The sequence below is a fragment of the Tachypleus tridentatus genome, chromosome 12 (genome assembly GCF_004210375.1).
Source record: "Tachypleus tridentatus isolate NWPU-2018 chromosome 12, ASM421037v1, whole genome shotgun sequence".
Taxonomy (NCBI): domain Eukaryota; kingdom Metazoa; phylum Arthropoda; class Merostomata; order Xiphosura; family Limulidae; genus Tachypleus; species Tachypleus tridentatus.
Window position 1 is genome coordinate 108208610 of NC_134836.1, and position 72089 is coordinate 108280698.

General features: G+C 34.5%; 3 protein-coding genes across 6 annotated transcripts in view; 1 reads left to right on the plus strand and 2 right to left on the minus strand.

Moving 5' to 3' along the window:
* The first annotated feature begins 8745 nt into the window (after positions 1 to 8745).
* Positions 8746 to 22313, plus strand: LOC143234294 (RYamide receptor-like). Of its 2 annotated transcripts, XM_076471540.1 has the most exons (4): positions 8746 to 8797; positions 9294 to 10135; positions 15661 to 16155; positions 16720 to 22313. In XM_076471540.1, the coding sequence occupies exons 2-3, from the start codon at positions 9344 to 9346 to the stop codon at positions 16132 to 16134; spliced, it is 1266 nt and encodes a 421-aa protein (XP_076327655.1). In that variant the 5' UTR covers positions 8746 to 8797; positions 9294 to 9343; the 3' UTR covers positions 16135 to 16155; positions 16720 to 22313. The 2 variants fall into 2 exon arrangements, with proteins under 2 accessions (XP_076327655.1, XP_076327654.1); XM_076471539.1 differs by having other exon boundaries at positions 15661 to 22313.
* Positions 22314 to 24210: 1897 nt separating this feature from the next.
* Positions 24211 to 43309, minus strand: LOC143234295 (protein spaetzle-like). The gene is made up of 4 exons (XM_076471541.1): positions 42837 to 43309; positions 33884 to 34143; positions 28584 to 28826; positions 24211 to 24835 (listed from the first exon to the last, which is right to left on the minus strand). The coding sequence occupies exons 1-4, from the start codon at positions 42852 to 42854 to the stop codon at positions 24646 to 24648; spliced, it is 711 nt and encodes a 236-aa protein (XP_076327656.1). The 5' UTR covers positions 42855 to 43309; the 3' UTR covers positions 24211 to 24645.
* Positions 43310 to 52232: 8923 nt separating this feature from the next.
* LOC143234296 (MOB kinase activator 1B) overlaps positions 52233 to 72089 on the minus strand; it is a 20337-nt gene continuing 480 nt past the window's right edge. For all 3 annotated transcript variants that reach the window (XM_076471543.1, XM_076471544.1, XM_076471542.1), the window contains exons 2-4: positions 58752 to 58918; positions 57395 to 57622; positions 52233 to 55486 (exon numbers count right to left, since the gene is read on the minus strand). In XM_076471543.1, coding sequence (XP_076327658.1) covers positions 55221 to 55486; positions 57395 to 57622; positions 58752 to 58848 — 591 coding nt within the window. In that variant the 5' untranslated portion in view covers positions 58849 to 58918 and the 3' untranslated portion in view covers positions 52233 to 55220. The remainder of the gene's footprint in view (positions 55487 to 57394; positions 57623 to 58751; positions 58919 to 72089) is intronic.

Genomic DNA, 72089 nt, shown 5'->3' on the forward strand with positions numbered 1-72089 from the left:
GGAAATCAATAATCTACTGAAACAACATATGCAATTCATACAATGGCAACTTACTTCAATCGGGAGTTATGAACAGTCAAAAAGATACATAGTATTGGATTGCACTCACCAATAGTAGTTACACACACTTATTAGTTATACCTTTGTTTTTATTCTCAGGTCTAATTACTTTGATTTTGATATTCTCAGCACCAAACTTATTTCTGAGTACCGTCACAGCATCTGTGGCTTTGACAGATGGTTTTGCATCCATAACAGCTGTCATTAAATCCATTATCATTACATCCACAGCGGCTGCGCGCCTTGGACGTCCGACATCTTCTAACTATGCACGTGCAGAGTTTCGAGGGAATGATAGTGATTGACACTGACCAAGTCAAGGTCATTTGGTTGGAACCATCTGCTAAAGATGTATCAGTTGAGCTTTGTTTTGTCTAGAAAATAAATGCAACGATGGATGAAACAGTTTGTTTGGTTTGGTTTGTTTTGAATTTCGCGCAAAGCTACACGAGGGGTCTTTGTGCTAGCCCTACTTAATTTAGCAGTGTAAGACTAGAAGGAAGACGGCCAGTCATCACCACCCATGGCCAACTCTTGGGCTATTCTTTTACCGACAAATTGTGAGATTGATCGTCATATTGCAATGCCCCAACGGCTGAAAGAGTGAGCATGTTTGGTGTGACGGGGACTCGAACCCGAGTCCCTCATATTACGAGTCGAGTGCCCTAACCACCTGGTCATGCAATACATATATGTATGTGTGTGAGTATATATATATACATATAGCACTGATGCAAACAGATCGGTTTTCAACACTGAAAAATATTTACGCAGTGAAAAAATTAATAAAACTACGAAGTTAATAAACAATTATGAACTATTTGTTATTCTCCACTATCTAAATAAAATTTCGTGATCTGTGTGTGGGTTTTTCTTATAGAAAAGCCACATCGATCTATCTGCTGTGTCCACCAAGGTGGAATAAAAAAACCTGGTTTTAACGTTGTAAATTCGAAAACTTACCGCTGTACCAGCGGGAAACAAATTTCATAATTAAGGGCTTGTATCGTGACGACAAAATTTAGGACTAGATTCTATCAAACCCTAAAATATTTTCATGGAAATTTGAGTCTTGGAGAAACATAATTATCGTTGGGGTAACTGGAGGAATAATTATGTATATTTGTTGTTGTTTAATTGATAATGTCTTTCGATGAAAAGCAAGTCAGCCGTACAGATCAGAACTAAAATATAGTTAATGAAACTAGTTCTTCGTAACCTAGTGATTAGAAATGGCTGATATCCATAACTCAATACCAAATAAACCTAAAAACCAATAATGAGCAGTACTCAATGAATCACCAACGAAATAAGATTGTTCATAACGACATTTTGAACCACATTCCCAATAATACACACGAGGCTGCGCCCTCTTTGTATATTTATTTTCTGAAGGGAAATCTCATTTTCAAATAATTAAGTGAGACATTGATCCGTGCATCGCTGACTATAAGTGCTCGTAGAATAAGACTGTAACGACTTTTGAACAAGAGAAATTTCGATAAGAAATGTCCATAACTAACTTAAAACAAGGTGATATTGCTTTTTGGAAGCAAAAACACGAATTATCTATTAAATATCCTACTTTCAAGCTGGTGATGTAATCTAGCAAAGAAGTCACTAAAAATTCTGCTGTTACTAAACCTTCAGTTCTTTCTAGCTTACTTACTATTCAGTTGTTACTAATTTACTTCCCCATTACACCAAACATACTCGTCCTTTCAGCCACGTGGAAGCGTTAAATGTGACGGTTAATACCACTATTCGTTGGTGAAAGAGTAGCCCAAGAGTTGGCGGTGGGCGGTGATGACTAGCTGTCTTTCTACACTGCTAAATTAGGGACGGCTAGCGCGGATAGCTCTCGTGTAGCATTGCGCGAAATTCAAAAACAAACAAACTAATTAACTTACTTACTAAACCTTCAGTTGTTACTAACTTACTTACAAATCTTCGATTGTTACTAGTTAACTTACTAAACCTTCAGTTATTACTAGCTGACTTACTAAACCTTTAGTTGTTACTAGCTGACTTACTAAACCTTTAGTTGTTACTAACTTACTTACTAAACCTTCAGTTGTTACTAACTTACTTACTAAACCTTCATTTCTTACCTTCTTACTTACTAAACCTTCAGTTGTTACTAACTTCCTTACAAAACCTTTAGTTGTTGCTAGCTTACTTACTAAACCTTCAGTTGCTTACTTACTGACTTACTTACTAAACCTTCAGTTGTTACTGACTTACTTACTAAACCTTTAGTTGTTACTAGCTTACTTACTAAACCTTTAGTTGTTACCTAGCTTACTTACTAAACCAGTTGTTACTAGCTTACTTGCTAAACCTTCAGTTGTTACTAGCTTACTTACTAAACCTTCAGTTGTTACTAGCTTACCTACAAATCTTCAGTTGTTACTAACTTACTTACTAAACCTTCAGTTGTTACTAGCTTACCTACAAATCTTCAGTTGTTACAAGTTTACCTATAAATCTTCAGTTGTTACTAGCTTACTTACTAAACCTTCAGTTGTTACTAGCTTACTTACTAAACCTTCAGTTTTTACTAGCTTACACAAATTTATTAGACCTTTAACAATGTTTAGATTATCATTGAACTGAAAGACTTATATTAAAGTGTTTTATTTTCATTAGAATTTGGTAATCTAATACCTACTTATATATCTATCTTTTTTATGATTACTGACAAGTTATAGAGATCCTTGTTTGTTTCGGAAAGTTATGTAAATTATACAAGGACTATACGCAATAGCTGTCCATAATTATGAGCTATCTAGAGGAAGGTTTTTAGACAACAACACCCAACGCCAACTCTTTAGCTACTGTAATAGAATACTAACCCTAAATTGTACAGCGCTTTCTTTTTTAGCAGAGTCACGAACCAGGGACCTTTACATTCGTGATGTTTGTATCTACAGGTAGTAAGTTTTAAATGAAAAAAAATAAAATGAATACAAACTAATAATAAGATATGGAGACATTTTCATAATTAACAGTCAAGAAACTAATGAAATAATTAACAGACATGAAATTAATAAAGAAATAGAAATAAAGAAATCAAAACTAAAACTTAACAAATCTTATTGGAAGTTAAAACTAAAAAGGTAAATAATAAGTGTAACATCAGCGTGAACGGATGTTCATTTATATACGAAGTTGCTTCAATAGTCTGTGGCGACATCTATGGACAGTATCTAAATTTAGGAAAATACTAAATGTAACTGAAGCTTACTAGCAACTTGTAACACTGTTATTATAGAAATTACTATAAAAACTCGAAGTTTACTCACAGTAAAAATAAAATCATGTTTTTAATTCTTTTGAAGCCAAATAAAAAAATTATGTTTTTATCATTTTTAAGCCTGAATTATACAAATTTTTACATGAATCATCAAGCAAAGAATGATCATACGAGGTAGTTAATAAAAATAATTGCTAAATACAAATGTACAGTTTTTATTGAAATACGTTTCAAGAACAAATTATTTTCAGTAGATTACTAACTGATAACACTAAATTACATATCATCCTATCGAAGAATGCCAGTGAAACGTTTTACGATTCATTTTTAGTTGCCAAAATTTCAAACACTACACCCGATTAAAAAAAAAAACTTCAAGTATTTGTTTTCATTCTTTAATCTCATTAATATTTACTAGGAAAAAGGTTTAAAAATATTAATAAATATATTTGGAACATGAAAAAATTATCACTCTTAATAGTCGCAAAAATACACGTGTTTTACGTTTGTTTTTCAATTTCGCGCAAAACTACACTAGGACTATCTGCACTAGCCGTCCTTGATTTAGGAGTGTAAGACAAGAGGGAAGGCAGTTAGTCATCTGTCTAAACTTTGTTTGTATTTTAATTTCGTACAAAACTGATTGAGCGCTAAGATCGCAACGTCCAAGGCTCGAGTCACATTTACAGTTATGGGCACATTTTAAAAGTGACAGTCAGTCCCATTATACTGTGTAGCTTTGCGCGAAATTAAAAATATGATCAAATATGATCGGATTTTGACAAAACTTGGTGGTCATATGTAGAAATGTATTCCTCGTTTTCTACCAAAAATCTTCCGTGTTCGTCAATAATGACGGATACACGGACGCATTTTCGTACTTTCTGAGAGCCGAATATGACAAGCCCCGTGTGGCAGACGTGCTCTACTTAGTGCCTCTCTAGTTTTTATGTGTTTTTGTTCAGTAAACCGAAGAGAAGAGTTTTTTTGTTGTCTTCTCTTTAAATTAAATTCAAAAACGACTCAAAATAAACCGAAAGGGAGTATTGTTAGTTTTTTTTATTAATGATTAGATTCCTCTGAAACCGTAAGGCTTTATGAATATTTATTAATTACTATGTCAAATATTTGCAAATTTAGTTGTATTATTTCACCAAATTAACACAGTTTGTGAATGAAAATTCTCTTCTGGGAGCTCATATGATTGGTGAGTATGATAAGATACCTGAAGCGTAGTAGTGGTAATAGTGTTTATTAATACGTCTCGTTCGCTTATAAATGTGCATTTAGCACATTAGTTAACAAAATACAACAATGGATTAACAATTAACACTTCAAACGTCCTGGAATCAGGCGTTTGATTCATCAAGAGAAATCTATTAAAACCAGTATTAATCTAAAAGATAATTGAACTGGACTGTACTACTTATGCTCCACTTCAATGTTCTATAGTAATTAAATATTATGTGTATCAAAATCTTGTATAATTATGCAGAGAAACTAGCTGTTTCAGAATACGGAATGACGTTTTCAGGTTCATTGTTTCCATATTCCTCTGATGAGTTTGTTTTTACATGCTACCGTTTGTTTTATTTCTCCTATGTTTGTTTTTTTCTAATTTCAGTTTTATAGGATTTCCTACCATCAAAATTACTTTCACATCAGTCATTCTTAATGCTAAACTCAGGCTAGCAATCATGCGTTCATTTACATACATATGAATTTGTATCTTTTCATCGTATTTTCCGAAACGGAATAAGAACGAAAAACACATAAGAAATCTACAATCTATATCGGCATATTCGCCTTTTTAAGGTTCACTTAATTAATCTGATCCAAAGTATTGCTTAGACTAGTCTGTAATGTTATAAATTTCATTCTCGACTTTTAAACACAGTATCACTATGAGAAACGTGCCTTAGTACACATGGTAATATTTGTTTGTTTGTTTTTCTGTTGCTTTTTGAATTTCGCGCAAAGCTACTCGAGGATTATCTGTGCTAGCCGTCTCTAATTTAGCAGTATAAGACTAGAGGGAAGGCAGCTAGTCATTACCACCCACCGCCAACTCTTGGGCTACTCTTTTACCAACGAATAGTGGGATTGACTGTCACGTTATAACGTCCCCACAGCTGAAAGGTCGAGCACTTTGGTGTGACAGGGACACGTGGTGGTAATTATCAGAGCCAAGAGTAGAAGGAATACACAAATTAAATTGCAGCGCATTTGAAGTTCGAAATTTATTTCTAAATCCAGCTTTTATTTATCAATGTGCTACAATAAGCCGAAGTATTTAAAACCTGCTGGACCGAAGTTATGTAACTTTATGTTTAATGAAAGGTTATCTTGGCATACGAAAAGCTGCTTTTCTTATATGTAATAGATTTAAAAAAAAAAAAGAAAAACACCCATAAATATAAAATATGAAATGTGAAAACGTAAATTTGCATGTATCTCCGCATGAACACAATAGACATTCATGCCAAATTTGGTCCATCAAAAGAGGGCGAAGTAGTGTTTTAAAATGAAAGACACGCCCATAAACCCTAAAACTGCAGAACTGGAAATTTTTATATATCTCTATGTACCCAGTGTACTTCTATACTAAACTTTCTGGAGATCCATTAATATGAGGTGATGTAGTATTTAAAAACGCCATAAAAACCGCAAACTGAAAATGTCTCTGTATCATTCCATGGACCCCATGAACCTCCATACCCAACATGGTGAAGATCTAATAAAATGTTTGGTGTTTTTGTTTGTTTTTCGTGCAAAGCTACACGAGGGCTTTCTGCGCTAGCCGTCGTTAATTTAGCAGTGTAAGGAAGGCAGTTAGTCATTACCACCCACCGCCAACTCTGGGGCTACTCTTTTACCAACAAATAGTGAGATTCACCGTCACATTATAACGACCCACGGCTGAAAGGGCGAGCATGTTTGGTGCGAAGGGGATTCGAACCCGCGCCCCTCAGATTACGAGTCGAACGCCTTAACCTACCTGGCCATGCCGGCCCTGTATTAATATGAGGTGATGTATTATTTAAAAACGCCCATAAAAACCGCAAACTGCGAAACTGAAAATGTCTCTGTATCTTTCCATGGACCCAATAAACTTCCGTACTAAATTTAGTAAAAATCCATCCATACCCTGCGAAGTACTTACATGGACATACAACAGACAGAACTATAATATTTATCTAAATAAACATAAAATATATTTAGATCTACATGACTAATATCACAAGACGAAACCAAGAAACAAAAATATGCATAATTAGTTAAGTTTATAATTATTTTTGTGTCTACAATCTCGTTTTATCATTTTAACACTCAACTTCCTACACCAGCCATAGCCACCTGGTTAGAGCGATCAACTCGTAATATGAGAGTCATGGGTTCGAATCCCTAGTTACCTTCCCTCTAGTCTTACACTGCTACATGAGGGACGACTAGCGCAGATAACCCTCGTGTAACTTTACGCGAAATTCAAAAACAAATAAACACCACCCCTTCCCACAGTTTCGTATTTGTGCTTTATTTGTTAGAGAAGAACAGAGCGTGAACAGAGTTCTTACCATTGACCAAAACGGGAGCATACGACGTGCCTTTTTAAAATTGGGATAGTTAAATCAAAATATATGTCTTTTCTTCCTGAATATGAGAATAAACTATCGAAAGTGTAAAATTGGTTTAGTCAAATTCGTATGTGTTATTCTATACGTTTAGGAACTTTTAAGTTTAGTAAATAATGAACTGTAAGGGTGCCAACCCCTAGAGTGTCAGTAACAGTCAAAGGTCAAAATATGGAAAACCTAGCAACTTTTCTTACAAAAGGTAAACTTGATTGAATGCTGCTTTTTGAGAATTCTATACAGTTGTGGCCTAATCGTTAGCATGCCCAAACTGTAAAAGATTTGTAGTTCGCATTCCACTGCCACAAAAATCGCCCTTCGTAATTTATAGTAACAGTCAAATCCCACTTTTCAATTAAAGCAGACCAAGAGCTCGGCAATGGGTGATGTTGACTGTGGTTATTTCTTCTACTGGCCAAGTGGTTAATGTATTCAACTCGTAATCCGAAGGTCGCGGGTTCGAATCCCCATCACATTAAACATGCTCGCCCTTTCAGCCACGGAGGCGCGTTAAATGTGACGGTTAATACCACTGTTCGTTGGTGAAAGAGTAGCCCAAGAGTCGGCGGTGGGCGGTGATGACTAGCTGCCTTCCCTCTAGTTCTACACTGCTAAGTTAGGGACGGCTAGCGCAGATAGCCCTCGTGTAACTTTGCGCGAAATTAAAAAAACAAAAACAAAAACAACCCTCTACTGGTCAGCTGTGTGTGTGTAGATAGCCCTCGTATCGCTTTGCGCAAAAATTCTAAAACATTTCTTATTCAATAGATGAGAAACAAATTCTGTAGAAGTATGAAAATCAGATATTTATTACAAGAAAATTACACTTTATGGATGCATCTAGATGTAACAATTCAGTAAGAGAGAGTAAAATTCATCTTGATTGCTGGTCGGTTAATGAAGTAATATGGCACTGTTATAAACATTTCTGTCGTCTTCCTCTGTTTAATAACGTGCCACTATTTGAAATATTTATTTTTTCATCATCTGTTTAATAATGTGGCACTATTTGAAATATTTCTTTTTTCATCATCTGTTTAATAACGTGCCACTATTTAAAATATTTCTTTTTTCATCATCTGTTTAATAATGTGGCACTATTTGAAATATTTCTTTTTTCATCATCTGTTTAATAACGTGCCACTATTTGAAATATTTCTTTTTTCATCATCTGTTTAATAACGTGCCACTATTTGAAATATTTCTTTTTTCATCATCTGTTTAATAACGTGCCACTATTTAAAATATTTCTTTTTTCATCATCCGTTTAATAATGTGGCACTATTTGAAATATTTATGTTGTAACTCTATATTTGACATTTAGTAGCTTATTAGTAAGTATATCCTTATCAACATCGATATGGCAAAGTGGTTTGGCACTTAGTATTAATTAATTATCATATGAAAAACATGATGAGAAAAAAAAACCGTTTGGCTAAGTTGCCAGAAATAAAATTCAGTTTAATATCTAGAAATTCGTTGGAGCAAATAAATATTACTTTTGAAAGTATGATTTTGATATTTGTTATTTATTTTAAAATTATCATGTTGAAGTATAATTTGTCCATAAAAGGTATTCGTTTTGTTCTGTTGCAATTGTTTTTATAATATATCATGTACCAGACCACTTTCAAGCTTAAATACCCGCGTTTTGTTGGTTTCAGTTTCATTTTTCTTTATCTCTGATTCGTGTGCAAAAAGTTTCTAATTGTTACTTTCTACCTGCTAGATTTTTATTCGAAGTTTTTGCTCTTTTTCTGAAGTTCTGATATGTCTTTGTTTTTATCTTCTTTCCCAGTTGCAAGAAAAATACGAGAACATAACCAATTGAGAGTCATCATAATATATGGTACGAAAGTGATATTACACGTTTGTACTACATTGGAAAAAATGCTACACTAAACTTCTTTGCGTTAATTATCTGTAAATAATAATTTGACTAATATAATATTAACGGTGATATTCGTCATTTAGGATGTTGAGAAATCGGTTTTTAAAGTTTAAGCTATTATCATAAGTTGAAACTTACAGCTTGTAAATTATTTTAATATTAAAACGAACCGATTGTGTACAATTACTAAGTATTAGTTGTTGTTGTTGTTTTAATAGTCCAAAACAATATCTAAGAGGATAAAACTGTACGTTATTATTCCGATCGATATCGTTTTTATGTCATTTTAAAGTTTATAATATATTGCTCTAAGACTCATTTTCTATTCATTTTTTGTCAGATTAATACTTGCTTTTATTATGAATTAAATTTATATTTTATATTACTATTGTAGGCTAACAACACATTTTCGTGATGTCGCTCTGATGACTTATATACTTTATAATATCTTTAGGAAAAGTATGTTAAAGAAAGACATTAGCTTACTCTTAAGCCAACAAACTGATGTTCACCATGATTACTGAGAACGCCACCTGGTGGAACATATCTATAGAGCCTCAACTGAATGTTTCCTTTATAATTTGGACTGATAATGAGAAAGAAAAAGACAACTTTACATCGACGGAAAACTCCTCCGTTCCGGAAGGTATTCAAGCACTCATGTACGTTATGTACACAACAATTTCTCTCGCTGCCGTGGGTGGAAATGGGATAGTATGTTACACTGTACTTGCTGATCGGCGCATGCGCACGGTCACAAATTATTTTATCGTCAACTTAGCCGTGGGAGACCTGCTGATGGCCATCTTATGCATTCCTTTTACTTTTGTGGTCAACTTAATTCTTCACCACTGGCCATTTGGCACAGCCTTATGTGTCGTGGTCACTTACGCCCAAGGTGTATCGGTATTCATTAGCGCTTACACCATGATAGCTATCAGCGTTGACAAGTACATCGCCATCATAAAACCCCTGAGACCACGGATGACAAAACTACAGGCAAAACTATTGATCTTCCTGGTGTGGGCGGTGGCGATCATCACCCCATTGCCCACTGCTATAGTCTCTCGACTTGTGGCAGCAAAGAGTTCAGATGGTTACCACTGCACCGAGGTCTGGGATCCTCCAGAACAACGTTACTATTACGGGATGTCTCTGATGACGCTCCAATACTTTCTTCCTTTGATGGTACTCATTTTTACCTACACGAGAATAGCCATGGTGGTATGGGGGAAGCGAACCCCTGGGGAAGCAGAGGATGGTAGGGACCAGAGACTGGCGGCATCGAAACGAAAAGTGAGTTTTTATGTCTTGTATCGACCTACCTTATAACATTAACTATATATATATATATATATCAAACTGTATCGACCTACCTTATAACATTAACTATATATATATCAAACTGTATCGACCTACCTTATAACATTAATATATATATATATATCAAACTGTATCGACCTACCTTATAACATTAACTATATATATATATATCAAACTGTATCGACCTACCTTATAACATTAACTATATATATATCTATATATATATATCAAACTGTATCGACCTACCTTATAACATTAATATATATATATCAAACTGTATCGACCTACCTTATAACATTAACTATATATATATCAAACTGTATCGACCTACCTTATAACATTAACTATATATATCAAACTGTATCGACCTACCTTATAACATTAACTATATATATATCAGGCTGTATCGACCTACCTTATAACATTAACTATATATATATCAAACTGTATCGACCTACCTTATAACATTAACTATATATATATCAAACTGTATCGACCTACCTTATAACATTAACTATATATATATCAGGCTGTATCGACCTACCTTATGGCATTAACTATATATATATCAGGCTGTATCGACCTACCTTATAACATTAACTATATATATATCAGGCTGTATCGACCTACCTTATAACATTAACTATATATATATCAAACTGTATCGACCTACCTTATAACATTAACTATATATATATATATCAGGCTGTATCGACCTACCTTATAACATTAACTATATATATATCAGGCTGTATCGACCTACCTTATAACATTAACTATATATATATCAGGCTGTATCGACCTACCTTATAACATTAACTATATATATCAGGCTGTATCGACCTACCTTATAACATTAACTATATATATCAAACTGTATCGACCTACCTTATAACATTAACTATATATCAAACTGTATCGACCTACCTTATAACATTAACTATATATATCAAACTGTATCGACCTACCTTATAACATTAACTATATATATCAAACTGTATCGACCTACCTTATAACATTAACTATATATATATCAAACTGTATCGACCTACCTTATAACATTAACTATATATATATATCAAACTGTATCGACCTACCTTATAACATTAACTATATATATATCAAACTGTATCGACCTACCTTATAACATTAACTATATATATATCAAACTGTATCGACCTACCTTATAACATTAACTATATATATATCAAACTGTATCGACCTACCTTATAGCATTAACTATATATATATCAAACTGTATCGACCTACCTTATAGCATTAACTATATATATATCAAACTGTATCGACCTACCTTATAACATTAACTATATATATATCAAACTGTATCGACCTACCTTATAACATTAACTATATATATATCAAACTGTATCGACCTACCTTATAACATTAACTATATATATCAAACTGTATCGACCTACCTTATAACATTAACTATATATATATCAAACTGTATCGACCTACCTTATAACATTAACTATATATATATCAAACTGTATCGACCTACCTTATAACATTAACTATATATATATATCAAACTGTATCGACCTACCTTATAACATTAACTATATATATCAAACTGGATTATTTTATCACTAGCCACCACCACACTGCTATAGCTGCAGACTTATACTGCTAGAAACCGGGTTTCGATAATCGTGGTGGCAAATCAAAGAAAGCCCTTTGTGCAGCTTTGTGCTTGATAACAAACAACAAGAAGTTGTCAACAGTTATTTTGGGTTATTTCATAATTATGATCTACATATATATATATCGGGATCAACACCATATTTTAGATTATTTAGTTCTAAGCTATATAATTGGCTTATTATATTTGTCAGAAGTTTTTAATGGATAGCCACTTGGAAACATGACCTGGTTGTCATAGTAACTGTTACAGGTGTTTAACAGGAAGAATACAAACAACTTTGTGGTTGTTACACAGTGTAGTAAACACTTTCGCAGGTTTCACAGCATCTTATATTTCTGTCCAGTTTGACAAAAATTCCTTTCTAAAGTGCTGCAAAGTTGTGTCATTATATAACCTTTCCAGTTGTGATTTACTTAAGTTAACAAAAATAAAACGAATTCGTGACACGAACTCATTAATCAGTTTTGTTGTTCGTTTTTTTCACATTGTAGTATACTGAAAGTACGAACCAAAAGGCTTAGTATGTTGTTAGAGTCACTATTAATATAAGTTATGTATCGTTGGAAGTGCTGTTTTTGAAAATAACCAAAAACTCACTTGTGAAGTTAATGTTTCGTGTAGTGAGGTGTATTCTCACTGTCAAATTATTATTGCAACTGAAAAATTTGTTCAATCGTTGTTTGTAACGATTTTAAGGATCAAAGGTAAACAAAGGCTAACACTGATGTATCAGAGTCGGATATCAACATCCAAGTGCTATTGTGTTCAATTCAATTTTTACTTGTACAGGTATCGCTTTTGATCAGATGTTGTCACTTTGAAACTACAAAATCAGGACTCATATCCTCTATTACTATCACTTTATTTCATGCAATACTCGTAACGTGTGCATCGCTGCCAATGTACAATACTGACGAACCGATATAACGTTTGATATATAAGGAGATTCGGTATATTTGTTTGTTTGTTATTATAGAGCAAAGCCACATTGGACTACCTGCTATGCCCACCGCAGGAACTGAACCTCATAACGTACAGCTTTTAGAAATATTGTAATAGCTTTGAGTATTACTTATTTAAGGTGTGTTGATATTTCTCGTAACATTACATTAAATTGCCCTGTGGGGATTTTATTGATTAATTATTTGGAATCTAGCACAAAGCTACACATGGACTATCTGTGCTCTGCCTACCACGGGTATCGAAACCCAGTTTCTTGCGGTGTGAGTCTGTGCCACTGGGAAGTGGGGCGGTAGATTTTACCGCGAACATTAGATTCGTTGGTATTCAACGCTTCGCCAACAATCGGTGTTTCGGAACATATTGTTTCACTGAAATTCTAACTTGATCAAAACAAATCTTATTAAATACGACACAAAATTAAACAGTACACAGGACTAAAACAAATATCGTTTTTGAAGTACTGTAATTGTGTAAATGACTTATAACAAGTGCTCTATGTTATTTTTAATTCAAATGATAGATTATTTTATTTTCAATGTACAAGGTGCATTATGTTATTCTTAACACAAACGGTAAATAAAGATATTTTAACTCGTAAGATACATTACCTTACTTTCAGCACAGCACGTGTTAACTTACAAACAAATGTTATTCGTTGCACCTAGATATTTCGAAACATTAGCCGAAAACCGAAACAAAAATGATTAAACCCGACTTGTTATTTTCCAAACAAAACTGAATATTATTAATTTTTTTTTTTTCACAAGGGCCATCAATATTTCGCAGCGCCTGTCATAACCATAATATCAAACAGATGAGTTACCTATAAATATCTTTCTAAATACAAGTAAGCATGCAAGTAATTAATTATTAGGCATATGAAATGAACTTAGGAATTTGACCATATTACCCATTCCTTGACTTTCATTTCAAGTACTTTTATTCTTGTAGAAGAAACACGTGTTACGATTTGGAAACAGTTAATGATTTTTTTTTAAATCATTCGTGGTAGAAAGAGACTTCTTTGGAATAAAAAATTGTTTATTTGTAGTTGTTAATCAAAAACAAATAGAAATTGCTAATAAAAACACGACAAAGCAGATTACTGATGCAGCTTAACATTATCACAAATTAAGAATGAATTAAACGTTTTTGTTTAATTAATCATTATTCGTCAATCATTCATCGTTAAACAATGGTTTCCTGTCATTTTTGGTGGACTTTTATACTAGTTACATAATAATGTTATTCACGAAAATTATAGAAATTAACTAAATCGAATTTGTCTGTTGTACCTATAAAATTCACCTTATCTTCACTTATTTCAGTCTCAAAATTAATCCCTAATCACCACATTTTGAGTGAAAACTGCGCACAAAAAGAAAATGTGGAAAACAAAAAAGTACATGTGCATTCTGAAAGATGAAGTAACAAAGAGTATTGTGTCTTTTCACTGTATTCTAGATCAGAACTATAAAAAAGGTTTGATAGAAATAAACGTTTATTTTTCTTCACGTTAGAAAGCCAAGTTGATAATGTGTGTAAAATACCAAAAGAATATTTACTAACACTTGTTCACTTTTTAAACACTGACTCCATAAAGTTGGCAATAGTTGGCGTGTTCGAAGTCCAATTTAAGCATTAAGCCAAATATATGAACGTACCGTAAGGCTTAGCTAAAACACTAGTTGATAAATTTTATTTAGTTTTTAACTACAACTCAACTTCTGAATTAAACTGTTTTGCTGTTATATCATATAATCACTAAATATAAAGACTAAAAAACAAACCTTTCTAAATCAACGTGAATATTTAGCACTCAACATAAGCATCATAGTTGGCCTGAGAACAACCAAATGATGGTATTGTTGCTAAGCGACAATGTATATTGTTACCAAGTTAGAAGCGAGAAAGATACTTAACAGTGTGATGAAGGCCTTTTACAGTTAGCGATCATAATAAACCAAGCAAGAACGTATGAAACAAAATTAGCATTATATATATATATAAACATGCTAGCTCTGTCTTTTATATGTCCATGTAACTATGTAGCAGGGTTTGGATGGATCTACACCAAAATTGAGATGAAAGTTTTAGGTCCCAGCGGAAGTTCTCAAAAAACCTTAAAACTTTGTGTTTTGCGTTTTATGTTTGTTTTTCTTACAGTTACATATAAAGGAACCAACTTTATGTCCTAAGATAACAGTTCATTAAACATGAATTTACGTAACTTCTGTCTACAGAACAGAAACTCCAGTTAGTTATGTAATGAGAATGCATCAAACATGTGAAATAGATTAGCATCATTCAGAACTTTTTAGATGCCATTTATAATGTTACAGAACAAAAGCTAAGTTATTTGTTTTGCTTTACTTGTTTGTTTTCTTCAAATTAAGTTTGTTCATTTCTGAATATACAATTAAAAAGGTACTCTCCAACCTTTCTGTATTTACAGTTTTTTAGTTCCACGTTATTCGTAGAGGAATTAATCAACAATGGATACTCAAAATTCAGAAACATGTAAATACAATGTAAATGGGATACAAAATAACTTATACATTTAACAAGTCCGATGTTAGTTATTAAGTACAAAAATTATGTAAAGTGTTCGCTGTTCTTTTCCCACTACGGGTATCAAAACTCGGTTTCTAGCACTGCAAGTCCGCTGACGTGCCACTGGAGAGGAAGAAAAATTTATTAAGCAAAAATTGCGTGGGGCTACAAAATACTTTCTTAAGCCGTCATGCATTTTATAGGATTTTCATTAATAGAATTTTTAATAATTCAGATTTGATAAGAAACAGATGGGGTCCTGATGAAACATTTGTTGGGGTACTTATCACATCCGGTTCTGTTTCCATTTCAGATGGTGAAAATGATGGTTACTGTTGTTACGGTTTTTACGCTGTGTTGGCTACCTTTCAACACCTTGATCGTAGTGGGCGATCAAAATCAATCAATCTGGTATCACGAGCATATTGAGTACGTCTGGTTTGTTTGTCACTGGCTGGCTATGAGCCACGCCTCCTACAATCCTATCATCTACTGTTGGATGAATTCCAAGTTCCGCAACGGCTTCCGGCAGGTATTTTGTCTTCTCCTACCTTGCACGCGGGGCAGTCGTCCAGTTCATTTTCGAGAAAGAAAAAATCTTAGAAGTCGTACTTGTACAAGTGAGCGAACCACCAGTTTCATGACGTCGGTGACGTTCACCGCTGTATCCAACGTGAGCCAAGGCTTATCCACGAAGAAGGACAGCACGTTACCTACCAGGACTAGGTTCAGGCGCCATACTTCTAAATTTGAAGACGAAACTGCTACACGCTGTAATTTTGAGTAAATCATTTCCTTTAGTTGAAAGGTTAGTTTCATATTTTTGTTAGAGAGCAAGCTTACACACAATCCAAGACTTGATAATCAAACACTGATTTCCTTTCTTTCCATTCATCATAACGATAAAACAAATGTAAGCATTGTTTCAATATTGGTTTACAAAATGTGTAAAATTGATTCGTTGTAACATTACTATTTGGGGAATTTCATTGACAAATGAAATCGGATTGGCTTTAAGGCATAACGGCAGGAATGCACGAGCCCTCAACCCCAACAATATAAATGTTATTTCCCAATAGATCCATCGAAAAGAAACTTCAAAACTTTATCTGTATACAAAGTTCATTTTTACATACTTCAAACTTACTCTATTAAAATGTGTATTACATGGTGTTTTAAACTGCTTTTGACATAGAATCTCTTACAGTAATATAATGTTAATTTATTGATTAGGCTACAGGATTTTAAATTCCGTGTTATTTCAGTAAACAAAACCAAATGAGGCATAATACCCAAACTAACTTATGTTTAACTAATTCGCAAGTCCCCACAGGCTCTTTGGAATCATGTTCTTTTTTTATTATTATTTTAGTTGTGTTTTGATAATCCACTCCAAAACGTTTATTCAATGGTTTCCGAACTTTATGCGAAGCAACCCGAGAGTTATCTGTGCTCGCAGTCCCTAATTTAGCAGTGGTAGACTGGAGGGAGAGCAGCTAGTCATCACCACCTTCCGTCATCTCTTTAACGACTTATCAACAAACAGTGGGATTAACCGTAACATTATAAAGTTCCCATGGGTAAAAAGTATTAGCATGTTCGATGGAGATTCGAACCCGTGACCCACAGGTTGTGAGTAAGAGCATCTTAGCCACAAGACCATGTAAAGTTTTTACTTTAAACGGAAACCTTGAGGTCGCTCAATATATATTTTATTTGCATTACTTTATCTAAAAGTGTATCACTTGTATCATCATGAGTGAGCTATAAGCATTTACGAGACATTTTCAGTCTGTGTGCGATTTAGAAAAAACAATTACCTTTGCCCCTAAAGGTCACGAAGGCTATGATTTCACCTCTCTCTCTTTGTTGTGTGTGTGTGCGCACACGCGCGTGTGGAAGATTTCTCAAAACCGGCCGAGAAGATTTGGAGTAAAGTTGGTAGATATTTGGAATATGATTCAGCTTAGAAGTTAGTAGTTTTGGAAGTGTTGAGTTCAAAGATCAAGAATACAACAAGATCACGAAAATCCAAAACATCTCTAACTGTTAACATGAGGGCCGGTTTTTCACATTATTTTTGCATTGTGACTCAATCAAAAATAATCGAATTTGGTGGGTATATAGAACGATATTCCTCATTATTCTGCCAAAAATGGTTTGTATCCATTGATAACAGACATATGGAGACGTTTTCGATTCTTTTTAAGAGCCAAATATGGTCAACGCTGCACAATAAAGGTATACGCTCTACTGAGTGCCCCTCTAGTTATAATTCAAAAGGTTTTAATCTTCAAGATGTCCCCAGATTTTTTATTGCATAACTGAACGTTTTCCTTACTCACTTAAGATGAGGATGAACCGAAGAGATCTCACCCTATACTAATAACAATAAACTGGCGATGTTCGAACAAGTGGTTGTTTTTATTTTTAATTTACACTTTAACTTACAATCTTCAATGATAATGTTTAAGTATTAAGTAATAACTATTAAGCACACTGTGTAGTATACACTTAATACTCTCCTTGTGTGTTTAGATTATTCTACGAAAGTGGAGGCGCCCTGAAAAATATACTCTCGTAACCAATGACGTTACATATATATTTAACATACGAATCGCAGCGCAAATCTATAAACATGCTAACGTTATTTTTCTGCGATTGCTGTTTAAATCATATTTGTGATTAATTTACTTAATTTAGAACACATCACAATACGCTGAAATACAGGTTGTGTTTCAAAACGTCTCTTGATAAACAAACGAAACGCTTGATGATTTAACCAAATATATGCATATGAATTTGTATATGTAGCCGATAGACTGAGAAAAGTAAATACAAGAGTATACAAGACTAAGGAACGACTTTATTCCATTATATTTATACAGCAGTATTGCAAGTCAAATATATATGTAAAAAAACGGCTGGTATGGGGAGAGAAAGCATTATGTAGAGGAGCGAACAACGCTTCGACCTTCTTTGGTCATCGTCAGGTTCATATTATTGAAAAAATATATTTTAGTTTGTTTTTGAATTTTGTGCAAAGCTACACGAGGGCTATCTCGCTAGCCGTCCCTAATTTATCAGTGTAAGACTAGAGGGAAAGCAGTTAATCACAACTACCCACCGCCAACTCTTATGCTACTCTTACCTACAAATAGTAGGATATAACGCCTCCACGGCTGAAAGGACGAGCATGTTTGGTATGACGTGGATTCAAGCTCACGACCCTCACGAGTCGAGTGCCTTAACCACCTGGCCATGCCGGGCCTAAAAAAAAATGTTAAAGAATAGAAATGGAAAGAAACATACTAACTGACAAACTTTGAATAAGAGGATGTGATCAGAATTGTATGGATTGGAACCCATATATACTCTAAATGTGAAAAGGAAAATTGAAGAATATAACTTGTCAAGATAAACGTAAAACATCAATTTCCGGATATTATCCAGTTCAATAAGAATAAAGTATAACTAACATTCATAAGCAAGTTTAATACCTAATGCTGAGAGCAGGTCTGGTAGTAGTAGCCCCCAATGGTTCAGCGGTATGTCTTCGGACTCACAACGCTAAAAACCGGGTTTCGATACTCGTGGTAGGCAGAGCACAGATAGCTCATTGTACAGCTTTGTGCTCAATTCAAAACAACAACAGGTCTTGTAGTTATGGTGCAATTTGTTGGTTTCGGCTTTTTGTCCCTTTCATTGAACACGCTCGCCCTTTCAGTTGGTGATATTATAATAGGAATTTAAAAGATAAACCAAGAGTTCTTGATGACGAGAAACAGACTTGAAATAAAAATGTATCTTTTAACCTAATATGAGTGTTAAATTAAACTAAGCGTTGTGGTGAACCAACTGCCATCCCTCTAGTCTATCACTAGAGAAGTTAAATGACAGCTAGCACAGATAGTCCTCGTGTAGCTTTACGCGAAATTCAAAACAAAGCAAAACAAACCTGATGCACAATTAAGCAAACTACAAACTCTACAAAGCACAGCCGTCAGTAGTGTATATAAATTTAAGCTTTCTTAAGCAAATACGCGAATATCCAGACACTCTAGAAACAGAGTCATTCTAAAATAAACTTCTGAATAGGTAGATTGTGTACTTTCGGGTCACCCGGCAGGACAGCGGTAAGTTTCGGACCTGCAACATTAAATAAAGGCGTTCGATTCTCTCGGTGAACACAACATATAGCCCGATGTGGCTTTGTTACAGGAAAACACACACGTAAGAAAATTTACTTCCGGAAAAACGTAAACAAAACGAATTAGTTCGCTAACTAAGTAGTTGTATCAAATATAATGGAAATAAGACTAAGTTGCTCTCACCTACAAACACTGTTATACCTATAACACATCAGCCACCTCCTGCTAGACTTACCTAACCCTATCATTTGTGTTGTGCATATACTACGTATTAAAACGGTGTTTGTGTTAAATACGTACTAAGTATATTAACAAACGAACAGGCATTGGCATAAGGTGGGCTATTTGTGAAATGTAAGACTGCCGACATTCCAAATAAAGCGAGATTTATACAAGCCCAAATGCTCACACGTTGCACATGGATGGACATGACCATGATAGGTGTAGTGCAATTACATCAGTAGTTTTTGCATAAGTACAGAACCCTCATTTATGAGATACTAGGAACTTATCAACGCTTCCCAATTAAAACGTATAAAATAACATCAGTGCGGGGCGAGGGACGACATCCTAATAATAACCCGACCCTCCCAGTTTTATCGAGTACATAGGTAGACAATGTCTCCTTAATCCCTTTTCGACCAATCATCTTACCTTCCCAGAAGAAAGAAAAAATTGATAAAATATTATACATTGTATATCTAATTGGTTTATTGTACATCTCGTTAAAGAAAAGCCCTACAAACCATAGATATATTTGGTTCAGTGTTAAAATCCCTTCTGTTACGGCCCGGCCTGGCCAAGTCACTAGACTCGTAAGCTGAAGGTCGCGACTTCGAATCCCTATTACACCAACCATGCTCGCCCTTTCAGCCGTGGAGGCATTATAATGTTACGGTGAATCCCACTATTCGTTGGTAAAAGAGTAGCCCAAGAGTTGGCGGTGGGTGGTGATGACTAGCTGCCTCCCCTCTAGTCTTACAGTGCTAATTTAAGGACGGCTAGCCCAGATAGCCCGTGAGTAGCTTTGCGCGAAATTCAAAACAAACTGAACCCTTTTGTTATAAAATTTCACTACTGTGGTAAGCAGTGGCTTAAAAATTAAATTTCAAACGTCACAGCTGCTTAAAGCGACCGTCGTGTGCTCTTTTCTTGTTGTGTATGACACAAATGTTGCTATGGTAACACCTTATATCCGTATTCTTTAAATAATTACCGTTTCTAACCACGGGTTTGTACTTCGTTCAGAAAACAATGCTTCACATGTATTGGTTCGTAATTATCTAAATATCAAATAAGGCCTGAGCTTACAACGTAAACTTCCCATAATCTTAGGTTAGTTTCAGCTCGATACGAGTTTTGTTTATTAAGTGACTTTAACATTGTTAGGTAGAATATATAATTGTTTAATTAACTTTTGAGCACCTGGAGAAAATTCCAGAAACTATAAAGTCACGTGACAGCATTAAAAGCGCGCATAAATAAAACTACAGATTTACCTCACATGAACGAGATCGTAATTCCTAAGAATCAATTTGCAGAATTATTTAACAACGTTTATCAAATTTATTCTAAGTAAATTACTATAATAATGTGGAACAATAGTCGTACGATAATGGAAAAGATAAACAAGCTAGAGTGCTTGAAATTTATGGTAAATAGAAATGGCTGAATATCCAGTGACTGCGCTTGTTGATATGTGTTACAAGTTCCTATGGTGACCTATAATATAATTATCACCAATTACCTTAAGCTATGTTAGATGTAACCGTTAAAATTAAGTTACCTGCAATAAGCTTTGAAACCACAAGTTAGTTACCATGATAACCCATAATACCGTTAATGTTAAATACCATGTATCTTGTATTAGTTTGTTATTACTAAAAATGCACCAAGTATTGTTCATATAATCCAGACACAATGATTTTATCCATTTTTAATGATTTCACATATTAAAACAATTTTTGTGACGAGCTTCGAAAACTTGACATGTTCCTTTAAAACCAAAACTGTTTGCTGTGTTTGTTTGTTTTTTTAATTTCGCGGAAAGCTACTCGAGGGCTATCTGCGCTAGCCCTCCCTAACTTTGCAGTGTAAGACTAAAGGGAAGGCAGCTAATCATCACCACCCACCGCCAACTGTTAGGCTACTTTTTTGCCAATGAATAGTGGGATTGACCGTCGCGTTATAACGCGCTCACAGCTGAAAGGGGCGAGGATGTTTGGTGCGACCGGGATTCGAGCCAAACTGTACTCGTAAAGTATTCTGAAATCTTACTAAAGCTTGATTGGAAGCAAATAAATCTAAAATCTTGGCTGCTTTTTAAAATGCTTTTCGAAATTTGTTTTCTGAAAGAGAATTTTGAAGAAAATTTAACAGTTTTATTACGTTCAATAAAAAGTGGTTATAATAGGAAATGTGTATTTCGCGAGTGAAACAAATGTCTTAATATGAGACATTTTTTTAAACCCCAAACAAGTTTGAGGAGGGTTTGTAAAGTTTATTGGAGTTTGTACCAATATTAAATATTTTGCTTCACTTTATAAGTTAATTGACTTTCCTCTCATGAATACGTGTATATATTTAAACTACCGTTACTTATATGGATACTTAAACATTTCTAATGGTTAATGTTTCATAATAGAATTACTTTGTTACGGAAATTGTGTTCGCATGTTGTAAAGTTAGCAAAGTCAACCATTTACAAGATTGTTGTATTAAAATAAATTAAAGGTTTGCATCTGAATTTCATGTACATTTATTTTATTGTCAACACTGTTCAATGTGAATGTTGTGCCAATAAAATATACATTTGTTATGGACGAAATTGGTGTTTTTTTGTAGATCTGTAAACCTATGCAAAGGGCTAACTTTTTCAACAGAAAGTCCCTCCTTCCTAGTGACACAGTGGTATGGTTGTGTACTTGTACTGCTAGAAACAGAGTTTCGATAACCGTATTGAATAGAGCACAGATAGCCCTTTCAGTAGCTTTGAGCTTAATAACAAACATTCAACAGAAGATTTGTTTCGTCTGACGGTTATCAAGTTAGTGATTTGATTTCTCTCGCTTCCAGTCATTTTGTGTGAAAACAAAATCCGGCGTGACAATCAGCCTCATTCCAAACGGCTGCGTGTGAAAAAAACAAAAAAAAGTTACTTTTCGTACAGACTGTTGGAAGTTAACCAATGTAATAACTATTTAAATTCCGGTATCAACCAATCAACGGAGAGAAAACGAATTCGTATACCCATCCAGCAACAAGTGCACTTTTTCTTTTCGTAGTTTTGCGATTATGTTCAACAGCCAGATTATACCGGTATCTATTTTAAACAAAGCATCTTTAACAAACGGTATAGACTATTGAACGTCAGAGTAAACTTCAAAAGTTGTACCTTGACGAACGTTAAGGCTTAAACATCACAATATTGAGAAAAAACAAACATTTGATATCTTATAAAAGATCGAATCCACGATTTTCTAGTTCACATCGAGCACTTTGTGTTTAAAATCAATATAAAAAAGAAACAATAAATTATAAAATAAGATTCCATTGCTATCAGCCTCTTACCTAGTTAAAAGTAGACACCAACATGGACTACTTACTGATAAATGGATTGATCCATAATAGAATGGAGAAAAAAGCTTGTGCTTCGACCAGCGCTAAATTCTTTTAACGTGTAAAATCAAATTCGCGTTTTCCAACTTTAAAATTGATAATTCAGTCCAGCAGACCCGTACATAATAATTTCAAAGTCGTTAGGCCTAACGAAACATTATACGAAACACGTTGTAAACTGTACACTTCAGACTGGTAACAACGGCAAGACTGGTTGAGCATTTTAAAACAAATAGTAACTACTAGGGAACTCTGATAACTATTTCATTTATACTAAATATGCGTTTAATATTTTATATACATACAGTAACAAAACGTTCAAAAGGTACTTCTCCCCTCATTCAAGCTGCTACGCAAATCCATCTTTCTATAGAAAATGTTTTCTCATGGACAAAATTATTTCGTTAGTCGTACAGTGATTTTAACATCTTTGCTCTATGTAGTAACGTGTGCGTCCCAAACAATGAAACAAACGTCGCGTGACTGAAGGAAAACGTACTGCAAAATAATTATTTTACAAAAATATTTTGCAGTATTATTTTTAAATGTACACTTGGAATCAAGACTACTACGTTTTTTTTTTTGAAGGTGCAAAGTGCTGAATGTTTGTTGCTAAGCGAAGAGTTACACTATATACTATCTGCTGTGTAAAATGAGAATACTGAAACGTGGTTTTTAGCGTTATAAGCCGACATAGTTTCTGCTGAACTACTTGGGAGCGAGTGTTAGACAAGTATGTTCACATTTGATACAAGAATATTTCATACCAATATTTCGACCACTCACTCTTGTGCTATACTTAATCCAGAAATTATAACACTAGAACTTTAGGTTCAATCCATACGGTAGAGTCAGACTCAGCGCTGCGCTTAGCAACAAAAACCAATATTTCGACTTAAGCCTTCGTCAGAATAATGTAAGCACTAATGTGATAGTTGTACTCTATTTATAATGGCATTGTACCTCAACGAAATACGAGCATTTATTTTCTGATTTTGAAAAATGTTTCACCTCGTAGGCTGTTATTGTAACTCGAGAAATGTGAACTAGGAGATACGGCTTGATATGTGAATGGAAATAAAATAACTCTTAAATCTTCAACAAAAATGTTTATTAAAAAAGGTATACAAAACCTTATTAAACAACGTTTTCACCACGTGTTTAAGTGGCTTCTTCTAGCAGAGTAAAAGAATACGATGACATACAGACGTTTTAAGAAAAAAAAAGGTTTTATAAAAAGGTCATATTGTAATGCAAATAATGCAACTTAATTTGATCAAAGAGCTACACATAAAAACAATATTAAAAAGTTCTTTTCTCGCACTAACTTCCTGCCTTATTAAAACATACAGAACATTCATACCTTACCAAATACATCGATACAAATAAACGTATTCTGGCGAGTTATGTGATCGTCATACTTAAGGTCACACAAAGAGCCCTAACTTCATGCGTTTATTATCGGCACTGCTAAAGTACGTAAAGATTAATTAAGTTCACTTCCGAAATCATCTACCTTTTGTTTTCAGTTACTTTTCAGTTGGTGAAAGCTTAACAAAGCACGAACAACACGAAGGAAAAGGAAATGTATCCAAAACTGTAGATTTCTTCTTTGGATGAATAGCTAAAAGGTTCTTGTAGGCGTACTTCTGTTTACAATAGCTACTATAACCAAAAGGCAAGTTATCTTCTACGTAACGACAAGGACTTCCATTTTCCCTGGTGGAAAAAACCAAAACAATAATTTTGATAACATTAAATTTGTCGAAAGAACTATCGCTCTGAAGGATAATAAATAAAAACTGTTAACAAATAAACACAAACTACATATAAAGTTAATGTGGTTACGACATGCGATAAACTTATCATGCATATGTTATGTACTACGATTTAAAATAGCCTAAAATTGAGTTGCATTGTAATTTATAAACTGATTACATATCGATAGTATCAAACTCACAGTATTTGCCAACAAGACTGACAGTTTTTCTCGATAAAAAATACATTTTAATAAGCAAACAATATAAAACTCTGTTAACCTGAAGATAACTTAGGAAAGTTGAAACTTGTTCTCTACTTTATTAGAGAAAGTGTTAGTACTCATACCAACCGTTTTGAGGTACATTTTTACTTCAAAGTTGGTTTCTCGAAATCAAGAACCATTATTACAAATAATGATTTATATCCTAAAGTTTTACGAACAATACCGAATCTTTATTTGCTCTTGAACTTCCTTGATATCCTATCGAGAATTCACAATGAGCGAATAAATTTCGAGTTGACATTAGGTACGAGTCGCTTAATGGGAAGCTAGCTAGCTCTTTGCTGATCACATGAGAGTTTTTCATACCTGAAGTTATAATGTAATTGCAAAAATTCTAACATCCGAGGTTAATCCGCTGAATTTAAACGTTTTATAATGTTCGAAATCTATAAACATTCATGATCAAATACCTGTACTTTTCAGATTGATGTGTTAAATCACAATTATAGTCTCTGGTTTTATACCAACTCTAGCAAACCAGTAATGTATAAAAAAAAAACCGTTTTACGCGTTGCATTGGTACCTTTTCTTAGAGTTGGGTGAAATCTAGAAATTTTAGCTTCTATAACAATTCTGACGTTTACATACATATTACACTGCCGATTTTTTTTTCACTCGAGAATCTTCTACTTTAGCGAATGGACGGGAATTTTGCGATACAGATTCAACAGTACAAGTTATGTACATTTCACACATACTTAACTGAAGCAAACATCTATATTAAAATACGTAATAGCAAATCCGTCACACATCCAAATGCAATTACTCACTCAGTATAGTTATCGAAAGTGTTCCGTTTCCGATGTCACTCGGAGAGAGTGCGATACACTATTATATGCATTTCTTTAATAATAATAATATGAATGAAATTATGAAATAATTATTCTACATAATTATCAATTATTATACAGCTGTTTCAAAAGCTACGATATACACAAACCAGAACCTTATATTTTTAATAAGTAGAGAATTAGAAAGTAGAAAGCACAGGCGTAGAAATTATGATTTTACCTTTATCAGTCACCATAAAGTGGATACACTTGGGCCTTTCTGACCAACGATGTCTCAACTGATATGGCCATTATTAAAACACGTGATAAAAATTTGTTTTCACATTTTGTGAAACAAAAAGCTAAAATATGATTACCTGCAAAAACCTAAATCTCCAATTCTTACTCATACAGGCTAAAGGAAAGGCGCCTAGATAGCATACAGCAGCCACCAACGCTAACCAAGTAAATAGTAGTTGTTGACTGTCATTCTTATTACACACAAATCCAAAGTGCGAAGAGCGCTTTTTTCTTTGTAGAAATGGGTCGTGAACTTTTAAAGGACAATACGAGCACATCAACGTAACCCATACACAATACGAATAATGTTCTGTAGTTATAAGTGTTACATCTATACGTTTAGTGCGTGCGCAACAAAAACATGCACCATAAGAAATACAGATATTTTTTTTTTAATGGAAATACATAGAAGTGTAGACTTATCTGCAATGATCAACCAGTTTTGTTTCTTGGTGTTATTCATAAAGTGGAATATACCACATTTAGTCATTTGTTTTCATCAACCGTACATCATTCGTTTTCCTCATGTTCGCGACATCAGCATACTTATTTCCAAGATATCCGACGTGGTAAAAAATAGTTTATGGTTTCTACTCGCACACTTGTATTTACGCACGCACGCACACACACACACACACACACACAATTCGTTATAAGCCTAAATCGAAGATACCAGCACTCAAGCTTACAAGGCAGGAAGTAGGAAATTAAAACACATGATGTTTTAATGTGGATGTTATATTTGTACTCACTATCAAAATATTAAGCTTAAAACGTTCCATTTTGGAACATCATAAAAATTGAATAAACATAAATGAGTAGATCCTACTGCAGTATACAGTATTAAAAAAACGCCACTGGACATTGACGAGTCATTTATATTAGTTAGAAAATTTTCACCAGACGCATTTAACTGTAGCGTACCAAAAATATCTTCGATTACTTGATTTCACATGCGTAACGCAAGTTACTTCGGAACCGACGCTACATGGATACAATTAAAGTAGCATCAGGGCTTTACGTTTGTTAGTCATTAAAGTACCAGCTCTTTCCCCCCTTACCCATTTTAATATCTCTTATTCAACAGGACAGCCATTTCGGATATCCATCCTATCGAAATACAAAGATAAGGCCAATATAACTCGTCTTCTAGATGTTACGTAAAAGAAGGAAAAAACGTTGTGATTCCCCGTGCCTTTCAACAGAAGATAGTTATCTGATAGCTACCTTTTTTTTGACAAAAAAACAAGACGCTTGAATATTTTCATGGTCACTTCTGTGACAACAGTTCCAAACAGTTGTGGTTTTAATTCATCCTTCCATTGCTTCTACCCCAATTTATTGTTTGTTTAAACTTCCATAATGTTTTCAGTGATGTCGAGAAAACCCACTTGTAGAGAATATTTACGTAATTATTTTTTCGTAATGTTTTGCAAGAGTTAAACTTTTGAACATGTTCACGCATAAAGTATGTTTGTTTTTGGATGAATCTTTCAAAAAAAAAAAAAACTCACTTTATTTTAGTTAATCTTCTAAGTGACGTAATCATTTATATTTGTTTTTAAATGATTAAATTTATCTCTTTGTAGTTAAGCATAAAGCCGCACAATGGGCTAGCCGCGCCCTACCCATCACAAGTATCGTAACCCGCTTTCTAGCATTGTAAGTCCCCAAGCACACCGCTGGGCTATTTGTGTGTGGGGGTCGTAATTTTCTTATGGCAAAACCACATTGCGCTATCTGCTGTGCGTACACGGAAGGGAATTGAGACCCTGATTTTAGCATTATAAATCCGTAGACTTACCGCCGTTCCAGCAGGGGGCATCACTTTGAGGAAGGAATACTTTTTCACTTCTCTCCATGTTCGAACTTAGAGTGCTGAAGTGATATCCGTGTGTTATTACTCTCTCAAGGAATGCATTTCAATCAATTTAAACAAGAGAAATCAACATACAATTTCATAATGTTTTGAAATTATTTTCTCATTTAAATCTCGAAGTTACACAAATATAGCACAACCAGTTTAATAACCTAGTATTAGTACCCGAAAACAATAAAAATCATTACAACAACCCGACCGTAGTTTAAAAAGGCTAAAAACGCAATGTTATTTTGAAGTCTTTCCAAACTCGTAAAACTTACAACAGAAATAAAAGCGAAATAAAATATTTTCTCTGTGCAAAACTTATGAAGTTGCAGCAGTATAGGTAATTGGATATACAGATGGTAATTACCGTTTAGTTTTTGGTTTCAACTATTGTCACTTAGAATAACGTAGCCAACAAATTCATGGACTAGTAAAATGTTTTAAAAGACTTGAGAAATTCTAGAAGTGTTTTGAAAGTTTGCTTACACACACGTCTCTGACGTCACGAATTGTTCTACCTCCGCATTATTTACGATATAAAGCCATATTTTCCCGATGTTTCTTCCTACTTGAGGCTTGAAAGTATTTGACATCGGCGCGCACATCGGCTCATCAGAGATATCATCCGAGAAGTCATTGGTTCTTCCCAGAACGCCGGGAGAAAGTTTCTCTAGGTACATCTGGAGTATATCACGAGGTAATGAATTCACTGCTTCAGACACACGTAAACTGAAACATGAGAGTTCAGAGGTAAAAAAAAAAAACGCCGTATTAATTGCAAGTAACACGTGCAGAGAAAAACTATTTACTTTAATGAATGCGTCGACTAGCGGTTAGGGAAACACGTTTTACTATAATGAGTTTAACATGCGTGATAAACAACTGTAATGTTTATCCATCCTCTTGAATAGGAAGCAACTACCGCATAAAATTTAGTATTTTTGTAGAAATGCGAAATTAAGGTTAATAAATGTTATAGCTCAAGATAATATTATGTATAACATTAACAGAATCTATATACACAAGATGGATTTCCGTTAAATGTGTATTATATTGGTTTGAATAAATATTAAGCTTCAGATAAAATGCTGTACAGTATCTATCAGATAAACAGAGCAGCCAGATCGAATCACGTAACTTACTCGTAAGACGTTTTACTTTAGTACATGAAATTAAAGTCTTTCCCCGTCCCCTTTACAAGTTGTAGAAATCGTATATAATTAAAATACGTCAATACGTCTAGACAGTTATCAGCCAACAACTGAATTTTGCAATTTATTAAGGTTAGTCATACAACAACACTTAAAATAAATTTGTAGAAGTAATCTTTAATATTTCGCGACCTCTTATAAAGGTAGGTTTAAAGAACATTGGTTGAAGTTCAGATATGTTAGGAAGTGGCTGACCTTTGTTCAGTCTAAAGAATTACAGTATATTAAGTCATTAGAAAATAAGTTAAGCCTGTGTGGAGGCTCAAGGCCCCCCTCAAGTTATTAAACGTTATACTCCGATATACGAAGGAAAATGTGCAAGGTTAGAAATAAAAGTGTGGGTCGGCGTTGGTTTGGAGATAAATCTAAAAGACAGGGGTTCAACGAAAGGAAACAACTGGGAGACGTGAGAAAGAACGAATTGAACAAGTTTGTTTTGAAGTTCGCGCAAAAGATACACAAGGACTATCTGCGCTTGCCATCCCTAATTTGACAGTGTAAGACTAGAGGGAAGGCAGTCATCGCCACTTGCCGCCACGTCTTGGGCTACTCTTATCAACGATTAATGGGATAGTTCATAACCTTATAATTCCCTCAAAGCTGATAGGCCGAGCATATTCAGAAACTGGGACTCGTACATGCTGCGACCCACAGATGGCGAGTCGAGCGCCTTAATCACCTGAACATGCCGGGCGAGAAAGGAATAAGTACAACTTAAAGTTGATGGATATAAAAGTTCAAAATGAAGTGTACAAATAGCACAATTGTAACAATATTTAATGTACAAGCATAAATACTGAACTAAAAAGTTAGGCTAGAGTCTCGTTCTTAATATATTATTTCTTAAAATGTTTCGCTCAGAATTTAAAACTGACCGGTATTTTTATCCTGATCTAAATTATATACATCTGCTGTTTTAGGTCATTTATATGGCCTTTCTTCTTACAGTTACGAAGACGGTGTTATTGCGAAGAAATTAAAGTTACGTATCAGGCTATCGATTGATTGATTGAAAGCACAAAGCTGCACAATAAGCTATCTATGCGCCGCCCACAAAGAATCATCGAAACCCGGTTTCTACTGTTGTATACCCGCAGACATAACATTATACCGTTGGGAGGCATATCAGGTTTTCATTCATCCAGTTTAGGAAATAATTGAAATTTAAGCTGTAAGGCACCTTACTGAGTGTCGTGATCCCGAATTTTGACCTAATCAGAGGCGGAGCACCCAGGAAGCAGCACCCACTGCAGTAAGGGTTTTGCCTTACTCCCTGAACGTTTCGAACCTTGGATTAGCAACCCAGCGTACTGTTGCACCTATAAAACAGTAGTTAGAGTTCCAGTTCGTAGAGCCGAGATTCCTTGACTCGTGTGCAAAGAAACGTCACATTCCGCACGTTGAGGTCGTAGGGGGCATTGCAAAAGTAGCTGTCAAATCTTACTAATCGGTAACTCAGTATATAAAGACTTGGCTATAGTTATTGTTGATAAACTGCTTTACCCTCTAGTGCAGTCCCCAGCTAAGAGAGCGGTAAGCCTTCGGATTTAACTATAAAAATCAGAGGTTTGATCCACTTCGGCGAACACAGCAGATAGTTCAATGTGAATTTTGCTACAATACACACACCCTCTAGTGTATTATTTCAAACTGAAAATTGCTATCACAAGTATCTCGGCTCTGAATTTGCGCAAAATCTAAGAAGCAGACATTCTTTTAATATTCTGTTTCATCTGACTTAAATGAACTTATTGTCTTTCTCACTATTTGCCCTGTGTCACACGCGTCGTGTCTCGTTCTATATAAAAGTGCTGACACCCGGATTTTAAAATGTCAGATTAAGATTATAATATCCGATATCACGCTAAGTTACTAACCTCAAAAATGCTTCAGAGAAGTGTTAAGACTGTTACATGGAGCCCCATGGTTTCACGAATGGTCTTCAGGTATCCCTCCCACCACAGTTACGTACACGAGCAAACAAAGAGAAATGTTTGCATATGTAAACTTTTCCCATTTATACACACGTACGTATGTTCAATGTTGAAAAAGACGCGGCTTCTATACGAAGTTTTAATGGGGGGAGTTAAAAAGTTACGGTTTTGTTTTGAATTCCGCGCAAAGCTACACGAGGGATATCAGCGCTAATATAAAGTTTATAGTGCTTCGATTTCGAAAAGATACTAATTTACTTCGATAAAAAACACTAGCAATAACTACAATACAAGGGCCGGCATGGACAGTGGTTAGGGGGACACGACTCGTGTCCTGAGGGTCGTGGGTTCGAATCCCCGTCACACCAAACATGCTCACCCTTTTAGCCGTGGGGGCCTTATAAATGTGACGGTCAATCCCACTATTCATTGGTAAGAGAGTAGCCAAAGAGTTGGCAGTGGGTGGTGATGACTAGCTAGCTGCCTTCCCTCTAGTCTTACACTGAATTGGGGACGGCTAGCGCAGATAACCCTTGTGTACCTTTGCGCGAAGCTAAAAGAACATATTCAAAGTATGTTTACGCAGTAACGTAAGAGAACGTGTTGCTAAAGTCAGTTACTGAAGGATAAAGGGATGCTACTACAATGACATTATTTTTGAGACTAATAGAAATGTAACTGATGCCAAACCAAAGAAAATGTTTGATAATGAAAATACTGAACCTACTTCATTAGTTACTCATTAAGTTACTATCTTAATGAATCCATTGACTAGAAGTCTTGCAACACGTCGATCAACAACAGTTCTACGACTACTACATTTAAAAATGGCGAGTGTTTGCTTCCAAAGATGGAGTGATGCGAAATTTGGAAGTTACTCTTACTGTAGAAAGGGTCTCTACATCACATCGTATGGGGGAAAACTGACAAAGGAGAGGAGTACATGTTGGGAATAGAGTTCCCTCCACACGTTTAATTTTCTGGGACTTTTGGATTCTTTGATCCCAGTCATAATATTGAGTTTGTAAATCCAAGGCACTAGCCGAGTCTGCTGAAAGAGCATTTATTGTGACATACTTTGTACGATCGCTACAGACTTGAGTCTTCTAATCAACATCAAATGTCGTCCTCACCACCGATAAAACTAAACATGCCCTTTCCTCAGTCCCTGCATCTAGACCTCTGCTAAGTCTCTCTATTGTTAAATACCAATAAATCACTAAGATTACCATTAATTCCTGATATTACAGAAAAAAAAATCACATTTTCACGTGGGTGGCGAAGGAGGATAATACTATCCCTGGACATTCCAGTTTCAGGAAGTCCGAAATATTTCCTTAACTAAATAGCTACCACGGTGTTTTTTTTTGTGTTTTTTTTGTGTTTTTTTGCTTGTTTGTCTTTTTTTTTGGGGGGGGAGACTAGAGGTTTTTTGGATAAAGTGAAAAAAGGTGTTTTTTCAAAATCAGTTATAACCAGGACATCCATCTCCACGAACTCAACAAAAATCAGGCCACCAGAGGTTGAACTTTCTGGCAATAACAATAAAATAATGAGGAAAGACAAACTGAGTTGTCATTTTGACGAGTTACGTTAGCCTGATAGAAACACCCAGGTTTTCAAAACCACTTCCAAAACATCACGAAGGATTAAGCCATCATTAAACTTCCTCAGCCATCCATCTGTCGAAAAGTTCCCCTTGTGTCAAGATGGCAACAGAATAAAAGAAACTGAGATAATCTTGTCTTTATACCATAAAATGACAGAAAACTACCAATAAATACAAAAAGATTAGAAAGTGTAAAGACGCTAAGCAAAATATTGATTGCTTCCGTTACCCAGAATTGTCCAATTTGCGCTCTATGTATGAATAATAGTGTTGTTAATCATAATAAAAAAAATTACTAATAATACAAGATCAAATTGAACATAGAAATTTCTGTTTTACTTGTGTATTATGCCTTTTCCAGGGTCTTCACAATCCAGGGGGCAGTACTGCTTAATATGTTCATTTAGAAGTGTTGTTATGTTTGCTAAGAAGTTTAGTCATCATGTAGTAATGACAGGAAGTTAAGGAATTTTGAGGAGAAATAAACAGAGTTATACAAGTACACGAGTAAGTTAGAGAATCAGTAGATTAATAAGTGATTAGTTTGTTAATAACAGAGTTGAGTCGTAGATACGAAAGGGTATTTAACACGTAAATGACTATCATAGGATTAGGAGAGACTAAATCTGAAACTTTTGCATTCCAGTCGAATAACTAAACCTGTATCTAAAAACACACCTTATATACAAATGCGCTTGAGCCGATTGTACTGTCGTGTTAATTATCAAAATTAAAAATTTTAATTCAAAAAAAAAAACTCAGTTTTAACGTACACTAAATAACAGTCAAGAAAAATGTTAAAAGTTTGAAACACGAGTTAAAATATTAAATTGCAAAACCTAATTTTTGTACAATACTTACACATAAATGCATATTTATTACATAAATACCCTAGAAAACAATTGTTAATTTCATCTTCTGTTGCAAAGCTGCTCTATGTTCCCCCCTTCACCACCCACATCCCCATATCCGATAACAAAATCGCATAAACAAATAAAATAAGTATTAAATTAATATACAAGTATTCCATACGTTGGATAGTCATCTACGGATTCACAAAATGTACTTTTACTCTTCCGAGCACATAGCGGAAGTCCATTATCGTTCACAGGTGGCTCTAGTAGTTCATCATCACGAAACACAATTTGTGAATTATCTTCAACGTCGACAAGATGAGTATCACGTGGAAGATAATCAGTAACTGATACGTTAGATCTTCCAAAGAGACTAACACCAGTGTTATGCTGCGGAGGGTAACCATGTACCATCTCAAAGTATAACACAGTCAACATCTACGAGATATAAAAAATAATAATGTATAAACAGTGACGTATGAAAAAACCAAATATCTAAAGTTTATTAGATAACTTAAGTTCTCTTATGATGTTTTCTTAGCATTCAGTTAACAGACATTTCTACTTATTTAAAACCAAACAGATCAATAAAAGTAAACTGGGGCAAAGTTTGGTTCACATCTAAACTAAAAACATTTTGCATTAACACAAAACAGTCAGATTAACACAAAAATTTGTTTACGTTTATCGAGATGGGAGAATGGTTATTATAAGAGTTTATTACATAATATAGAAATAATTCACATTTCAAGAAAAGAAATGCATGATTAAAACAATTTTGGTTCTTTTGTATTTTGGGTGTATTTTTTTTGTCTCAAAATGTATTCGTTACACCATATTTAGCATAATACGTTATGTATTTAAGAACTGTAAGCACGTTAGTAACACAAATAAAATTAAAGAAATACAACTGTCGCAGGAAGTAAAGACTCCAAAAGATCTTATAATCAGTCTAGTACTACACGTATTAGAGTAATAATTCGAGTTTGGTTTATTACCAAGTGTTATTCAGGTAAGAAAAACTGTAAAGTAACCCCGCAGATAAACTTACGAAAATAATGGCGCTCGCATCGCTGCAAATTTAGTTGTACATAAAGACGCGACACATTTTATGTACTTGAGTACACGTTTTTAGTTCAAATGTTACCGGAAAGTATTTTAAACAATAATAACGAAACTGTATTCAAACGCAAGGCGGAAACACCGCAAATAGATTTAGCTTATTTTTATGTTTGTTTTACAGAAATTAACAAAAAATATCAATTGTAAAAATAGTAACTTCGATCAAGCGAACAGCATTGTTGTTTTAATCGTCATACAGCAAGTGTTTAAAAAGACTTGAAATAATATTACACAATATAAATATAAAAAAAATTGGCATTTGTAAACCAAAGTCATTCCAATAAAAACGTTACGCTTAATGAATTAAAGTTTTTACCAATAGTGTCAAAGTACGAGTATATCGACAAACATTATTAAGCCTAAAAAACAAATAATTGCCTCAGTTCTTCAGCAAAGTTCTGCGATAATTGATATTTCTAACTACTAAAAACTTAACTTTTAAAAGATAATGAACTGAATATCCAAGCAGAAACTAGTGAAAAAGGAAAAGCAAATAAATCTTTCCCAAACACAAGTTGTTGATACGCTAACTACCGCTTTCTTTGTAGTTGTTGTTGCTTTTGGAATTTCGCACAAAGCTACTCGAGGGCTATCTGTGCTAGTCGTTCCTAATTTAGCAGTGTAAGACAAGAGGGAAGGCAGCTAGTCATCACCACCCACCGCCAACTCTTGGGCTACTCTTTTTACCAACGAATAGTGGGATTGACCGTCACATTATAACGCCCCCACGGCTGAAAGGGCGAGCATGTTTGGCACGACTCGGGCGCGAACCCGCGATCCTCAGATTACGAAGCGCACGCCTTAACTCGCTAGGCCATGCCAGGCCCTCTTTCTTTGTAGAGATCTATAAATAACGGATTCAAAATAAAAATATCGTTGGTCTCGACAAAGATTTTGTTGTGCGGTTCACCCTTATATGTTTGGGCACATCATCAGGCAGCGTATTTTTGATTTGGACAACCAGTCTTAAATCACAAAAATTTAAGACGCATGCAAACTCCTTTCACAAAACAAAGCTTACCTATCATTACCCGCCTACACAGCTTAACTTTGACGTCAGTGTTTCTAAAAATCGAAATTTTATGCAGTGCTTGTACAAAGATTTACAATTAGATCATAATGCTTTCCTTATAAAAGCTGTCGCCCCTCTCACGCTAAATGAAACATTTATCGTCAATCTCTCAGAATAAAGAAAATATGCTCACATGAAAGACAACAGAAAACACACTAAGGATATAAATCTAACAATGTTACAAAGAGGTTATAAAGATACCGAAATCAGACAGATTGAAACGGTTAACAACAGTCGGCGGAACAAACATCCTAAACCATAGTGATACTAAACTTTCAAATAGAATTCCTCTTATTACCTATCAGTTTAAACTCAAACGTTTCACAAATTGCGAGAAAAAAAATCATCTCCTACAGCTTAACAATTGTCTTAAACAGATATATCCTGAAGTTCCCATTGTCTCCTTCTGAAAAAGCAGAATTCTAAAAAAAAATATTCATGCTCACACAAAAGTGAGTTACATCCTACCCAAAAATGATTGTCGTCCATTGCAATAAAGCCCGTTTTCAAACCTGCAAACTCATTAATTACCACAGACTTATTTTCTGAGAAGCACAATCAAAAGAAACTTGACAAAGGAATCACTTGTGAAACAAAACACACCACTTATCTTATACAGTGTAACAAATGCAATTTCCGATGTGTAGGATATACACAAACAACTCTCAGAGAACGTTTCAAGAACCATAAATCTTCTAACACCAAGAATATCTCCCTGTTGCTCAACACTTTAATTAATCCAATAATGCCATTAACAATGTTACTCTCACTGGCATTGAAATAGGATTCAAAACTAAAGCAGATGGAGAAAGAAAAGAAGATTATTGGATCGCTAATCTAAATACTGTTCAACCTTTCAGAATTAATCTAAAACCTGGAATCAGTGATCTCTATTCATTGGTTTCATCTCTTGTCAGAAAATGCCCGAGTCGCGCCAAACATGCTCGCCCTCCCAGCCGTGGGGGCGTTATAATGTGACGGTCAATCCCACTTTTCGTTGGTAAAAGGGTAGCCCAAGAGTTGGCGGTGGGTGGTGATGAATAGCTGCCTTCTCTCTAGTCTTAGACTGCTAAATTAGGGACGGCTAGCACAGATAGCCCTCGAGTAGCTTTGTGCGAAATTCCAAAACAAACAAACAAACTGTCAGAAAATAAAATTATTTACTTATTTTGTCATGAAATTTGAATTACCTGATAATTTTTTCATGTTATACTAAATCAATTTATAAAACAAGTATCAGTCTACAGGTGTCACCTTTACTCTACATAAACACCTAATCATAGTTTTCAGTATATTTAGCCATTTCTAACTTAAGATATCCCAAACACCTTTCCACATGCCATCTCGCCATCGGGTACATTGTACCGGAAAGGAGACGCTTCTACATGGAGAAAAACATCTCCTGGAAAATTGGATGATCTTCATAAGTGTCAATAATCTGCCTCGATATATCACTCGTTCGATTCCACCACCATTTCCAGTTTGCCTCTGACGAAGAGAGGCCCATCTTTCCAAAGCGCGCTGGTTAAAGGGTTTATATTTCATTTCTCTAAAACAAGCATAGGTATTATAATAAACATACAACGGTAAATCCGTTAAAAAAAAACACAAAAAAAACTGGTAAGTTAACATACTTATGGAATAGGAATTCTAAAACACGATACTGAATGAGGTTGCATTGTGATGTACTAACGTTGACAACGTTCGTCCTACGTCCGTTCCTAAATTAGGTAACCACTCCTTTATCACTTCTATATTCATAGATTATTTTAGGATACGGTGGAAACTTGAAAACTTAATGAAGTCCCCCCCCCTTTTCTTTCTTATTTTCTTTTATCGCGTTTATGGTTAGTAAAACCATACGGCATATTAGCAGGTTTTAGCTAAGAAATAATTATGAAATGAGACGGTCATAGGTAGCAACAGTCCAGTTTCGCTAGTGTTTATTTACTTGTTTGAACTTAAGCACAAAGCTATACAATGGTGGTTGACTGACCGTAGGTTGCCAAGTAACGAAACCCAGTTTCTAGTGTTGTAACCACGTAGACAGTGCTGCACCACTGGCAGACTTCTAGTATTTAATTATTTAATTTCTTTTGAATTTCATGCAAGGCCACACTAGGGCTATCTGAGCTAGCCGTCCCTAATAATGGCTAGTGCAAAACTAAAGGGAATGCAGCTAGCTAATCATCCTAAACCACGGCCAATAAGGGGTCTACTCTTACCAACAAATAGTAAAATTGACCGTTACATGACAACACCCTCACGTCTAAAAGTGCGAAAATTTTCGGTGACAGATTCGAACTCGCGAGTCGAGCAACTTAACCATCTGGCCCTTTGCTGGTATTTAACACTCTTCATCGAACCTAGCCACGTGAGAAGTAGTTTTCATTTGCGATGTTTATTTCTCCTCTGTCCGGTCCGTGGTAATTATTTTGCGATGTTTATTTCTCCTCTGTCCGGTCCATGGTAATTATTTTCGCTGGCTTGGCGCAAAACAACGTCACGGCCATTTCTAATTTCGCATCGAACTAGCTGTACTTTAATTTGTAAAAGGAAATAGTCTAATTTATGAATTAAAAACTTGCATAGCTTAAAAAGGTCAACAGCTTAAAAACATTTGTAAGGTGGGCAGTGTCACCATCGCCAATGACACTGTCCAACGTTATGGGTAAACCTTGGGACAAAACACGTCTAAAATGGTACCGTAGGTGAGAGTTGTAACAACGGCAAGACAATAAAATGAGGCTTCTTGTGACCTAAGTGTCATACAAAACACATTGGTGTACCAATCCCAGATAAAAGAAAACGATAAGTTAAAAACTGTGACCAATGCGTAGTTTAGTTCGGACAATTTCCTCTTTCCGATCCTCACGGAAGCAAGGCAGCTAAAGTCCAATATAGGGTTTTATTTGGAAAAGCTTGTTTTCACTTTGCACAGTCCAAGTCGACTGTCAACTGGCACGGGGCCGAGACTTAAATATAGGACCATAGTCCATGTATGGAACAGGCACAGCAGTGATAGCGTCAGAGCAGACAGATTTAGCTACGGCGTCGACGAGCTCGTTTCCGTGCACACCAACGTGGTCTAGAATCCAGAAAAACTGGATAAAAGTAGATGTTAAAGAGAAATGGACCAGTCGATTTTCGAATATCGGCGAGAACAGGGTGTGAACTAATGTGAAGCAATTCCAGGGCCAGTAGAGAACTAAGTCAGTATAAATAGTGCAGTTTGAGCACTGCTTAGCTTGTACGTGATCTTCAGGGTCTGAGAGATAACCGGGAAAGTGTGTCTGCCTTTAAGGCTTTAATGCCATCTATATTCATCTGCTGACTTAGCGATTTATAATTTAGGTATAGAGGAACGAAATTGAAGTACTTTTGTTACGTTGCTTAAAAAGTTTTGATTTAATGTCCGTTTGAATAATCGTAAAGTTTATGTGTGGACATTTAAACTTTACTGCGTATTCTCTAGGCCCAACATGGCCAACGCAGTAAAGTTTATTAGTGTTAAACTAATAAAACAAGATGCACTATAAAAGGAGAGTAGTTTTTGTTGTTTTCTTTGCTATTTTGATGGGTTTTGTGTGTCATTAACAAGCCTATTCAAGTACTGAAACGAAAACAAGATCTGGCTACAATTAATTACCTTCTATTAAGTCTAAGAAAGCTAATTAGTTCAAAATCTGTATAAAAGCAGGTAATGTAATAGCAAAAGAATAAAAGACAAGGTTAAATAAAACTCATTTGCAAGATAAGAAATTTGAAAATTCATATTTTTCTGATATAAAAAGATTTGTTTTCAACCGAGTAGATGTTTGTTGGTTTGTTTTTTGTATCAGACTTACCGTTATACGTTTATTTTAGTACCCACGCTTGTTTCAGTTTTTACCTGTGACGAACACTGTTGGCTGTTTATTGCGCAAGTTCCGCCAATCTCTAAATTTGTAGATCGAACGTAAAGAAGCTACAGTCCTAGATATGCATGTAATACTAGTGACTGACAATATTGTTGCCAAGTGAACTTTCGAAAACGCCTAAAAAGTTTATAAATCGACGTGCCCAGAGAAAGAATGATACTATTAAACAGCTACAGTCAATGCACTACAGGCCTTACAAGCTATAATTACGAGTAACGCTTATTGATCGGAAAACTACGAAATTTGACCAAAACATTTATAATTTTCGCACATTACAAAAAAGATTCCCAACTTCAGATGTCTGCATTTCTAAAAGAACATTAAATATCATTCTCGATAATAAGTGAGCTTGTACCCTGTGCGAGGCTAGCCAATGAAAGGCATCGTTATTTATATGCAAAAACGGCTCGTTTGGGTTGAGAAAATATTTTACATAGAAGAGCGAACACCGTTTCGACCTTCTTCGGTCATCGTCAGGTTCACAAAGAAAGAGGTAATTAACCGGAAGCTTACCACATGTTTAAAAGGGGTTGTGTAACTGAGTGTCGGAATGTAGAGGGCGGTATTAGATGTTTGAATATATAATTTATTTTATTATATTAATATAAGTATAAAGGCGTTTCTTTATATTGGTTTATTTTGGGTTTAAGTTGTTGTATAAGTAAGGCTTCTTTAATTTTACGTTTGTTTATGTTTGTTTCTTTATTTAGTATTTGAGTGTTTTCAATGGTTATGTTGTGTTTATTTGACTTGCAGTGTTCGAAAACGTGTAAAGGTGACTTATGTTTTTTGTTGTTTTTTTAATTGGACGCAAAACTAATCCACATTTTCTACAGCCAATCAGACGATAACCTGTTCTGAAAATTACGTTTACTTGCAAATACCTGGCCCTCGTTTTGTACAACCTTATTCTAAAATATTAAGTAACTTTCTTCAAAATTCAACTTAGTTGAATTATTCCACCCTAGTTGAGTTTTGTTTTTAATAATATTGTCGAAAAATAACAAGTCATGTGTCAGAACGCGCCATCTATACCTAATTGTTGTTCCAGTTTAACAGGCAGTTCTAGCCTAACTTTGTGGGTGTTGGAGAAAATTACGACTACAACTCAAAGGGTGCGGCATCGCCTCTCAATGAAGAACAGAGATATTGCGCAATTACTACTGTTATTGGCACTGTTTGAGTTTTACGCTGGTGTAAAATTTTGCGCACAGCTACACGACGGCCACTCATAGCCAGCTCTTGGGCTACACTTTTACCAAGGAATACTAAAATTGGTTTATATATATATATATACTTCAATGTATCTTTTCAGTGCATAAATTCTATAATTTTTACTAGTTTAACAATGTAATTACACGATAAAACTTGGCGACTGCAACTATAGCGAGAGGTTTGTTCACGTAATAAAGTTTACAAACCTTGTAGGGTCGGGCGATGCTCATACTTTATCCTCCCCTTCTCCCAAAGTTTTATAGTAAACATGCTATAGACATTTTATTGCACAATGAGCCTAAATCTTTGTTTCTACGCAAGTAGGTAAACAAGCATTTATCTAGACTTCGTTTTATTAACAGCTAAACGTCATCTGCGAAGATCAGTTTTGTTCGAAGATATTCCAAAAACGCACAATAAAGACTGTTCCAGCATCAATGTTACACTTTCAGTTTTACGTAACCATCTGCTTCCATTTCAGCGACAACTTGAAATCATTAAAAGTGATAGCAAAAAATCGCTATTTAAGCCAATAACTTACTGAAAAAACATCACTTCAGCTTCTTCACTTGGGTAAACAATTATTGAAGAGAAATACACGAGAATACTTTACATTTTGTGAAGTTGTGTTCCCCCCCCCCTCTGAGTTGTAGCCTTTCAAAATTTACAACTCATATAATTAAGTCCCTCAGACTAATCTACTGTTCATATCACCATTTGTCACACAGTTGCAACAGTTTTGGGAAATTTCTATTTCTAATCAATAATCCTCGACAAAGCTTGTCGTTTGTTTTATCGCAAAACCGTAGACTGGGATCTGTGCTCTATATACCGCCTGGTACCGAAACTCTGATTTTATATTGCAAGTTTGCAAAATTACCGCTTACCCACCAGGAAACTACGACAAGAGCAAATGGAGCAAACAGAATTGGACTACATATATTGGGGAAGTGTACACTGTATAACTTTAAAGATCTGAAGGAACATTTGTCACACTAAACAACAAAAGATACGTCCTGTAATTAAACATTATCACGAAGTACAGAAATAATACTTTTATTACTATTGTCACAAACATTCAGCGTACGAAGTTGGGAAAGATATTTTAGAGATATATTTTAATTTATTCAATCTTATTTAGGAAAAACATTCGACTTTTCTAACAAGTAGGTCAGATGCCATTTCACATCTATTTAGGTTGCCAGACAGACATCCAATTTTAACGTACTCCTATTAAAATGGTAAAATTTTGTACTTTCTCACGTTTTGTAAAAGTTGCAGTATCTTCCAGCTGTATGTTTCTACAACACAAAGCCCAGTTTCCTTCGTTTAGAAAATACAATTTTCACATTTTTCCCCTAAATGCTAATAAGTTATTAAACTGGTGGACACACTTGAGATTGATTGCATGAAATAATAGTTTACAGTTCTCAGTTTAAAATTACTTAGTTTTGTTATTTTGAAACTTCTAATACGATACATTTACTCTATTAAAAAAAAAAAAAGATATATTACATATATCAAAATGGTGATTTCAACCGCAACTGCTTTCACCTAGATAAAGCATGTTACGTTACAACTTTATGAAATATCTGCCAAATAACACTCGTAGTAGTAGCAATGACGTCAAAGGAACGAAATTTGTTGTTAACACTAGTAAGTTATTTTCACTATCGAACATAAAGCCACGACTTATTAACAAATTATTTTACCATCATTAGAAATGACTTAGCAGTAGCACTCGGCGGACTGAGCACATAATCCGCTATGGCTTTGCTATAAGAAAACACACACACACTTACCGGTAGTAACCCATTCATGGTTACGTATCATAGAATTAAATTGTAACACCTTGCCGTTGATTTATGGTATGTACTACTCGCCCACAGCAAAGAACACGGCCGTTGATTTATGGTATGTACTACTCGCACACAGCAAAGTACACGGCCGTTGATTTATGGTATGTACTACTCGCCCACAGCAAAGAACACGGCCGTTGATTTATGGTATGTACTACTCGCCCACAGCAAAGTACACGGCCGTTGATTTATGGTATGTACTACTCGCCCACAGCAAAGTACAGCCGTTGATTTATGGTATGTACTACTAGCCCACAGCAAAGTACACGGCCGTTGATTTATGATATTTACTACTCGCCCACAGCAAAGTACACAGCCGTCACTTTCTTACTTCCTTATGTTAAATCCAGCTTGCCTCAAAGGCCACCTGCTAAGGGAGAACCACGCTGACCCCATTCAATATAATTATTTTAACGTCGAACATCAAACACTGGGTTAACTATTATATTTCACTTATATAAAATAAACTACCCCAAAACAAAGTTCTGCCCTGAAATTACGTGTAATGTAGATCGGAAAATTTTCACGTATTCAAAACACACAACGCTTTCAGTCTGCTTCATTATCTTAAGAGGGTGAGAACTGTGGGTATTCGAGGTGTAAAAGATGTGCATATTTACTATTGGCGGCAGAAAAAAGTTTTGTTTCGCACTATTTATATTTTTCATTTCATATTCGTCGATATTTCAAGTCAATTCAGCTATGTGAGTGCGAATTAAATGTATTTGTTTCTACAAACTCTGTTGTCAATCGAGCAGCGAATGCTTCACATAATATTTACGTGTAAATTACTGTAAGAAAATATGACGTAAGCTACTACGGAAAAAAATTGTTAAAGTTATAAAAAAAAAGGCCCGTAGTGTTGAATGGCCCGGCATGGCCCAGTGTGTTGAGGCGTTCGACCCGTAATCCAAGTTCGCGGGTTCGAATCCCGGTCTCACCAAACATGCTCGCCCTTTCAGCCGTGCGGGCGTTATAATGTTATGGTCAATCCCACTATTCGTTGGTAAAAGAGTAGCCCAAGAGTTGGCGGTGAGTGGTGATGACTAGTTGCCTTCTCTCTAGTCTTACACTGCTAAATTAGGAACAGCTAGCGCAGATAACCCTCGAGTAGCTTTGCGCGAAATTAAAAAAACAAACAAGTAGTGTTGAATAGCCTTATATTACGTATTATAATTTCAAACAGCCGGAAGTTTTAATTTTAATTTAGCAGTTAAATGAATTTCGATATGTATCAAATTCATGACAACTGCCAACAAGATTGGTACACACAAATATATTTTAATATACAAACAACAATACGATTTATATACAACAGTTTTACAAACTTGCAGACTATACTGAGTTTTATATCCAATCTATAACTGAATATTTTAACGACGATCCATGTTCACGAGGAGCAAATTCATTCTGAGTTGATATTGTTACTCCTCGTTTAAGCTAGCTGGCTTGGTTGGCTTCCCGTCGCTGACTTATTACCGAGGAAGATACGTGATGTCCTTATAGAAATACTAACGTCCGAAGTTAATTCATTGAACAGTTTGTAATGATCGAAATCTATAAACGTTCTTGATCAAATTCTGTAGTGTTCCGATTAATAAGCGTTAAGCACAATTATAGCTTCCGAGGCTTATAGTACACTAATTGTAGCTGACCAATAAAAATACTGTGTCTAGCAGCACGTCGGTTTTTATATACCAATCACGCAAGTTTCTGAAAATTTCAACAATGTTCACGCGTTTTCGTAAAACAAATATTGTTGATTCTTACTCTTAAGGATCTTCTACAAATTTAGAGAACAGGAAGAAGTTGCACAACATACATCCAACAATATATGTCACATGCATCAAACTGAAACACACGTAGCTATTAAAATAAACGTATAATTGTAAATTCGTTACTCTTATTAATTACTGGTTTGTTTGCTTTCAACATTTCATAGTAAGCCTATCTGTTGTAAGCATTAAAGATTGTGGTCAAGGCATGTTTTAAAATCTAAACAGATAAATATGTGTCATCGCTGGTGTTGTGTTATTGACATGTTTTAACATAACAGTAAGCGAATGCGTGGTTATAGCTCACACACAATTGGGACACGATGTTATTCAATAGATTTCAAAGCCCCTACTATACAAATGAGTTCGGTTTCAATATTTTACCTTGTATATTGCCTTTCAATCTCGTTTAGTGTAGGTCAGTATTCCATGTATTTATCTTATATCACTTTTGAAAAAAAAAACAATAGTGCAAGAAACAGTGAAATTCCAATGTAAAATAAAACACAAAAACATTGCACGAACAACAATTAGAGCATTGTCATCTATCTGGATTTCCATAATTATATGTATATATATAGATATAGATAAATACTGTAACAGATCTGCTGTTGAACATTTATTTTAGTGTCCACACTTGGTCCTGCAGTTTTCTTTTTGCATGTGACGTATATTGTTGACTGTGTATTGTGCAAGTCCCACCTGTTCTCTGAAATTTGTAGAGAATTCTTTAAAGTGAAAAATCAACAATATTTGTTTATGAAACGCGCTAGATCATTGTTGTATATATATGTGTGTAGTATTTTAGTTCAAAATTGTCTAAAGCAAATTTTTAATTCTCTAAGAAGAAAGATGTAACAGATTTACTGTTGTACATTTATGTTAGTCTACTTTTGTTTTTGTATAGTTTTTTTTTTCCATGTGACGTATATTTTTGACGATGTATTAAGCAAGTCTCGAAATTTGTAGAAAATCCTTGCGCGTAAGAATCAACAATGTACTAGGTGTGTATGTAATACTAGCGATTTACAGTATTGTTGCCAAGCGAAATGTGGTGAACGTTCTAGAATCTCGAGTGGTTCGTATAAAAGGCAACTAGCGAAACACAGCAGAAGATTACTGGTCAGCTACAGTTAGTGTGCTATTCACCTACGAAGCTATAATTATGATTGACACCTATTAATCGGAAAACTACAAAATTTGAACAGGAATGTTTATTGATATCAAACAATAGTGTTTCTACGAGCACACTAACTCTCTCATTCATGACAACAGGCCGATCACACTAGCTATCTTAAGCGAGGTTTGACAAAAATCAACTCATAATTAATATACTCCTCGTGTACCTAAATCGTCGACAAAATATTTAGTTCCAGACCAGATATAAGAATCTATGTAGTTTGTAAGTTTGTGAAACTGTTGTATGTAAACCACCATTTCTAATAACTATTGGTAATAACCATTATTCTAAACTGTATTGTTCTATATTTTGTATGTTCAAATATATTTGTTTAAAAAAAATGTATATCAATCTCGTTGGCAAATAACATAAAGTTTATACATATTAACATTTAATTAACTATTAAATTCAAAATTCCGGTTATTTGAAACAGTAATACGTAAATTACGTTATACAGTAAATCGGAGACTCGTCCAAAATAAATTATAATACGTAACTTCTTTTTACATCTACGTTACTGTTGACATACTTTATAATAAAATTATTATTCACAGAAATTAAAAAACAAACAAACTAATACTGCTCGTCGATCCGTAATAAAGTTTAACCATGAGGGATTGCGCGTTACTGCTAACGTACGGTGCCGCCAAGTATCGATGCGGTCTCAGAACTAGGCCAAAATACTTTACTATTCAACACTTCGTCAGCCAATTAACCTGTTTGAGTGGACCATAAATTTCATTTGTTTTCCTGATAGTTATTTTACTAATTCTACTAAAATAGTAAGAAATGTGAATATTGTAATCTTAGCATGACTAAGACAGAATTTAATTGCAATGGAGGTAAAAATACTGGCAGAAAAGTTGATTTGATCGATAGATAAACAAAATAATATGAGCGATAATACCATGTCAAACTATTATTTTGCTGTATGAAAACAAGCATGGTTTCAATATGTTGGTAAGAAATTTGTTCTAAATTGCTGAATAAAACGATATAATTGTAGCCATTGAATAAAAATAATGACAATGATTAACTTTTGTTCACAAATAAATATGTGTTTTAGTAGTGTTTTGAAATTCGCACAAAGCTACTCGAGGGTTATCTGTGCTAGTCGTTCCTAATTTAGTAGTGTAAGACAAGAGGGAAGGCAGCTAGTCATCACCACCCACCGCCAACTCTTAGGCCACTCCTTTACCAACGTATAGTGGGATTGACCGTAACATTCTAACGTCCCCACGGCTGAAAGGGCGAACATGTTTGGCGCGACGGGGATGCGAACCCGCGACCCTTAGATTAAGAGTCCCACGCCTTAACACGCTTGGCCATGCCGGGCCCTTTAGCACTGTCACTGGCGTTTTTAGGACTAATATAGTTTTCGAGGGAGTGTCAACTACTGTCTAGTTAAAGCATTCCATCCCTTTTAATTCTTACTCCATTCTTCTCATGATCTGCTGCATTATTGTCTTGGAACATCACCTAATTTTACTTATATTATTAGGGGTGAAGATTTAAGTTACAAAAATAATACTTATAATATTTACTGGCTATCGCTTTCCACGCCTATTATAGATTTTAACATACGAGGTAAATGTTATTGAAATATTAATCTCTATCAGGTATCATGTATATACCTAAGCCTAGTCACAGACCTATCAAAATAACCTAGCTAAGTGGGACGTTATGCGGGAAGTGCATTTTGAAAATAAAGTTTTTAAACATGACTCAACGTGACAAGATTGTAAGATGGGAATAATTTTATACACATTTCTAAATTAAAAGCAGAATTATTGAAATTGTTATTACTCATAGGCCTAGCGTAGCTAGTTTCAGATACGTAGATGTCAAATACGAAGTGGTCATAACAAAAACTCCTTTCTTCGGTTTCCGCTAGTCCGATCTGAATGCATGAAGCCACTTTACAGATAATTTCAGATCTGAAAGCCATGATTGACAACTATTTTAGAACACCCAAACACACAACAAGTCGTTTGAGGCTTTTGTTTTTCTCTTTGCTGTTATATTTATGAGACAAGCAGAAATCACGATAACATGGCGAAACAAAGAACATTACTAATAAAAACATTCGAGTATCTGACTATGGACCAGTATCGCATCGTTACTGGCATTATTAGCATGGTTGCTCATTAATTTTGTAAAGGATCTACTGTTATACTTTTACTTTAATAGCTACGTTTGTTTCAGTTTGATGAATGTGACGTATATTGCTTGATGTGTATTTCATGGTCTGTTCTCTAAATTTGTTAAAGGTTAAAGATGTTCGATAACAAAAACCAGCGATATATGTTTTGCAAACACACTAGCGTGTCTCCAAATATTGAAATTTAAGAATCTCGCCTTGTTGATCTGAAAGATAACCGGGAGACAGTTATAGATTGTAGTTTGGTCGCTACAGTCAGTATACTTATAAGCCTAGAAGCTATAATTGTGATACACGCTTATTAATAGGAAAAACTACAAAATTTGACTAGGAACGTTAAAAAGATTTCGAACATTACAAACCTTCTGATTTCATTAAATTAACTACGGACGTTAGTATTTCTATGAGAACATTAAATACCTTTGTCGGTAAAAAGTCAGCTTCTAAACATTGGGAGGCTAGCCAAGGTAAATAAGCTGATTAGCACAAGCAAGTGTAACAACATTCAGAATTAATTTTCTCGTCCTGGACCATCGATAAAATATTCAGTTACAGACAAGATAGAAGACTCAGTATTGTTTGTAAAACTCTTGCATATACATCAATATTTGTAATAACCATTATTGAAAATTGTATTGTTGTTTCTATATGAAAATACACTACATGGCCGAATTTATGTGAATTCCTGACCATCACATCCGTATGTGCTTGTTGAACATCTCATATTAAAATTATGGGTATTAATATGAAGTTGGTCACACCTTTGCTGCTATAACAGCCTTCACTCTTCTTGGAAGGCTTTTCACTAGATTTTGGAACATGGCTGCGAGGATTCGTTCCTATTCAGCGACAAGAGCATTAATGAGGTCCAGCTAGAAGGCCTGGCTTGCAGTCGGTGTTCCAATTCATCTCAACGGTGTTCAAGGGGGGTAAGGTCAGGGGTCTATGCAGGCCAGTCAAGTTCTTCCACACCAACCTCGGCAAACCATGTTTTTATGGACCTCACTTTGTGCACGGGGGCACTGTCATGCTAAAATAAAAAAGAGTCTTCCCCAAATTGTTGCCACAAAGTTGGAAGCACATAATTCTCTAGAATGTCACTGTGTGCTGTAGAACTAAGATTTCCCTTCAATGGAACTAGAGAGCCTAGCCGAAACTACGAAAAACAGCCCCAAACCATTATTCCTCCTTCACAAAATTTTATAGTTCGCACTATGCATTCAGAGAGGTAACGTTATCCTGGCATCCGCCAAGTCCAGATTCATCCGTCAGACTGCCAGATAGTGAAGCGCGATTCATCACTCCAGAGAACGCGTTTCCACTGCTCCAACTCCAGAGTCCAATGGCGATGTGCTTTACACCACTCCAGCAGACGCTTGGCGTTGCGTATGGTGATCTCAGGCTTATTTGCGACCGCTCGGCCATAGAAACCCATTTCATGAAGCTCACGATGAACAGTTCTTGTGCTGACGTTGCTTCCAGAGGCAGTTTGTAACCCGGTATGAGTGTTACAACTGTAGACAGATGATTTTTACAGGCTTCACCACCCGACGATCCCGTTCTGTGAGCTTGTGTGGCCTACTGCTTCGTAGCTGAGCTGTTGTTGCTCCTAAGCGTTTCCACTTCACAATATTGACCGTGGCAGCTCTAGCAGGGCAGAAATTTGACAAACTGACTTGTTGGAAAAGGTGGCATCCGATGGCAGTGCCACGTTGAAAGTCACTGAGCTCTTCAGTATGACCTATTCTACTGCCATTGTTTGTCTATGGAGATTGCATGGTTGTATGCTTGATTTTATGCACCTGTTAGTAATGGGTGTGGCTGAAATATCCTAACCCACTAATTAAAAGGGGTATCCACATACTTTTGGCCATATTGTGCATATTTCTGTTAAGAAAGAAAATTGTTTTTGTTTAATTTTTTGAATTTCGCGCAAAGCTACACGAGGGCTATCTGCGCTAGCCGTTCATAATTTAGCAGTGTAAGACTAGAGGGAATGCAGCTAGTCATCACCACCCATCGCCAACTCTTGGGCCACTCTTTTACCCACGAATAATGGGATTGACCGTAATATTATAACGTCCTCATGGCTGAAAGGGCAAACATGTGTGATGTGACGGGAATTCGAACACGCGACCCTCGCATTACGAGTCGAGTGCCTTGTCCACCTGACCACGCCGGGCCCATATTTTAGACCCGGTTAAAACAGTCATAAAAACGCTGGTAACATGGAGAACAGTGATAATATTTATACTATTTTTGTGCAGACACTTTTACAGTATTTTTATAACGTCTGTTTATTCATACTCGATTTTTATGGTAATAATTATCCTCCCATGATAATTGCACGTTTTTAGAACGTGCACTCAAGTTACGTGGGGTGGGAAGGATGAATCATGCAGTACAGCGAATAATTAAAATATCTTCGAAAATACTCGTGATCATTTTGTTTCATATTTTCGCGCAAAACCACATAATGGGATAACCATCCCTAGTTTTGAACCCATGTACTAGAGTGACCACAGCTGGTATACAAGAGATCTTATAGTCCTCACAGAGCGATTTGAGCGTCAGTCTTGCACAATCAAGGTCCCAAAACGCTCAGCGAGGTTTTTTATAGCAACGGGACCAACCTATGAACAGTCGTGATGGACGCTGCCATTACTGAAGCCATCGGTAAATATTAACTTTTCACTGTTAAACAAACCACTGTAATACAATTAGTGTAAGCTCTGTTTGCTTTCTATCATCCTAGTCATCTTTATTGAGTTACTTTTTACTTATTTAACAAACGGACAAAGGAAGTTTAAGAAAGCAGCTAATTCCACTTATTTTGACTTTCGTCCTTGGTTAGTGGAGTATTTGGGTTCGTACCAGCTTGAGGTATAGTTTTCTACAAAAATTGATGTATTCTTAACTTCCTTTCAATGTTAGAACGCAATATAACGTTGTTTAACTTCAGGTACTTGGTTGATTTATTACGAATTCTACGAAATCAAAAGTGAATTGCGTTGTTCAAACACAACATTCTGTAAGGTAAAAGGCTACCAACCCCTCTACTTAAATTACCGCTGTCCTTACGGTTTATCAAAATCAGATAATTTACCAGCAATGATAACCCAACTAAGATAGCCTTATTAGTACTTTAATATGATAACTCTTTAAATGTGCTTGGTTTGCAATTAAGCCAGGAGGTTAGGTCGATAGAGTTACAATCCGTGGATCACAGGTTCAAATCACCGTTCCATCAAACATGCTAACCATTTTTAGCTGTGGGGCGTTATAATCTCACGGTCAATCCCATTATTGGTTGGTAAAAGAGTAGCCCAAGAGTTGGCGATAGGGGGTGATTGTTAGCTGCCTTCCTCTGGTCTTTCACTTCTCAACCAGCTTTACCAGGTGTTGTTAGCCCAGGCATAGCTTTACACGAAATACAAACCACTTACTGGGAAACAATCCCAAACATTACGTATTAAATATATATATATATATATTGTACGAGATAAAATTTAACTACTAGGACAAAACACTTTAGCCACACATACCAATAAAATGCTCGGAATGTTGTAAGGTTCCTGTTTGGTACTCAACAGTGTAATTGAAATGTTTGCATGTTTTTATCACCTGAAAATTATTTAAAACTGTTCTATAGCTGAACTCCGAATCAAACAGAGGAAAATCCTCAATTTAAAATAAGACCAATTTACAACTATTTTCAAATCCTTACCAATAAGTAATGGCAAATGTTTAAGAACGACGCATGGTCTTCTAACAATTCTCAGCGATAACTTGAAATTTGAATGTAATTAATAAGCCATGTTCTTTGTTGGTTGGTATTGGTACATAGTTTTCTGGCAATCTCCGTAGCTCAGTAGAGTACCTATACATTATATACACATACGAGCAACAGAATTCTTTTTTAGTGTTTTTTTTTTTTCCGGCAGATTAAATGGAACCAAAAACATTATCCCACTTATTAAGTTGGATCTGCTTTATTTCAGATTTTCCCACTGTAAATGTTTTGTTTAAATGCTTAGTTTTTTGTTGTTTTTTTTTACATTTTGTTCTGTACTTTGTGGGAATTTTCTTCACTGAAATTATTTAAGCTTTGATTCAAATTTTCCACCCAGTTTTGGAAGGCATTATATTTCATAAACACACGTAATTTGACAAACTTAAATATCAACAGATTAGCTCTTCAGTGTCAACACAGCAGACCTGCATGAAAGAGGAGTCTACCGTTTATTCACAACTGATGTTTACAAGTAGTAGGAGTGACATACTCGAGTGTTTATACACTTCCATACTCAATTCTGAGAAATACTACCACCAGTAGAAAACAAACTCACAACGACTTTCAAAGAAATGCATATATGTAAATCAAAATTAAATTTTAAAAACCTCTATCAGGTTGACTGAATAACATACAAAGTACATGCAATATTCACAAAATTTTAGCCACTTGGACCTAAAATAACCAATAAGTAAACCTTCTGAAATAAACATAAACGAGTGCTGAAGAAAACGGTGTAAGACATCTTATTAATAAGGACACTTTCTTAATGCTTTCTCAGATGATTGTACAAGCATGATACATTAATGAAAGCCTAAACAAAATCTTACGTTTAAAAAAGTACGTCATATAAAAACCATCTGTTTAAAAAAAATCATTCCATTTATTCAATTACATCTATAAACTATAACCTAAATAACTACTAATTAGTGATATACGATATTTCTACGACAATGTTCTTTTATCTTAAAAGTTCATCAAGAGTTTCAAGTGTATAAAATGAATCCAAAAAATATTACTCTATGCCCTACTGTTAATGTATGACTGTTCTTACGATGCCAAGACACTCACATTACCTGTTATATGTTAGTTTATACTCAGCACACTGTCTTTAGTTCTTATAACTGATGGAATTAGATCCCATGGGGACACTGGAAACAAATTCAAAGTATGATTTAACTTACAGAATTAAATCTCAAAGGACACCAGTGCAATTTCAGACTATAATCTTTTACATTTTTAGTCTTAAAGCATGTGATTCATTGATGGATCTTTTTAATCAACTTTTAAACCAGAGTTTTTGAAATATTTTACATAAAACTTAAAGTTAGTTTAATTAAAATGTTGAAACCTTCACTGAAAAGCATAAATAGAATTTTCAGCTGTTTAAAAATTCCCAAAGATGTTATTCATTTTTTCATAAAAAATAAACAAAGGAAAACATTCACCATCACATTGTCTCCAACTAAGATATTTCTCAATGACAAATTTTTCCATCAAATTACAACAAACTACTAACAAATTTACTTAATAGATTCTTGAAGTGTCATTAGAAATCACTAAAGTTGGTTCAATTTTGTAGCAGAAAGATCTATCTAATCAGTATGGACAAAAACTCGAACATTTTAATTACACTACAAAAAATTTTAATTTGACAAAATAAATTGCATAATCTTTCAAAATATTAATTCATTGGCAAAAAGTTAAGATAACCAGTAAAAATCTGCGGGTAACTGGATCAGCAATTGTGACATTTAAATGGAGATGTCATAATTTGCACCATTCTCACAATAACACAATGTCTATTCATTTTTCCCTTAAAACTTTTCCTTTAATAGCTAAATTTAAACTATAACCTACATATAAAGCAAATAGCTTTTAAAACACCGATTACAAATCAAAGAAATAAAACAACAGAATTCAAGAAATTGAACATTTCAGTAATGAACGATTGCACTTTCTTCCCATTATACCATATTTGTTTGCACGATGTTCATCATATTGCTCATAAACATCTAAATTTTCATGATAATGTCTTGCTAGTTTTACTTGAAAACATACCTAAATATATATTTTAATTCCCAAAAAACATGTTATTTAAACAATTTTAAGATAAACAAATTTCACAAAATAATTTTGTACTAAAATTTCTGGGGTTGAATGGCTCAGCACGTAACTATGAATTTAAAACTTTTAATCAAATTCAGAAATTCATTTGTATTTATTAGGGTATGTTTCAACCCGTTGAAAGCCAAAGAAAATGGTTTGTTTGCGAGAAAAATATTACCATCGCAAAATACGACTAAGTTAAAAAAAAACAAAAACAGAGAGAAAACGAAGTATGTTCAAAATAATTTCAGTGTTCACCTAACTCAAAAATGTCAAAAAACCAATTTTTTTAGTTGTTTTTCTAAAGAGAATAAAGTTGGTAAATTCCCTTTATAATTTTGTATTTATTATCTTGTTCCAAAACTTTTAAAGCAATTAAATTACAAAAAAATAACTTGAATTTTTTTTTACTCTTCAAACTTTTCCATGTTTATTTTACCAAAGCGTAGTTTTCAATTTTTTTATCAGTATAACAATAATGGGTATGAATGGAACAAATGTATTTGTAGTCAAATGTGGCTTTAATCACAATTAATAAGCACAATAAGTTTTACTGATTTGCCAGCTTTGAGGTTTTCCCACCTAAAGGATGAAAAATATACAGAGATACTTTTTATGTTTACTTTTCTTCCTCATTTAGCTAGTTAAGTTCAACAATAATTTACTACAGTTCTGTTTAAAATAAAATAAATGCAAAGTGGATGGATGGATCTGAGACAGAAGGAATAAGTCATCACTGGAAGTTATACCAAGTGATGGAAAATTAGATTCCTTCAAAGCAACTGTAGGTCCTAGACTAAGACCTTGAAAGTTTAATGTTCTACTAAATCCAAAGTAACAATTTCAGGGAATGTAACAACAAGAACACTTGAGCTATTTAAGCTACATAACCTCAATAGTAGGTTGAATTTTACATTAGGTATATAGTTTTCTTGCATTTTATAATCATATATAAAAAAACAAAACATTCCATTCCTTAGAAATAAATCTTTGCAGAAATCTCCATGAAAAACAAAAGCATTACTAAACTATGATATAATTTAATGAACACCCCTTAAAGGAAATCACTTCATAATCAATAAACATTTTTTACTGACTTATGGTTTCAATATCTATTTTCACATAAAACATAAATCAGACATTTATTTTGAAAAGTGGCATAAAAGAATTTGTGCTTTATGTAGTGAAAGCAAGGTATATACATGTACAAATAATTGTTTTTTGGTAAAAAGCTAACTTATTTTACAGAAAAATATTACATATGAACTGGTAATTTTGGAAGGAGTTCCATTTATATCATCAAATAATATCAACGGGATGGATTACTGTCTTTTTCTTTATCTTTGCTGGTAAGCTTTTCAATCAGTTCCTGAAGAGGAGCAAGTTCACGTTTTTCTATTAAACCGAACTCCTGTACAAAAAAGATGAAATGCTTGAAGCTCGTGTTTAAATGGGCTTCTTCTCCAAGCTGAACTACCTCAGAGAAATGCTGGTGGTAAATATGGGCATAAACACGAAAGAGTCGTTTAAGTATGGTCTTGGCAATAGACAGAAAGTTCTTTGGAAATGGAACACCTTAAAAAAACAATCAGATATTACTATCATTGAATTTTTCTAAGATGTACATATAAATAAAATTTCTTACATGTAAAATAGATAGTATGGTTAAGTTTTTTTTTAGTGTAGCAATAAATAATTAAATTTGTTTCTGTTACTATAATAACATATTATCTGCAGATGAAGATTTCTCAAGAGTATAAATAATTAGAAATAACTTAAAAATTTAACCAATTAGCTGCCACGTGAATTTGTTTGATTATACTTAAGCAAAAAATTATGCAATGGGCTATCTGTGCTTTGGCCACCACGAGTATCAAAACCCAGTTTCTAGCATTGTAAGTCCACAAACTTACTGCTGTTCCTTGTGAGGAAGGGCACACAGATTTGTCATTGTACAAATGATATAATTTTCAACATGAAGGTGATATACATTTTTCAATGACAATTTTCATTAACTGTCATAGATATTTACAAAGTATTAAAACACATTTGAAATGTCACAGAAAATGGTTTCCTCTTTGTTTCATAAACTATCACATAATAAAACAATTAAATTATTCCAGTCATGTATACAACTAATACTTAAGCCTAATCTTGTATGTTAAAGAAAATTCTGTAAAAAAATTTACCTTTTACTAATATGTATCCCCACATTTCTCTATTTAAAGATTTTGCAGCATATTTTTCCAACAGAATTGAAGTTAAAGTAATTTCCATGTCCAATGAAATAAATTTGCATAGTCTCTAACATCTACTCAACAAATTCAAGATATGTCTACCAAACAATTTGTATTTCCCTACCTTTAAACATCTTTGAAGTAAATTAAGAAATGAGTAATAGACTAATGACTTTATTAAACAAGTCTGTTATATTTCCATTAATTTGTACTGGTTAATTATGGTTATAATACAAGGATGAGTGGGTAGAAATTCAGTGGCAAAATTGGTTAAATTCAGAGGTTTGCTTTCAGCTTTATAGGATTTTGTTTATTTTATTTTTTAAAGCAAAAATAAAAGTTTTGAAAGTTCCATCAGGAGTTAATATAGATTGATAAACCAAATAGCATTGTTTACATTGGATGGAACCTTTCAATTCAACTTAAAGTTATTTCAGTTGGTACTGACAAGACATCCTTTAACAACAGTTGTTACAGTACCTCTGTCACACTACTTTTCTCAAAAATTAAATCTTTGGCTTTCAGTAAGGAGTCAAACTACATTAAAACACTTGTTTACCAGAAAAATTGGCACGATACAAGAGGAATTTTAACAGCTTGTCAACAGAACATTTGTATGAGCAATGATTAATGACGAAAATTTTGATATGGAATTTGGAAAAGCATAGAAGTATTTAATCTTGATCTTTCTACAGACATAATGAGCTGGTAAATAGTATGTTTTCCTTTACAAATGCTTTCCTCGGCAAAGCTTGTTTTGTTTTTCAGTTCTGTTACATGTGTAATGAATCATTTACAAAAGGTATTGAAGCTAAATGACAAACTCTCTACATGAATCTTCTCTTCCAGAATTTGTAGAAAGCACTAACTGATGAAGAATGTTATTATTTTCACACTATTCTTAATGTTTATAAGTGCATAGCTGAAACCATGTATACACAATTTAAAAAGAAACAAAAGTAAAATAACTCCACCAACCTACCCAATTAAATCAACAGATCCAAATGATCTACAAAATATAAAATACCATACACATAGTGGTTTAGTAAAATGTCAAAATTTCTTTCACGAAAACTTAATTCTGAATGCTACATAAGAATAAGTATTTTAAAAACAGTCTCACAACTGTCATACATTTTCAAAAGATATCTTTGATGTCGTGACAGGTATTTTCCGTATTTCATAAATAGACCAAATTCATTAAAACAACTAATAGAAACTACCATGAATATTCTGTCCAGCATACCTATTTTGGAAGGAAAAAGAGTTTCATCATCTAACTGATCTTGGACCCATGTCATGAGGTAATCTATGTATTTAGGTGCGGAGCACTTGATTGGTTTCTTGACTGTTTGTCCGTCAGCCCAGTGGTATTCATACTTGGGTCCAGCAGACATGACAGGACAGCTTTCTTCAGTACAAAACTCTGTGATTGTACCATACAGCATGTTGATTTGGTTGAAAAAATCCACAGCTACGTATAGAAACATATTTTAATCATCTTATTTAAATAAAAATGTAGCTATCAAATTTTAAAGACTGCAAGTTTACATCAATGCCATATTATAATCAGATCTTGGAATAAATAAAGATCTTCCTCATAATTTTACTATATTAACACAAGAAAAATGTTATAAATTTTAGATTTATATAGAAAGGATTCACACATTCACATAACTTTGTCAAACCATTGTCATTATTCCTGAAAACAGTTACACATCTTGTTAACTGTCTACTATACAATTCCACATTCCTGTATTATCCTAAACTTCTAATGCTTATGCCAAAATTAATTTCTTTGCAACAGTCTCACTACCAAAGTGATATGCTAAAAACTCTTATCATTTTCAAATGTATTTTAGTAGTTTCTCATATTTTTGCTTTGGTAAGAAAATTTTAAATAAGACATTAACAGATATAGTGTGTCATTACAGATATTCAGAGAATCCATGAGTATAAGCAAACATAAATGTATCAACCACACTACATCTGTATAATTAAATTAAGCAGATTTCAAAAATAATATTTCACTAACCACGAGAATTACTGCTGAACATGGACAAATTTCAAGGCAATAAAACCATCACAGGCCTGTGTTATTTATTTTAATTGTTTGTTTTTCTTAACTAACATTATTCAGAAGAACCAGTAAACCAACATGTTAATGTTCTTGTTCTCTGAGGAGGCTAAACTAAAAAAGAATCAATCGGAGAAAACAAGATTAATAATTGTAAAAATTCATAGATAAAGGTAAAAAAAAATTTGCTATAATACATCAATCACTAAGCTAAAATAAGTTTCCTATGTTTCTTGATCAGACATCAAAACATTTGTATATACACATCAGAATCTTCTACCTGCCTGTTTTCATAAGCAACTGGCTGGACCATTTTTTAATAAAAATGTATATGGACTAGGATGGAACCCTCAAATGGCGAGTTTAAATGGATAAGTAAATCAGATAAATAGTTTAAGTTTGACAGCAATTCAAATTTTACCACCTGAATGCTATGAATGAAGTACAAAGCCAAAATATCAGTGCAAAAATACATTCTTTCAAAAGAACTATGAAAAGGCAGCAGTATCTTAAGTGAAACACTTACTATTAACTGCCACCCATTCATTCAGGTCTTCTCCTTCAGGCAACATTACAGCAAGTCGCAGGTTCCCACTTCCTAGTGTGGCAGCAGCATGTTTCATCAGATCATACTGATGGGTACCTTCCGGAATGTTTTTTTTTGGTTTGAATGTTTTGGAGGAGCGACCTCCACTGAAAACAAAAAGTTGCTTTTTTAAAAATATACATTACTTCTAAAGATTTATAGCCAAGTATTTATACAGGTTTATGTATCAGATTTGAAAGTTTCAAGGCTCCTAAATAAAATATGAAAGGTCAAACAGGCACTAGTATTGTCAGCTATTAATCACACTACAAACTAAAAATTATCATGCTCCATTCCTTTTTTATTTTTTTTTAAACTACAAATTAACAATTTCCGATATCAAAAATGCATTTCTGATAGACCATTAGCAGACCCAAAACTGGTCATTTTGTCGGGAGGAAAAGCAGGGGAGTGTGAGATAAGGTATTATCAGAAATACATTTTCAATGCAGGAAAATGTTCATTTTCAAAATACACTTTCTCTCACATCAGCTAGAATTCAACATTGACAAAATACTCACAGGAAACCTGTAGAGTATTTTTTACTCACTGTGTAGAAAAAGTGTGAATATGAAATACAACAATAGAGCACACTCCTGGAACAGGTGTGCAGCTCACCTGGACAACATGAAATTAATTCCTGGGAAATAAAGGCAGACTAGTCACAGAGGCAAAATCCTAACTTTGTTAGAAGATAAATTCATCCAGCTCCAAGCAGGTAGATATGGTTCCACATCTAGATCCAAGGTGTAGTGGCTAGGCAAGAGGTCCACTTTGTATTTGGTCTTGTTTAGTAATGTGGTATTATTGAAATGCAACCTTAAACTTACAGAATGTTGTATGTGGAACCACCAGAATTACAAAGAAAATGCAAGCAACAAAAAAGTGAAAACAAACCCTCACCTCAACCTGAAGTGCAAAATGCAACAAACTCAGAATTGTAGAACATGTCATGTCTCGCTCAACCTGAGGAAACGGAGATCACTTAACCTGGGATTACAAACCTAAATCCCAATTCTCCAACCTCAGAAACAAGGTGACACCTCCTGCCACGGAAATTACAAAGAGGATTTGGAATCAACTACATCCAACCAATGGCACAGAAAGTTATGTTCAGCATGAAGAATTACAAGAAGTCAAAAGCCATCTCTGCTATTGAGAAAAGTGGACAGAAACTTGAAAGAGGAATCTGGGATAAAAGGCACTTTCATGTAAGAAGACAGTCACATAATTTTAACTTTCTTTGGGAAGTATAGTTGGATATAAAGACTGGAACAAGCAAGATAAGATCCATACCAATGCTTTGACGGGCAGAGAAGAGAAACTTTCATCAAGCTTATATTCCGAATATTAAAAGATATTTACTATATCTTCCCAAAATGTCAGAGAGATAGCCACTTTTATAAGTAAAGACAAAACCTGAAATTGTAATTTTAGTTTTCAAGTTAATATTAAAGGATTGGGAAGTCTAAATGCAAGTTGTTATAAAGCAAATTACTCAGTATTAAAATGAGTTTTACTCAGTTGTCAGTTGGTGAAAACTTTATCTAAAACTTTTGCTGACAGTATCCTCAATTCTTTCCAAGTGTGATTAGATAAGTTTATGAACAGAAGAAGGCTATGTTTATTTTCCAACTTTTTTATTCAAAACTTACGAAGTTAATTTGGTTTGGTTTGAATTTTTTGAAAGCTACACAAGGGTTATCTGCACTATACATTCCTAATTTAGCAGTGTAAGATAGAACAAAGGCAGCTAGTCATCACCACCAACTGTTGGGCTACTCTTTTACCAACAAATAGTGGGATTGACCATCACATTATAATGCTCCAACAGCTGTAAGAATGAGCATGTTTGGTGTGATGGGGATTCGAACCCGTGATCCTTGGATTACAAGTCAAGTGCCTTAACTACCTGGCCATGCCATGCCTAGGAAGTTAGGTAATGAATGATGTTAGATGGCTTATTGGTCAACTGGCAATTATGTGATTATGTTTGTAACACAACATACAGACAAGTGACCATTGGGCTATTGAAGACTACCTCTGAATACGTACACCTATCCTTTATTATCCATGCTATAATAGATACACAATACTTACAGTAACTTATAGAAAAAAAAACTTGAATGATAAATGCACATTTCTTGATTGTAATGCATACTTTATAGAAAGTCATCCATTTTTTAAGCACTGGATTATAAAGGAAATGTTAAACACAATAAACAGCCTTGTTTATGATACAATACTAACTGTATATGCAAAGGTTTAGTTTGTTTTGAATGTCGTGCAAAGCTACACGAGGGCTGTCTGTGCTGCCCATCCCTAATTTAGCAACATAAGACTAGAAGGAAGGCAGAGGGCACTGGTTGTCAACACCCACTGCTAACACTTAGGCTTCTCTTTTACCAACAAATAGTGGAATTGACCATGACATTTATAATGCCCCCATGGCTGAAAGGGCAAGCATGTTTGATGTGACCGGGATTTGATGTTACATCCCTTGGGTTACGAGTCAAACAGCTTAACCACCTGGCCATGCTGGGCTGATATGCAAAGGATTTGTCATTTCTTAAAGCACTACTCACATATTTACTATACATATTTCAAACGATAAAAATATGCATATTTAGTCGATTGAATCCAAAATTTGTACACTAAAGTAATTTCCTGTATTTTGCAAAGTCATACATCAACTGACAGAGACTGTCATCATGTACTGGCAATGCACAAACACTTTCATGGTGACATCCTTCACCTCATAAAGCTATTCTTTTCATTTTCCATTAAGAGCATTTTGATTTACTTTATGTTTGCTTCCCTTCCAATTTATTTGTTTAATAGTATCAGGCTATTATATTCTGTAATGTAATTAGTTAATCATTTGGTTGTTTTGGTCTGTTATTTCCTTTGTTTGGGTCTGACTCAGTTGCACAGGCTGACTAATGCATCTGTACAATTACAAACTATTTTGCACACAGCTATGTATACCACTATTATTTTGTTTACAGTCAAACAAACCAAAGTTAGCACGTGTGATAATAAAAACATTATTTCTTCACAAGAATATATGCTTCCAATTTTCTAAGACGTGAAATAACCAAGTACATACCTTATGTCGTGATACCTTACTTATCAGGGGAAGTCTACTAATATTAATCCAAGCTACTTTCATAATATGTGACATAGATCAAACAAGCAATTTTATTTTCCTTACTGTACACTTCACAGGTCCATAATTGACCATTATCTTGATAAACAGAAAATTTTTCTTTAGTAAAAGTGGTAGAACTAGTTGGTTGGCTGGTTTGCCATTTTATGGCATAATGCAACTATGCTATCTGCACCCAACATCCAGTAAAAAGTTAAAATTATTAAAATTTGTAAAAAGAAATCAAGGTAAAATAAAGTTTAATTTTTGAATTAAAACATAAATAGCATTAAATCCAATTCTTATAGCTAGTTTACAGCAGTAAGAGAGAAAGTATAGTAATACAAGTTGTAAAGGACTTTCTATAGCATACTTTTAATTATTATAATTTGCCAGGACGACAAATGGGTAAGTTCAAACATCAATATTAGTCACCTGAAGTTGGCCTTTCCAGTCCTGGTTTAAAGTTATTTGACGTTGCGGTCATTTTCTAATTTCGTATCAAACTAGTTGTACTTTAATTCATAAAAGGAATCATATTAGAAAAGTTTAATGGCCTTTACAAAACTAAAAATATTTGTAAGGTGGACACTGTCTGACATTATGGACATTATTGGGACAGAACATGTTTACAATGGTGCTGTCATTGAGAGTTGTAACGATGGCACAACAGTAAAATATCTTATTGTGATCTGAGTATCACATAAACACATTGGTGTACCAGTCCCAGATAAAAGAAAACGAGAAGTTAAAAAACTGTGACCAATGCATAGTCTAGTTAGAACAACTTCCTCTTTCTGATTTTTATGGAAGCAAGATGGCCAAAGTCCGATAGAGGATTTTATTTGGAAAAGCTTGTTTTCGTGTTGCTCACTCCAAGTCAACTGACAACCGGCATGGAGCCAAGCATTGAATATAGGACCATAGTCCATGTATGGAACAGGCACAGCAGTGATAGTGTCAGAGCAGATATATTTAGCTTATGGTGTCAGCAAACCCATTCCCATGAATACCAACATGGCCTGGCATCCATAAAAACTAGATAGAAGTAGAATAGATAGAGAAATGGGCCAGTCAGTTTTGATTATCAACAAGAACAAGGTGAGAACTAATGTGAAGTGATTCCAGGGCCAGCAGAGAATTAAGCGAGTCAGTATAAATAGTGCAATTTGAGTACTGCTTACCTTCTATGTGATCCAGGGCAAGAAATGGCATACCATTCAGAAGTGAACACAAAAACTGTAGAGGGGATTCTGAGTGCAACCACCAAACTGCAACAAACCATGGCAGAGCCCAGAGTTACCTGATTTTGAACCACCCATTTAAATGGGAATGAAAGAATGGTTCAAAAGATGTTCAGTAAATAAAAGAGGGTACTTCCAATTGGGAGTAACTGTTTTTCTCAGATGACTTGAAGAAAGGTCACATTTGGGGTTTGTAATAAGCCATGGTGGGATTGGCTGACCAGTGGGTACAGCAGTGTTATCCAAGGACAGACCCAATTCATCCAACTGTGCCTTGATACAAAGGCCAAAGAAATAATGGCAGATCATCTGTTTTTTAAAAGCATGGCCCACTAAGGAAGAAAAGCACAACCCCATATGGAATGCTGTGGTAAGGATCAAACTTCAAAGCATACAGTAAAAGTTTTTGTAAACAGCAGATGTGTGGAGAAGGTTTGTGAGACTCTTATGTATTAGCTCTGGACTGGAGAAGTTCAGAAAACCCCAGTGCATAGCCCTAATGATGAATGGGGTCCAGCATCTTCAAGGCTGAGATCCTGGCAGAGCCATAGACTGGTGACTCATAATCTTGTTTTGATCCAAAGACATCATATGTCTTTAGCACAGAACATCAATCCACACCCAAAGTGTTGGAAGAGAGGACATGGAGGACGTTCAGTGCTCTTGTACATTTGATTTGTAGCTGCTTGATGTGTGGTATAAAGGTCAGCTTACAGTCAAAGATAAGCCCCAAGAACTTTGTCTCAGGGACCACAGGCAGCACAACTTCACCAATATAGAGTTCAGGATCAGGGTGAATACCCCATTGGCAGCAAAAGTGCATGCAAACCATTTTAGAGAGAGATAAGTTAAAACCATTGGCTGTGGTCCACTTTAGAAAATGATTGAGAGCAGTCTTTTTACATTTTATGTCAGTGATCAACATAGAGCCCATTTGCAACAGTAAGAGGGAATTGTTTAGTGATGGCATTAATTTTTATACTCAAAAGTGTGACACTCAAGACATAGCCCTGAGGAACTCCAAGTTCCTGTAGAAATGAACAGGAAAGTGTAGAACCCAATGAACTTGGAATCACCTGTCCATTAAAAACATTTTAATAAAAATGGCAAATGACCATACAACCCATAAAAGTGGAGGTCTTGCAAAATTCTATACCTCCATGTAATATCATAAGCCTTCTTGAGATCAAAGAATATTGATAAAAGATGTTGTGGTCTGAGAAAGGCTTCTCAGATTGATGTTTCTAGTCAAATCAGGTGGTCCATGGTGGAGTACTGTAATCGGAACCCACACTGGATGGGAGAGAGAAGGTTGTTTGATTTGAGGAACCAAACAAGATTTTTGGTGTCTCTAAGGTCTTACAGAGACAGCTTGTCAATGCAATTGGACAGTAGTTTGAAGGAATCTTGGGATCCTCCCCAGGCTTAGAGAAAGGTAGGACAATAGCCTAGTGCCAAGCATTAGGAAAAAACATTTTCCTGCCAGATCAAGTTAAAAACAATCAGAAGAATAGCAAGAGAAAGATGGTGCATCATCTTTAGTGTATATCATCATATCCAACTGATGAAGGGCCAGTTTGAGTTCCACCAGTGTAAAGGGGCAATTATAATCAGAGACAATCAGCTCAAAAGGAAAGAAGTGATCACTCTGTCTGAGTCTTGATGGCTAAGAAGGTGGAGGATGAAGCAGAAGTGCTGGATACCTGGCAAAAGCTTTCACCAAGGGTTCTGGCAATGCTCCAGGCATCAGCTACTTCATGGTCATCAGAGAGCAAGATCAAAAGAGGGAACAAATTATATTGTCCACTGGCCTTTCAAATATTGTCCTATATGACTTTGGAACTGGTGATAGAAGAGGTGCTGGTTGTGAATTTAATCCAAGACTCCTTCTGGATTTGATGTCTTCCCTGCCCAGCATGTGCAAGTGCCTGCTAGAAAGTGATGAGGTTCGAGTGTGGGTACGGTACCTACAAAAAGTATCACAGACCCTTTTTAGAGCCTTTGATGCCACGTGGCAAGCAGGATTCCATAATGGACAAGGATATCACAGAATACATAAAGATTTCAGGAATACATTGAAAAGCTGCCTGTATAACACACTCAGTCACTGCTGCCATGCAGTTGTCTGCTGATGGCTTACAGGCGATGGAAGGATCAAGTTCTGTGAGAGCAGTGAAAGAGGACCAGTTAGTTTGATCCAACTTCCACCAAGGCATGTGGGTCAGGTGATATCAACCATGGCCAGTCTCTCTCAAAATTATAGGAAAATTATCACTGCATCATGGGTTACTGTCAATCCTTCATGAAAGGTGAAGGGGAGGAAACAGAGATCAATAGCAGTAAAAGACTGACTAGGTGCATGAAAGTAAGTGCAAAAACCAATGTTGAAAAGAGAAAGGTTATGATCTGAGACAATATGCTCTACAAAGCAAACCCTCCCATCAATAATAATACCTGTTTAACAAAAGCATGAAGTTCTAATTGATCACAGGTCTCTCCAGGAGACACGTAGAGAGAACAAACAGTCATGGTATGACCCAAGGAAACATAGATGGTTATGGCCTCCTAGGGTGTGTTGAGTGGCAAATACAGGGTGCTCACATGATGATCAACCAACAGTGTCACCCCTCCACACAATCATCCATCACATAACCTGTCATTTCTGTACAAAGAAAACTGCCAAAAGGTGACTATATTGGCATGTTTCAGAAATGTTTCCTGTAAGAAGACATACAGGACTGTGGAAGGCAATCAGTGCTTTGATGTCATCCAGATTAGAACATAAACCTCTACAGTTCCACTGTATTAAAGTGGCCATTTTTATTTATGTGCAGGCAAATTGGGTGGACAGCCTTTCTGTTTTTGACCCCATCTTTTTTCTCTGTACTCGTTTTAAATTTTATGATAATTGTTGTCTCCCGGTCTCTTTTTAGTGTAACCCTTGTGCAAGAATGAGTGACCATGTTGAAACACAGAGCACAAGATGTGTCAAATTAACAGAGTTATGACAGAGTTATCATGGTATTCCTAAAATTATGGTAGTGAATGAGGCAGTGAAAATAAAATTTTACTGCTGCTAGAAAAATTGATGTAAATGAAAACATGAGACATTGACAGAAACAAAAACTGAACTCCTAAATGCCCACTCTACAATAAAGGTGTTTCTCGGACCTAAAAATGAATGTTAGGATATCCTTCCCTGATCTTTGAAAATGGGGGAAGGGGTCACCTTATATTCCAAATTGCCCAATAATCATGTCAACATAGTTTATATAAAATTGTTATAAAATTACAATTAATTTCAGAAATACACAGATGTCTGAATGTATTCCTATTATTTGCAATAATCTGATTCAATGGCTAATTAAAATGAACAGTAAGAAATACAATTGCATTCTGTCATCTACACAATGTTCTACAGAAACCAACTTTTAAAACCAAACAAAATATCTAAATCCTTGTTTGCTTTGTGTGTCTGGGAAACAATTCTCCCATAAATATACCAAGTTATTCCTTAAGTACTAAGAATAATGGAACATCAATGCTACTAAATGTAATTAATAGTAACTTACAAGGTTACTGGTTTGTTGATAATGCAAACATGAACATACTGTGATGGGGTAAATACGTTTTAAGCTTTAGATGTAAATTCATTCTTGAATAAAAAATGTATTTATAAACTTGATTAACTGTTAGTCAAAAATTAATTTTTACTTTTGTTGCATAGATATGTAGATAGAATACTTAACATTTAATTTTATATTAATGGCTGTTTTAATGAGTTAATGGTTGGATGGCCTGATTCTAACAATCAGATTCTGAAGTTTAACTTTTATCACCGAAGTTATCAACTAATTTAGTTTAACAATTTTAAAATTTATTATTTGATATTCCAGAATCAAGTTTCCAATTTCTTTACCATACAATACAAAGCCCAGTTAAGTCTTAATTCTTCCAATGAAGTTCTAGAAGTCATAATAAATAAAGTATTTGTAGTTTGGTACCCTAATCACAACAGAGTATGCATGTATCATTCCAATAGTAACAGATACTGAGAGGCCAGATACTGAACTCATAACAACTAGGCTTTGAAGAAAGAACTGTCAGAATAACAGTAAAATCTTTAATTGCTAGACTATAGATTTGAATGACCTCTGACAACAGAATGTTACCTTGCCTTATTAATAAACTCTTGTAACTTTAGAAATAATCAAAACAATGAACTTTTTTTTCCTATTGAAAATGTTAATTTCCCTCAAACAAACCTCTGTTTGTTCCATACAGAATAACAGTAAAATCTTTAATTGCTAGACTATAGATTTGAATGACCTCTGACAGCAGAATGTTACCTTGCCTTATTAATAAACTCTTGTAACTTTAGAAATAATCAAAACAATGAACTTTTTTTTTCCTATTGAAAATGTTAATTTCCTTCAAACAAACCTCAGGCACACTCACTGTTACAGAAACAACTAATGTATACATAATCTAAAAATAAGGTTTCAAGGTTTATCCTTTAACATTCGGATGCATACACATTACCCATAATTTATTTGGAATTTATTGTGCACATGTAACAGTTTTGCTGACTGTGTAATAACATAAGACATTCTAGTTGTTACTATTCACAACTTATGTGCATAATAATTACATTTCATATTTCTCATCCTTTTGCATCCTCAATTACTGTTTTCACTTTGCCCTCTATCACCACATTAAGACATAATACTGAAATATGTTATTACTTCTGGTGCAATGATTAAAGTTTATTCTGTATGTTCCATTCAAGCTTTTCACACGTAATAAGTATAATATTATTATAATATCTTAACACTGATAAAATTCAGCATCAGCCTTGTACAGTTAGTGAAACTGTCCAACTGTGACTAAGTAATTGATTAGATTTTCCATATAATGCTAAATTATAAAGGCTAATAATCTAATTATTATACTAACTCCCATAACAAACACTTAATGATGCAAACTTTTTTAAAATGCACATTAATTGTGGTTCCATAACACACACATGCTGTACTTAACAGCATATATGTACAGTGTAATCCATCCAAGGTGTTCAGTTTGAATTAAGCAAATAACTAAATGTCATGGAATGTGCAATTTTCAAATAAACATATTTCTCTATAGAAAACTGGTAACTAGCTACAAGAATGCAGTGTACCATTCAAGAGCAGAACTATCAAATAGCATGGAATACAGCCCTGTTACAGTGGTTGTTTGGTCAGATCCAAAGAGTAAAATTTAAATATTATTAAAAATATTAATTAATGACTTCTACCTGTTGAAATATGCCATGTTAAGGGTAATAATATGTTACAAACAGGATGAGACTTGAAACCTGTGATGAATCCTTAAAAGACTGCATAATTCTGAAGTTTTCCGATATACAGAATTTCAGTCTTGAAGCCTTTATCAGGTCGATATTTCATGGTCAACATTGCCTCATGAGAAAATTCCAAGTTGTTAAACATTGTTATGATGTTATAAAATCAGTATTGTTTTCAAGAGTGGTCATGCTGTAGAAAACTGCTAGACGATTCAAAAAATGACACTATTATGCTAATAATATTACAACAAAATCTGACAACACATAAAAATACTCTACACTCCTTAACACTGGTTAGACAAACCAACTAAACTTGATAAAGGCTTTAGTACAGTGGCCAAAACATTGACCATCACAACTTGCAAAACTCGAGGTCATCTGCCAAAACCATCGTTAGAGAAACTTGGTATTTTTTACTAACTTCAAATCTCATTAAAGAAAATTTAAAAATAAATTATTTTTTTGTTCAATAAGAAAGTCTATGGTAAATTTTTATACTATCTTACACTGATGTGAAAAACAGATTTTTTATAAGGTTAGAGAATAAAACCTATCAAACATAACTTTTGTGCTTCACCATTCATTTCTACTGTTCCAAAAGGACAAATACCCAATGTGAGTGTTCACTTTAATTAATAGAATTAGACACTAAGTTTTATTTTTGTTAACAACCTATATATAAACTCCAAAAGCAAAATTACATTTGCTACTAAGTCATAGATCAAGAGTACAACTAGTAAATCTTATCTGTAGTCACAGCACAAAGAAGTAACAAAAACTTTCCACAAAATAATTAATTTGACCTATCACTTTATATCCAATGATTAATACATAAATACTAATAGTAAACTAAATATTCATAACAGGCCTAAATTAAGACACTACAGCCTAGGCACATAATAAAATTAAAAAAAAAAAAAAACTAGTTAAAAGATTTAGTCAAAATATGGGGCTTTGCTGTATTTACAAATAATTATTTAAACCATGTTAGAGCCAACAGTCACATGAGCTAGCCAAGGTTTGGTTTGTTTTGAACTTTGCACAAAGCTATTCAAGAGCTAACTGCACTAGCCATCCCTAATTTAGCAGTGTAAGACTAGAGAAAAGACAGCTAGTTATCACCACCCACTGCCAACTCTTGAGGTACTCTTTTACCAATGAATTGACCATCACTTATAATGCACCCACAGCTGAAAGGGCAAGCGTGTTTGATACGACCAGGATTTGAACTTGCCACCCTCAGATTACGAGTTAAGCACCTTAACCACATGGTCATGCCAGGCTTTAGCTAACCAAGGTTAAATATAAACATAAATGCATGCAAACTGCAGTTAAATTTTAAATACATTTAGTAAAAACACACACCAACAATTTCAAATTTTGTTTCAGTTTAATTACTATTAATATTCAAATGCTATTAAAATGTGTTAATCTGCTTTATTTGTGAAAACAAATCACTCTACAGTGTAAGACATGACCATTACATTACTTTAAATGTCAATTTTATGTTAATGAGGGTGAGAAATGGCCTAAAGATGGAAGATTAACTTGATTATCTGATTAATTATGAAAATATTCATCTAATCAAAACCAGTGTTTTACATTACTACAATTTTCAAATACCCCAACCATCCAAGTAATCAACATGCTTCTATCATGAATTCTTATTGCTATTCTAAGTTATTCAGACTATCCAAATCTCATGTGAAAATAACCTAGTAGTTGAATATAACCGATTATTGAGCCCAACAACTAATCAATTATAAAACCCTATTCACTAACTAGAAGATTTTGCATACCTGGACTTTCATAATGCTTTTGACATAACCAAATAAAAAAATATTAAAGAACACTATTTCTGAACATGAAGGATGAGTTAGCTCAATGAATTGAGGATCGGCTCGCTCAGAGGACGCAAAGAGTTGTTATAAGAATTGGAAATGCAAACAGGTTACCTCAGGGTTATTTCCTGGGACCCCTACCCTTTTGTGATATATATATTAACAACACTGATAATGGAATGATCAACAAGTCTGTCAGGTTTGTCAATGTTATTAAAGTTGTGGGGGCTACAAAGAGGGGGGGATACTATTTTACAGAAATGTTTGAATCTTGTGGCAAATTGGACAAATAAACAGCATGCAACCTTTAATTATGCTAAGTATGAAGTAATGCATGTGGGCTACCTTAACTCATACTAAAGTTACAACCTTGACAGAAATCAACTAAACAGTGATATGAAGGATAGGTACATTGGTAATTTGACTTATCCTAAATGACTGGAGATGGCTTAAAAGGTCAATAAAGAAAACTTGATTACAAGCATACAATGTTTTGTTAAGATTATGTCATCATCAGGTAGAGATGGCTTACTCTTGTCTGAACACTTTACATTTATAATAAACTTTTTTTTATTAACCATTCAAAATGTCTCAAATTTTTATTTTCTAAAAGATGGGTCCTCTTTCTCAAATTAGGGTTGTTAAGTTTTTTAAATGTTCCAGGAACTGTGTGTACACAATTTCAGGTTGGAATATTTAATACAAGTTCAAGTTGTTTCTTTACACGTATCTCTAGTTAGGCCTCACTTAGAGCATCAAATTATGTTCAGTCTTTGGTTCTTACAATTCAAAGAACATTTACTTGTTTGAAAGCAGTCAGAGGAGGTATTACCAGAATGATTCCTGGGATGGAAGGCTGTCATATGAGAACAGAATAAGGGCTTTAAAATTGCATTAAAATATGAAAGGCTAGAGTGAGTCAGAGATCTGTCTGAACATGAAATTCTCAACATGATAAAAGGGTGCAAGGCTAATGTTTCCTGTACTTTCATATTTAATGTTAACAGCAATGAGGCTAGGGAAAATAAATAGATTTAGCAACACAGATGGTGTCTGCAAAGTAAGCAGTTATTTTAAACAATTTGGCCAGCCTTTGGAATATACCACCATCAGACACAGTAGATCCAGATATAATAGATGAATTTCAGAGAGGTATTGCTGAGCACTACAGCATTCAGGATTGTACATGAGCAGCTAGTTGTTTCATAAAGTGAATAGGACAGCCATGGTCCAAAAATCCCTTTGTTGTCCTTCAAATACCATATAAGATAATACTAAGTACTCCAGTAGTATAAAACTCACTGTATAAACTATAAATATTAAAATAATAACATACTTCTACTAACAGCAGTATTATCAATGTTAGTTTCTTTCTTTAAAGTACTATTTTTTTGTAATATTTGACTACAACTTGCTTCTTAGTCTTGAAATTCTTACCACAGATTACAGCATAGGCTACCTAGTATTTAGTTCTACTAGTAATTTAGTATATCTTACTAGTTAGTTTCTTTTCAATACTAAATAATTACAAATAGTAATATTATCTAGTTAGTAAGATATACTAAAACTGATTAAGAATAATAAACAGTTTTAGTATATCTTACTAACTAGATAGTATTACTATTTATAATTATTTAGTACTGAAAGTGAAACGCTTATGAAGCATGATTATGAATTAGAAGAAAAGATTAAGCCTAGGCT

Excerpts from the sequence above, each read along its gene's own strand:
- LOC143234294 (XM_076471539.1), top strand. The coding sequence starts at position 9,344 with ATGTTCACCATGATTACTGAGAACGCCACCTGGTGGAACATATCTATA. Across the intron at positions 10,136-15,660 it reads TGGCGGCATCGAAACGAAAA|ATGGTGAAAATGATGGTTAC; the intron begins GTGAGTTTTTAT and ends TTTCCATTTCAG.
- LOC143234295 (XM_076471541.1), bottom strand. Across the intron at positions 28,827-33,883 it reads TCCGTAGATGACTATCCAAC|TTTACGTGTGTCTGAAGCAG; the intron begins GTATGGAATACT and ends CTCATGTTTCAG. Across the intron at positions 24,836-28,583 it reads GTGACGTCAGAGACGTGTGT|GGAAAATGGAAGTCCTTGTC; the intron begins GTAAGCAAACTT and ends TTTTTCCACCAG.